The following is a 60,948-nucleotide window of genomic DNA, read 5'->3' as shown; positions in this document are numbered from 1 at the left end:
ACCAAAGCCGGGATGGGCTCCCCCCGGCCGCCCGTCCAGTGAAGGGGGTGCGGGGGGTGAGTCCCAGCAGCCCTCCTGTCACCTTGGGTTTGGCGCTGGCAGGAGGGTGTGTGGGTGACCGGTGCCTCCCGGGTGGCTATGTGGTCGGGCGGGAGGAGCACGGGGCGTGGAGAGCCCAGGCCACACCTGGTCTCCATGGATTTACAGGTGAGTGCAGCAGGCACAGCCCCCTCCGAACATGGCTTCCCGCCTCTGCTCGAGGATGCCAATCCTCCCTGCGCAGCGCCAGCCCCTCCGGGGCCGAGCGGGTGGCAGAGGGGGTTCCTAGCATATATATATACACACACACATTAGTAGTCCTGCACACAAGAGTCTAGGCCAGTGGTTGGTAAACCGCGGCTCGCAAGCCCTGGCTTGCCGCTCTGGTGACTAATGAGTTTGCCAACCACTAGGCACATATTTAATGGGCAAACGCGGGGCCTGAGAACGGCTCCTTAGGTCCCGAGAACGGAGTGAAGGAACAAGGCAGACAGGCTCTGAGAAGCGAGGCTGCTGCAGACGAGGAGTGGGGGTGGGCCCGCTCAGCAGTGCTGGGCGGTGGGTGCCGGGGAGCAGGTGACAAAGCCGTAGGTCAGGCTTGCCCTGTGCTGGGGCAGCCCGGGGAGAGGGCTGTGCCCACGGGAAGTGTGACGGTGTGGGGACCACAGGGCACGTGTGGGCAGAGCTGTGGGGGCACAGGTACCGGCAGCAGGGCTGTCCCTCGGCCCGAAGGGGATTCTCCACACTGAGCAGCAACAGGGGGACTCCTTCCATGTGAAAATAAGCCAGTGTTTCCCAACCTCCTCTCCGTGCTTCCCTCTCACTTCTGTCTGCCTTGTCCGCAGCACGTCTGCCATTTCAAGTTGAGTAATTTAAAAGAAATGTGTTTAAAAAGAAAACTTTATATAACTGCCATGAGCGGGAAACACACTCACACACACCATCATTTGTTACGAACTGAAGATAACCGTAACAATACCAGCAGCACAAGCGCATTCATTTCCTTAACCAATGGCTGACGGGCTCAGCTCCTTTCTGGGGCTAAAAGGTGGCCACGAGGGACAAAGGCGAGCCATTGAGAAAAGCCAGTGGGAGGCAGTGATAGACACGATGTAGAAAAGTCCAAGTGACAGGTTCCTAGAGGGGTGATGGGACCCCCTTGGAGATGTCATGTGAGCAGATCTGAAAGGTGGCAGAGCCAACCACCGCCTTGGATTTGGCGCTTTGCAGGGAGGGTGTGTGGGTAACTTGGGTGACATTAAAAACAAAACAAAACAAAAACAAAAACAAAAAAACATGAAAACAAGGTGATTGCATCTCAACTAGACACCACTGCTTGCAGAAGGCGTGTGAGCCCAAGCAGGGGAAGGAGGACAGAGGTGCACTCACACCCAGCTGAGCCTTTTTGCAAGGCAGCCAGGAGGGTGGCGAGAAGGCGTCCCAAGGTGGTCCAGGTGGGTCCTGTCTGCATGGACTCCATCAAGCCCGGTCCCTCCAGCCCAAAGCATCCACCTGGGGAACCACTGACTCAGGTTTATGGTTCCCTTGACGTTGACCCATGGACACATTGGTGAACTGGGACCAAGAAGAGTTGCTCGCTGCCCCAGATTAGTTGGTAAAGGGCAGAACGGGGGCACCAGCTCTGAACTATGTCCAGGCCTCCGCCCCGCACTAGCCGGTGGAGGCACTGGCTGGCAGGGAGCAGAGCTGGGGAGGCTCCGAATCCGGGGACCCGCCTGCCAGGCCTCCGGACAGCCGCCTCCCTGGAGCGCTTCAAAACGCGGAGGGCGGAACCTGCGGGGCCGGATGCCCAGCGCGGCCCCAGGCGTGAGCATGCGCAGTGGCCCGCGCCGGCCTCGCCGCGCCCGGCGCTGGGGGCGGGCCCTCGGAGGCGGACGTCCGCCCGCCACGCCGGCGTCAGCCACGCCGGGAGGAGGAGGGCGACGACTCCAGCCGCCATGTTGGATGCCGCAGATTCGCCATAACCTCGCCGGCTCTTTTCCTAAAAAAATAAAAATATCCACCGAAGCGTCAGCGGGGCGCCCCGCTTGGTCGGTGGGTGCGGGACGGGGCCCGGAAGAGCCCCAGGCTTTTTTTTTCCTCCGCGGCGGGGGCGTTGCCATGGAGACGCGGGCGGCAGGTGAGCGGGGCTGGGGGCGGGGGTGGGGGCGGAGGGGCGCGGGGAGGGGCGCGGCGCGGGCGCGGGCCGCCGGGGCCCGGAAGGAGCGCGGCGGCGGCGGCGGGCGGCGGAGGGATCCGCGTCCTGGGCGGGGAGCGCACGCAGCGGCGCCCTTCGGCCGCACGCGCCGTCGCTGGCAGTATCCCGCCGCCTGGAGCTTTTTTTTATTAAAAAAAAAAAAAAAAAAGAATATGGAACCAGGGTGCTGGCGGAAGCGGGGAGGCCGTGTCTGCGCGTGCGCGGGCCGTTTCCAGGGCGACGGGTGGGGCCGGGGCGCGCGCCAGCGAGGGATCCATCCGGTGGCGGCCACGTGGGCGGGAGGTTCGAATCCGGGCTCTGCCAGCTCTTTGGCCTCGTGGTGGGACCTTGCCTGGCCTCAGTGTCCTCCTCCGTGAAATGGGTAGCATCTTTAGACCCGCGTCCTGCGTGGAGGGGACGGAGTTCAGTGGAGCTGATGAAGGAGAGTGCCTTTGGTTCTGCTGGTCACTAGAGGATGCCATAAGCACGGGGGACTGGCCTTGCAACTGGTGACCTTGTGACACGCATTGATAAATCAGAATTTGCCCTCCACCTGCTGCCCAGGTCTGCGGGGTGGGGGTGGGGCCTTGTTCCCAGATGTTAAGCTCACATGGCACCTCCTCCAGGCAGTCCTCTCTGGTTTCTGGCCTCTCGGCAGAAGCAGGTTCTCGGCCTTCTCCAGTCCAGCCTTTGCTCTCCTGGCAGAGGCCACGTGGGGAAGTGCCCACGTGAAGGGCACTGACCAGACGGGGTGGACAGACAGCCCGAGGTAGGGACATGGTTGGATGTGGTGACTGCTTCCTGGCTCCTGTTTAGAGTCAGGGTCAAGGTGATGCTGGTGGAAATAGGGCTCCTCCACGGAGTCAAAAGACCCAGGCATGGGAGGGTGAGGTGTAGTGGTAAGATTTATTGGGGCAGAGCCCTGGCCGGTGTGGCTCAGTGGATGGAGTGTCGGCCTGCGGACTGGAAGGTTCCTGGGTTCAATTTCTGCGTTGCAGGCTCGATCCCCAGTAGGGAGGTGCAGGAGGCAGCCGATCAGTGATTCTCATCAGTGTTTCTCTCTCACCCTCTCTTTTCCTCTCTGAAGTCAATAAAATATATACCTATATCTGTATCTATGTCTATATCTCTATCTCTATCCACAAAAGATTTGTTGGGCAGAAATGAAAGACTGCCCCCAGGGGCCCGGAGGCTGTGTCTCACCGCGCAGGGGGCTCAGCTCCTCCCTGGGGTAGAAGCTGGCCTCCATTGTCTTCCTCAGCCAGCAGCAGGCCCGGCCCAGAGTTCTGTGCCATGACTTCCGCCTGGGCCAGAGCTCAGTCCAGCCCGACTGGCTGGCTTAGCCCGTGCTCCCCGCTGCCCCCGGCCGCCGCTGTGCTCCCACACCCAGGCCTGTGCCGGGCCCACACGCGGAGCCGGGCCCGGGCCCAGCCCTGCCAGGCCTGCGAGGCGGCTGCGGAGGAAAACCGGGGGACGAAGGGGCCGGTGAACACGTGTTATGGAGAGGGGCCTGTTAGCTTTCTGACCTGACCTTGGGCTTGGGAAGGACCAATCTCTTTCCTAATCCTTTGTGGCTTGTGCCGCCCTCCCCCTAACCAGGCCGGTCTTTTCCCCGATGAGACACCCCCCCCCCCCCCCCCCCGTGGCTGCCCCTTGGCTCCTGCACACGTGCCTGGCAGAGGGATTTCCCCTTTATTTTCTTTCTCTCCCTGGCCCAGTGGTCAGCAAACTCATTAGTCAGCAGAGCCAAATAGCAACAGTACAAAGATTGAAATTTCTTTGGAGAGCCGCATTTTTTAAACTTAAACTTCTTCTAACGCCACTTCTTCAACAGGCCGTGGCGTTTTGTGGAAGAGCCACACTTAAGGGGTCAAAGAGCCGCATGTGGTTCGGGAACCGCAGTTTGGCGGCCATGGCCCTAGGTAATCCCAACTGCCTCCTACACGCTCGCAACCGGGGCATGTGCCCTGACCAGGAATCGAACCCGTGACCTCTTGGTTCATGAGTCGTCACTCAATCACCGAGCCACATCGGCCGGGCTAGAGCTTAATAGTTAATTACAACAGCCCCCCCCCCCCCCCCCCCCCCCCCCCCGCTTACCCATGGTTTCAGTTACCTACCCATGGCCATCGCACCGTGATCCAAAAACATTAAAGGGAAAATTCCAGAAATAAACAGCTCATGAAATTTAAACGGTGCACCGTTCTGAGGAGTGTGATGGACGTTCTCGCTGGTCTGTGAGTGGCCCCTTGGTCCACCTACGTCTCCCTGCTGTAGACTCCTGCCTGCTCCTCACTCAGCAGCACCTCGGGGACCAGATCCCCTGTCGGAGTGTCCCAGTGGGGTGTTCAGATCACCCTGATGCTACTTCATAAGAATGGCCCCAAAGGGCACAGACTGGCCCAGGTGAAGCTGGCCATTCGTATGCCACAGAGAAGCCGCAGAGTGCTTCCTGTAAGAGAGAGGAGAAAGTTCTCGGCCCCGAAGCCAGCACAGGGAATGTAGTCAGTGATACGGCAGGAACTATGGTGCCAGGAGGGTGCCAGACTTATCGGGGAGTACGTTTCATAAGTTATATAAATGTCCAGCCGTATGCTGCGTGCCCGAAACAAAAATGAAGTCATACTGAATGTCAACTGTAATTGAAACATAAAAAAATTAAAATCCTATAGGAAACATATTTATTGGTGACACAATGAAAGCTTTCTTTCTGAAATGAAGAATAGAATAGGAATGCTTTTTATTGTCACTTCTCTTTCACCTTTAAAAATGAATTTATTAAAAAGTAAGTTTTTATTGATTTCAGAGAGAGGAAGGGAGAGGGATAGAAACTTCACTGAAGAGAGAGAATCATGGATCAGTGGCCTCCTGTACGCTCCCTACTGGGGATTGAACCCACAACTCAGACACATGCCGTGGCCAGGAATCGAACCGTGACTTCCTGGTTCATGGGTTGATGCCTTCCGCAAGGGGTTCCCCCGACAGAAGAGATCCGAGTCCCTGACTGCGGTGAGGGATGTCTGCACACACCCGGTGGGCTGTCACTGCCTCATCGCGTCATCGCAAGACGAAGGGGGGTATGGGACACCGGGACACGGAGCGCGACCCCATTTCCCAACTCCTCGCTGGTTGTGAGTGTCGTCTGCCTCCCCCCAGCCCATGTACAGGGGCCCGCGTCCGCGTGTGCGGGGCAGACGGGGTCCGCATGTGCGGACAGACAGGGTCCGCGTGTGCAGGACAGACGGTATCGGTGGGTTTGGTCCTGTCTGGTGCAGACACCCGCTCCCCAGGGGCTGGGCTCGCCCCCCTCATTGCCTGCAGTGGGGTGCTCATCGGGACAGGGCTCCCTTCAGTTCCCGCTGGGTTTTATTTTAGGCTCCCCAGACTTGTCTGTTTCCTACTTTTTGAAGTATGAATTTCTAGAGTGAGAGTGTGTCTTGTGTTTTAGTGAAAGGAATGAACTCTGCTTCTCTTTTTGTGGGGGGAGGCCCGTGTGAGCTTCCGGGGAGGCGCGGGGTCCTGGGGAGTCTCGGGGGCCCAGAGGAGGCTTGGGAGGGGATCTTAGGGAGATGCAGGGGGGGGGGTGGGGTGGGTCCAGGAGAGTCTCAGGGGGGTTCAGAGGAGGTGTTGGGGGGGCGGCCCTGGGGAGGCACGGGGTCTTGGGGAGGCTGTGGGGGTCCAGAGGAGGCTTGGGAGGGGGTCCTGGGGAGGCACGGGGTCCTGGGGAGGCTGTGGGGGTCCAGAGGAGGCTTGGGGAGGGGATCCTGGGGAGACGTGAGGGCGGGGTGGGGGCTGGTCCTGGGGAGACGCGGGATTGAAGTGGGGCTTGCCCTCTGGCCGAGCCCCTGCTCCCGCCTGGACTGGGAACTTCCTGAGCGTCCCTCCTGCAGGCCGTTGGCTGGCCTGCTCTTCCTCCCGGGGTGACCCCACTTCACAGACAGGGGGTCCTGGCCCGGAGGGTTACATACTCCTACTCCCTCCGCTGGGCCTGCCATCTTCCCTCCCCGCACTGCCTGGCTGTGTGGCCAGGAGGCCCGAGTTACCGCGTGGCTGACCCTTTCCCAGGCTGCTCCGTGGCCTCTGCACCTGACCTCATGCGGAGCACACGCGTGTCTCTGTTTACGGCGGGTGAATGTCTTTACTGCCGTCATCATCCAGCTCTTTGGGCCTTTGGCTGTAATTTCAGTTAAGTGGTATTGATGGCTTTGGAGCTTCCCATCTCCTCGGGCAGGCAGATCAAACCCATTAATATGGCGTTTGCTTCCCGCACCCTCCGAGCTAAGCGCTCACCCGCGGGTCCTGCTGGCACTGAGCGAACGGGGCTGCTCCTGCTTACGGGGGGTTTGGGGTGTTCCCCGGGGGTGGCAGGGTTCCCCTGGGGCTGCTCACCGCCAGGGCCCTCCCGGGAGCGCTGGGGATAACGTGGAGAGCATGACTCACGTGCAGCTCGGAGGAAGTGTGGTGCGGAGTGAAAGCGCCAGGGGGCCCGGCCTGGCCCCGGCGGGTCCCAGCGTGTCTCCGTTACTGTTAATCCAGGCTCAGCACAGGAGCGCTCGCGGGATTTCCCTCTCGCTTTTAATAAAACGTTAACTCGGGAGCCGTGGAAGCCGGCACACTCGTCAGCATTTATGAGAGGCGTGTTGGTAATGCCGTGTATTGGGGCAGTGTTTCCCAAACCTCTCTCATGACGAGAATCACCTGGTGGAGTTGTTAAACTACAGATTCCTGAATCCCAACTAAGAAGTGCTAAACTGGAATTTTTGGGAACATATAGGTAAAATTGCATACCTAACTTAGTGCTCTGTATATAACATCTGTGTTAGAGCACTAGTTAAGTATACAATTTTACCTATATGTTCCCAAAAATTCTAGTTTAGCACTTCTTAGTTGGGATTCAGGAATCTGTGTTTTAACAACTCCACCAGGTGATTCTCATCATGAGAGAGGTTTGGGAAACACTGCATTAGGGCACGCACTTATTGGGACCGCTGCCCTGAGCCTCCCAGCTGGGGGGCACCAGTGGGATTATTTGAGGGTGGGGGTGGGGGTGGGGTGGGAGGACAGGTGCAGAGGGGCCCCTCCAGGCTGGAGGGAGGTGGGTGCTGGGTGGGGCTGCCCCGTGTCCTGGCGTTGGTCCAGGTGACTGACCATCTGTCCACACATTAGCCTCTGGACGAGGCCGGAAGACCAGCTCCACCTTAAAACATCCGAAGGCCCCTGTCAGGGCCCCTCATCTTCCAGAGGGAAAAGGGAGGCCTAGGGATGCTCAGAGGCTCACACAGTATCCCCGACACTGGAGGCTGGCCAGTCGGGGGTTGGGGGCCCCGGGCCCTGACTCAGGCAGGTGCCTGTCCAGCTGCTTCTGGGAGGTCTCTGAGTGACACACGGCATTCACCGTGTCCCATAGCACCCCGCCCTGTGCAGATGCGGACATGGAAGCTGCAAGGGCCAAGTAGCTGTGTCGGGGACTCAGCTGCTGGGCCTCAGGGCCTCTCACCATGTCTTTAAATACGATTCACCTGCGAGTCCTGACCAGTTTGGCTCAGTGGATAGAGCCTCGGCCTGGGAATTGAAGAGTCCCAGGTTCGATTCCAGTCAGTAGGCAGCTGATGGATGTTTCTCTCTCATCGATGTTTCTGACTCTCTATCCCTCTCCCTTCCTCTCTGTAAAAAAAACAACAAAAAACAAAAACACACACACACACACACACAAAAAACCCCCAATAAAATCTATAAAAAAAAAAAAGGTTCATCTATGAATCAGAATCTGTTCCCCCAATAACTTCTACTTCAAATGTCCCCCTGTACTTTTTTTTTTTTATCAACTGATATGCCTGCCCTAGCTGGTGCTGCTCAGTGAATAGAGCATCAGCTTGCAGACTGGAGGGTCCTGGGTCTGATCCCTGTTCGGGGCACGCTCAGCAGGCACCCGATTGATGTGTTTCTCTCACATCGGTGTTTCTGTCTTTCCCCCTCTCTCTCCCACTCTCCCTAAAAAAAATCAATGGGAAGATATGCTTGGATGAAGAGTAACAAAAGTAAAAATTAAAAAATGGATGACTTACAATTACATGCAGAGAAGTGTGTGCTTCTCCAGTCGGCCACCAGAGGGCACCGCTAGCACGTGTATCATGCCCGCCCATGAATGAATGAGGGCTCTGTGCTTCTGGTGTTGGTGTTGGTGTTTTGTTTGTATTTTCCCTAGAAAAGCTGTTTGCTGTGGGTGAGTGGGTAGCGTCCCCTTCCGGCACTTCCGTTCTCCGGCTCCCTGCTGCCTGCGGAGAATGGCTGCAGTAAATCTAACAGGCGGGGAGCAAAGGCCCCTTTGCAGTAGCTTCCCTTCTTGGTGTAACTGACTGTTTGATGTGTCTCTGTAACCATGCTGCCAGCTACAGATCGGGGGCCAAGGCTTGCATTCCTCACAGGGACCTGCTCGCCTGTTACAGGAAATAGGCATTTTTCCCTGGCACGGTGCTGGCCGCCGGTGGGTGAGTGGGCAGACAGGCAGAGATGCGGTCAGTGTGGAAGGCCACCTGGGTGAAGTGTGGACTTTTATCAGGCGGGGCTCCTTGGCAGCCCAGGGACGTCTCTGCGCCCACGTTCTGCCCTCTGAAATGGGGAGACGGGGTGGTGCTGGGCGTGGGGGTGGGGTGATGATGGCGATGGCTTAGAGGGACAGCTTTCGGGGTTTCTCTCGAGTGTGGGGAGGGGTCACTGTTTCTGGGAAGGTGAGAAACGTGTGCACTTTTTCTTGCAGAAAGCCCGGCCATCTTCATGTGCAAATGCTGTAACCTGTTCTCGCCGAGCCAGTCGGAGCTCCTGTCCCACGTGTCCGAGAAGCACGCGGAGGAAGGGGTGAATGTGGACGAGATCATCATCCCCCTCCGGCCTCTGAGCACCCCCGAGCCCCCCCAGCCCAGCAAAGCCGGAGACGGTAAGGGGGCCGGGGCCGGCGGTGGCGCCGCACCCCGGGTGTGTGTCTGTGACGGCGGTGCCGAGTTGCTCTCAAATCCTCTGATTCTGGGTTTCTGTCTGGCGCCTGGTTTTTGTCTGATGGGCACAGACACGTGGAAAATCTAAACCTCTAACCCAGAAGCCACGGTAACGGTCTAGTTGTAGATCTGCCCAAATAGGATGGTGTTTGAATCCCCTGTGCCTGAGGTGCCTGGTCAGTAGATGGATGACCGATGGAATAAATGAATGAATGATGGAATGAATGAATGATGGAATGAATGAATGATGGAATGAATGAATGATTGACTAAACAAATGAACGATTGAATAACGAATGAGCGAGCGAATGAATGAATGAATGAATGAGTGAATGAATGAACGAACGATGGAATAAATGAATGAATGAGCGAGCGAATGAATGAATGAGTGAGTGAATGAATAAACGATGGAATGAATGAATGAATGAACAATGGAATGAATGAATGAATGATTGAATGAGTGGATGGATGCATGGAGGTGGTGCCATCCAGCAGAGTAAAAAGCACGCACGGATGTCAGACAAGCTCCGGCACCATGAGCTGCGGTCCCCGGAGCCCCCTCGGCCTCCCTTCGCACCCTGGAAGGGGCGGGCCGGTGGGCCCGGCGCAGGCGGCCGGAGGGGACGCAGAGAACACGGTGCAGCTCCCGGCGGCGCCCGGCACCGAGCGGTCACGAAGGGGAGCTGTCCTGGGAACACACGTGATGCTGCACAGTAAAAACAGATTCACGTCGCCCAAAGCTTCGGTCCGCACAGACTCCTGTGGGCGGGCCAGTGTGCGGGGCGGGGTACCCCGGGTGCCTGTCCGGACGTCCCGGCCGGAAGGAGGGTGGTCAGAGGAAGCGTGCAGGCGGGGTAACCACGTCCCCACAGGCAGAGCCGGCGGTACGGGAGGTGCAGCTGCAAGCTGGCATTGGCCAAAGGCCCCCCCAAAACCACTTCTTTGTGGGGGACGGTGAACAGCCAGTCCCCCCGCAGCAGGGTTCATGGCCACACTAATGAGCGGCTGCCCTTTCCTGGGAGCCATTCAGACGCGTTTCCAATCAGCAGGCCGGCTTATTGATCGCCTGTCTGACTCAGGCCGAGGGGGCACTCGGGCAGGAAGTTCTGGGTTAATGAGTCCCCGGGCGGGCGTTCCCGGGCTCAGAGCCTCGCACCGGATGGAGCGGGAAGGCACCGAGACAATCGGAGAGCTGTTCTGGCCACGGTCAGCGCGTCCAGTCAGGGCACGTGAGGAGGACCAGCCATTTCCATCGGCGTCGCCGTCCCGCAGCCCCCTGGCCCGAGACCCGTCCTCCCCACCGGGAACGCCGCCGGGCGGTCACATGCCACGTCTCACCGGTGTCCACACGGGATGCTCTGCTTTGGGGAAGGGCACGCTGGCAGAGGTCTGTGCTGGGCACCAAAACTCTACCCAGTAACCCGATTACAAATGCAGGCCAGGACCGGAACGGACCTTTTCCTAAAGGTGATGTCCACATGGCGACAGGTACATCAACGGTGCCCCTTACTGATCATCAGGGTGGTGAGAGCCAGCGCCACCGAGAGCCAGCGCCCGGCACCGGGGAGAACGGCCGTCAGCAGCCAGGCGGGCGATGGGGGGCCGGCGAGGGCGTGGGGGGGCCCTGTGCCCGTGGAGGTAGTGTCCTTGGTGAAGGCTGTTGCCGCTCTCTGGCCCCAGGTGTGATCCCGTTCTCACCGATGAGCTACTTCCACGAGTTCTTTTCCTTATGAACTGATCTGCTTCTGACTTAATTCTCCGGGAATGCGTTTTCTGTGTGTACGGAGCGTGGGCGCCTGTGCCACTTAATTTAAAAAGGTGTTTCTTGTGCCTCGAATGGCTCAGACTCTTTAATGCGAGAAAACTTCTTCCCAAGGCTTCTTTCTGGTCAGAACCCCGCCCGCCGCCTCTCCCCGCGCGGGTCCGAGAAGCGTGAGGCTGCGAGGCCTCGCTCCTCCAGCGATTTCCGCTCCAGTCTAACCTTCGCGGGGCGTGTTGCCCGGAGAAACACTTAATTACCCTCTCACTGAGCGGTAATTGATTGATCATCCTGGTCTCCCGTTACAACGCAGAGGGCCCGAAGTCCTCGGTTTATTTTATAGCCTTTTAATCCGATCGGGCTGCCCGAGAGCTTTCTTCTCTCCGCTTCCTAATCAGTCTGGCCTCAGGCCCAATACGGCCTCACGGGCCACACGCTCTCCCTCCTGTGCCTGGTGTGTGTGAGTGCACGGGTGGGTGTGAGTGTGTGTGGGTGAGTGTGTGAGTGTGTATATGGGTGAGTGTGTGAGTGTGTATATGGGTGAGTGTGTGAGTGTGTACATGGGTGAGTGTGTGTGAGTGTATATGGGTGTGTGTGAGTGTGTATGGGTGAGTGTGTGTGATTGTGTATATGGGTGAGTGTGTGTGATTGTGTATATGGGGATGGGTGTGTGTGAGTGTGTATATGGGTGAGTGTGAGTGTGTACATGGGTGAGTGTGTGTGAGTGTGTATATGGGGATGAGTGTGTGTGATTGTGTATATGGATGAGTGTGTGTGATTGTGTATATGGATGAGTGTGTGTGATTGTGTATATGGGGATGGGTGTGTGTGAGTGTGTATATGGGTGAGTGTGAGTGTGTACATGGGTGAGTGTGTGTGAGTGTGTATATGGGGATGAGTGTGTGTGATTGTGTATATGGATGAGTGTGTGTGATTGTGTATATAGGGATGGGTGTGTGTGAGTGTGTATATGGGTGAGTGTGTGAGTGTGTATATGGGTGAGTGTGTGTGATTGTGTATATGGGGATGAGTGTGTGTGATTGTGTATATGGATGAGTGTGTGTGATTGTGTATATGGGGATGGGTGTGTGTGAGTGTGTATATGGGTGAGTGTGTGAGTGTGTACATGGGTGAGTGTGTGTGAGTGTGTATATGGGTGTGTGTGAGTGTGTATGGGTGAGTGTGTGTGATTGTGTATATGGGTGAGTGTGTGTGAGTGTGTATATGGGTGAGTGTGTGTGAGTGTGTATATGGGTGAGTGTGTGAGTGCATATATGAGTGTGTGTGTGTGTGAGTGTGTATATGGGTGAGTGTGTATATGGGTGAGTGTGTATATGGGTGAGTGTGTGAGTATGTATATGAGTGTGTGTGTGTGTGTGAGTGTACACATTTGTTTGTCCCGATGGGGCCAGGCGCTGGGCTTGCTCCAGGAGGAGTGTCTATGGGTCTCGGAGAGCCAGCCCTGTGTGGCTCCCATCCACCTGCCCCTCTCAGGGGCTTCAGTTCAGGGTCGGACACCGGAGGCAGGAGCCGGGTGCCCCCCCCCCCCACCTCTCCGCAGGGCTCAGAGCCAGGCGTTGTGCCCGGCACAGTGCCCGCAGGACCGCACCGTCTCTCCCGCAGAGCTGTCCGTCACCAAGAGGAAGCGGGGCCGGCCCAGGGGGTCCACGAAGAAGCCCAGCGCGGAGGAGGAGCCGGCGGGGGGCGCCGCGGGGGCGAGCGCGGCCCCCCCCCGGGCCCCGGAGGAGGCCGGCAGCCCGGCCCCCGGCTGCCTGGAGTGCCCCAAGTGCGCCCGCAAGTTCTCCAACCTGCGCCAGCTGCGCAAGCACATCTGCATCATCGTGCTGAGCCTGGGCGAGGCCGAGGGCGACGCAGGTAAGGCCGGCCCTTGGGCAGGGCGGGCGCCCTGGGCTCTCCCGGCCCCTGGCGGCTCTCCCCAGCCCGCCGTTCCCTGGGAAGAGCACGTGTTTATACCCTCTCCCCTGGGGAAGGGCTGGTTTTGTCACCATCGGGGCGATGACCGAGCGGACGCTTGGATTGGACGTGTCCTCCGGTGGTGGGTGCCCAGGAGCCTAGGTCACGGGGTGGCTCAGTAGGTGGTCTGGGGGTGCAGAGGGTAAGACTGGCTCCACCCTTAGTGAGTGAGGGAAATGCACATCCCGTCAGTAGATTCCGGCAAAGGAGTGATCTTCATGCCTGCAGTTTGGTCGATAAATACCCTGAGTGGCCAGATGATGATGATCTCTGAACGCATAATAGTCTGGCCATCAGTGTGTGTGTGTGTGTGTGTGTGTGTGTGTGTGTATCTTAGCGGCCCGGTGCATGAATTTGTGCAGGGGTGGGGTCCGGCCAGCCTGGCCAGAGGGAAGAAGGGACATGGGCGGTTGGCTGGCCTGTCTGCTGGTCGCCCTCCTGGTCGAGGGGATCATTTGCATATTAACCTTTTATTCTATGGGATACACACTGGGTGGCCAGGTTATTATGGGTTCAGAGATCATCATCATCTGGCCACTCCGTGTATTTCCAATCGTGGGGTCCACAGAGAAAAGAGAGCAGCCTGGGTCAGGGTCTGAGAAACCCTTTCCGAGGAGAGCTTTGTGCTTTGCAGAGAGCTCACAGGAAGCGGGGAAGACAGGAAGGAGGCCTCATGTACACGCGCCCCCCCTCCCCCTCCCGTGACTGCATCTCACGTCACCAGGTGCAAAACCAGGGCCTGGCCAGGGAGGTGTGCCTGCACGGCCCTGTCATCCTCATGTGTGTAGCCGCCCCTGCCGGGAGGAGACACAGGGTCCCGTCACCCCAAAATCCCCCCGGGCTCCGGCTCATAGTCACCCTGCCCCCAACCCCACCCCCATGCCCAGCGGCCATTGATGTTCTCCAATTTGTTCATTTTGCCCTTTCAAGATCAGCTGAATCCCACATCACGTGACCTTCTAAGATTGGCTTAGAAAACCCCCTTTTCAGACCCGGTTTCAGGATTTTATCATTGAGGAAGTCGGGGTCCCCATGGGCGATCGGCCAGAGCCACACTCGCTCGGGGAGGGGTCAGGCACCCACCCCGTCCCCCCCGCCTGCCCCGCGGCCAGCTGCCCTCCACCCACTCATGTCGTAACACCAGGCCCCTTCCCACGTCGAGGACCAGATGGCGTTCCTTGTCGGACGCCCCTCGGAAGGGGTGGAAACGGCGCTCCCGGCGGCTCCGATGTGGTTCCTGCACTGTACTCAGTGAGGCAGGTCTGGGGCCCTGGCAGGCACGGCCCTGCCTAATGAGATGACCAGCCTCCTCCGGTAATGGCCTGTCTGGAGCACCGGCCTCGAGCTGCATTGATTTGAGCGACTAAATAGATGAGAAGAAACACCGGCTGGAAACGTGGAAGCGCTGGGTGCCTGTCCCTCCCGGCCGCTGCCGACCCTCTCAGCCCGCCGCCCGCGGCTGAGTCCACAGCGACTGCTCTTGCTGCTCTCCGTGTGCCAAGCACCATCTCGCACTCGGGAAACTCTCCCGGCATTGTTTTCATTGTGCTCTGCAGAGAGCCGCCCAGCGACTGTTCACACAGCCGGCCTGGCTCTCGAGCTTGTTTAAACAGTTAGAGGGATGCCTTAATCAATCAGGAAAGAAAGGAAGAAGAAAAAAGAACTGTGAGAGGAAAACAAAATACACTTCCCCCCTGCCCCGAGCCATGGCGAGCTCAAATGACGCCTGTGCTGTGCACTCAGCCTTTACTTTGTTCTGCCTTTGAGTAGGCAAAGGAACCAGGAGAGCAGGTTCCTTCGGAGGCCATTCTGTGCAGCAGCTGGTGCTTATGAAAAGCATTGTGCAGCCACTGAAGCCGGCATGTGGGGCTTGTACAGGGGCCCCTGACCCTCCCGGCTTGTCCTGCCGGGGGTCACGTGTGCAGCATGGCAGAGGTGCTTCCTCTCGTTGAGTCCTTCTTAAAGAAGAAGGCACCCAGGGGAAGATTTTACCTGAGATGCACTTGCAGCCTTCATGATGATTCTTTTTTAAATATGTTTTTGTTGATGTCAGAGAGGAAGGGAGAGGGAGAGAGAGATAGAAAAATCTCTCTATATAAAAGCCTAATCTGCAAAGTGTCCCCTCGGGAGTTTGACCAACGGGAGTTTGATTGCTCGCTATGACTTGTGTCAACCACCAGGGGGCAACGTGGGGTGAAGGAAGGGAGGCCCCGCCGGCATGCACTGGGCCTCTAGTCAATGATGAGAGAGAATCAGTGACCAGCTGCCTCCTGCACGCTCCTCACTGAGGATGGAGCCACAACCCAGGCATGTGCCCTGACCCAGAATCGAACTGTGACCTTCTGTTTCATAGGTTGACACTCAACCACCGAGCCATGCTGGCTGGGTGAGGGGAGACCTTCTTGTCCAGCTTCTTGGAGGCCTGCCTGGGGCTGCATTCCTCAGTGACCACGTGGGGGAAGCTGCCCCGCGGGCCTGGGAGGCAGAGGGAGCGCCTCTTGCATTGGCTGTCCGAGGCGCCGTGGGCCGCCTGCTGTGTCTGCGTGGCGGGACCTGGTGGCAGGTGACGGAGCCTGAGACCCAGCAGGCTATTAAGGGACCGTTCTCCCCAAGACACGTGGTCGCTGTGGGTTATAACCCCGGTTTGAAGAGGAACGCTCTCTGCCATGACAACCGATTGCTGAGAGCGCCGAGTGACGGCCCTGGCGGCAGCCGGTAAAGCCGGGCGGCGTGCCGCTCCGCCTGGTGCTCCGGGCGCAGGAGCTGGCTCAGCAGATGCCAGGGAGGTCCCCACCTCCTCTCCCTCCTGCTCCTGAGTGTCTGCGGGGGAGGACGGAGAGGGGAGCAGATGACAGCTGTGAGGGCAGGGCGGGCCCATGTCTGCAGGGGGAGTCGGGGAGGGCTCCCAGCCTGGCATTGTGAGGGCGGGAGGCTGGGGAGGGAAGGGAGGCACTTTCCCCTCCTGTCAGCTCACCAGGAGCCTGCAGCCTGGGGCACGGGTGCCTGTGGGAATGCTGGGGTTCTCTGCAGTCCGGGTGCAGGGAGACAGGGTCACGTGGAAGACAGAGGCTCATAAAAGATCTTTCCCACAAGGCCTAAAACCGCCATCGACACCCACTGACGGGCAGGCGCCCGGAGCTGCCATTGTGGAGCGTGGGACTTAGTGTTTGTCCCGTCGATCTGCGTTAGGCAGACCAACGACTGGTTGCTTCCTGGCTGCAATTCAGGGGGGTCGTCTCTTCTGCCCAGTGCCTGAGAGTAGGGGGTGCCCACAGAAACCAGAGAGGCCATGCCTGCTTTGTCAGCGAGGCGTCCAGGGCCTGGGGTGGCTCGGGCAGGGTGACTTGGATGAGAATGAGGAACCAGAGACGATGACGGAGCTGACACAGGGGAGGGTCACCTGTGCCCCCCACTCCCTCGAGCTGTGATCACGTGATCCCTCTTGCTGCTTGCTCGTTAGGGAACGAGTCTGACCTTGAGCTGGAAAAGAAGTTTAAGGAAGAAGACCGAGAAAAGGCCCCGCGGCGACCGCGGACGCAGAGGACCGAGAAGGCCCAGAAGGTCTCTACCGGAAAGGAGGCGGCACCGGGGCCCGGAGCTAAGAAGCCCATCGTCAGCGTGGTGCTAACCGCCCACGAGGCCATCCCAGGTGACTGCCCCGTGACCCGTCTGGGTGACCATCCCAGATGATCCGCCCCAGGTGACCCGTCCCGGGTGACCTTCCCCGGGTGACCATCCCAGGTGACTGCCCCGTGACCCGTCCCGGTGACCTTCCCAGGTGACCATCCCAGGTGACTGCCCCGTGACCCGTCCGGGTGACCTTCCCAGGTGACCATCCCAGGTGACTGCCCCGTGACCCGTCCCGGGTGACCTTCCCAGATGATCCGCCCCAGGTGACCCGTCCCGGTGACCTTCCCAGATGATCCTCCCCAGGTGACCTGTCCCGGGTGACCCATCTCAGGTGACCTACCCCAAGTGACTGTGACAGTTGGGGAGAGACACCACAAGAGTCTCTGGGCAAGGCTGTGCCAGGGCTGCCTGGGATCCTGAGCTGCAACCACCTCTCCCTCCCCCCTCCCCTCCCCATCAGGAGCAGTGCCAACCGCAGGCTTCTCTTCTTTGCACCACCCGCCCTCTCCGGACGCCCTCCCCTCACCTGAGTGCGGGTTCCCTCCGCCTGAGCCCGGGCGCCTTTTGGCGGCTCACCCAGTGCTTACAGCTGGCCATTTCCGTCTCCTCTCCTCTCACAGAACGTAGCAAGGGGACACACTTCACTGCTTTTTCAAAAAAAGGTCTCTTCCAGGAAGGGCTGGAGTAGAAACAGTGTGTGATGGTAGATTCCGAAGTAAAATAACGGTGTGTGTTTTTGGAGTGATCAGTGTGAAATAAAAAAATTAAGTTGAGGGTTTTAAGAACAGCTGCGGCCTTTTAAGCACCTATTTTCAGTGCTAACAGTGACTCCTTATTTAACATGAAAGCGCTGAGTAAATGCCTCCTAAGACCTCAGAGCCGAGGACAGGGGACAAGGAGAGAACGATCCTGATAAAGCTGGCGACTGGAACTTTCTGGAAAGCCACGTTACCTGCCCCTCCCCCCCCCCCAAAGTGGTGTGGGTCTGGGAACAAGGTCCCCGCCCGGAGGCTCCTGCCTCCGGCCTCTGCAGGGAGTCTCTGCGGTGACGTCGGAGAAGCTGACTCTGGTTCCTGTGAGCGAGTGGAAGGGGTCCTTCGCTGTCACAGAACCGGGGCAGACCGGAGCCTGCCTTTACTGCATGGATACAGGCATGTGCGTGCGTGCACATGCATGCACAGGCGAACGAAGGCCTGCTGCTCTCAAAGGCCTTTGGCCGTTTCCCATGTGGAACTGCAGGGCAGCCACCTCTGCGTGATTCCTGGGCAGAAGCAGAGGCCCCGCGTGGGGGGCAGGTCCTTTGGGAGGATGGACCCCAGGCTGACCAGCTGGTCCCACTCCTTACACTGTCTCAATGCCAGGTTACTTCCACGCAGAGTCCCACACGTGATTTCATGTATCACCTGCGGGTATACATACGCGTGTATCTATCGAAGTGTTTGTGTTTTTAGTTAATAGATCAAGTGAAGGTGGACCTCCACACGCTTGAATAGGCATTAGAAAATGTGCCCCCCACACACGTTACATGTATGACCTGAAGGGAAACTGACGCAGGGTACAGGGCAGTAAGGAACCCTGCTCCCCAGGCTCTGCTCCTGCAGGGGGCCGAGGCATTGGGAGGCATTTACTCAGAGCTTTCACGTTAAATAAGGAGTCACTGTTAGCACTGAAAATAGGTGCTTAAAAGGCCGCAGCTGTTCTTAAAACCCTCAACTTAATTTTTATTTGACAGCGATCACTCCAAATGGACTGGGGAAACACACCATTATTTTACTTTGGAATCTACGATCACAAACCTCTTTAACACGCGGTGCCCTGTGCCTCCACCTCAGGTGCCACCAAGATCATCCCAGTGGAGGCGGGGCCCCCAGAAACAGGAGCCACGAACCCCGAGGCCACCTCTGCAGACCTGGTGCCCCGGAGAGGGTACCAGGAGTACGCCATCCAGCAGACGCCGTACGAGCAGCCCATGAAGTCCAGCAGGTACCGTGCCAGTTCTGCGTGACCCAGGGAGGCTGGGCGCCAGTGTGCCCACGGAGGGCGGGAGCACAGCACGCTAGGTTGGCAGGGCCCTGCTTTGCATGGGACGTGTTTTTTGTTTTGTTTTTAATGGTTATTGATACTTAGAAAGAGAGGGAAGTGTGAGAGTGAGAGAAACATACGGCCCACCGGCCGCGAGTTTGACATGCTTGGAGTGGAACATCGAACAGCTGCCTCCTGCACGCCCCCTACCGGGGATTGATCCTGCAACCTGAGCACGTGCCCTCACCTGCAACCTCCTGGCCATGGGATGATACCTAACCAGCTGAGCCACACCGGCCAGGCAAAGACATCGGTTTCTTTCTTAAAAAATACATATTTTTATTGATATCGAAGAGGAAGAGAGATGATGAGAGAGAATCATGGAATGGCTGCCTCCTGCATGAACCCTACTGGGGATCTACCTGCAACCCAGGCCTGTGCCCTTGACCGGAATGGAACCTGGGACCCTTCAGTTTGCAGGCCGACGCTCCATCCACGGAGCCAAACTGGCAGGGCAAGGCGCCTTCATTGGCTTCTCGACGTAACGGAAAAGTCAAGCCCGCTGCGGGGCCGGTCTGCCGCACAGGGAGGGAGTGTGGAGTGGGGTCTGCCCAGGCCCGGCCCGCCGGCTGTGTGTGGTCTGCCCAGGCCCGGCCCGCCGGCTGTGTGTGGGCCTGCGGGGCAGCACGCCGAGCTCCCGTGCCTGGGGGAGGGGCAGGAGGCGCACTTGCAGAGAGGACGAGCGTTAGTGCCACTTGGACCTGGGCGGCTCTGGACTCTCTCCTCGAGGCCAGCACAGCGGAGTGAACGCCTGTGACGTGTCAGGGTCGGGGGGTGAGGGTCTGCGGCTGCCAATGCGGCGTTCGCTCTCCTGTGACCGAGGCGGGGGCTCGCCTCCGAGCCCGCGGCACCAGCCGTCAGCGCGTCCAGGGAGCCTGGCTCAGCGCAGGGGGGATGGGGGATGAACGACGTGGCGCATCTGGCGTGTGCGGTGCTCTCACTGCACCGGAACGTGCTGCGCGGCTGCGGCGTGGCTGCTGCGTGGCTGCTGCCTTCACCTCCAGCCTCAGTCCATCCTCTCGCGGGCGTGAACCACGGCATTGATCCATTTATCGATGGCCTGGCGGCCATACCCAATCCTGCGGCAAAGCTGTAATGGGGTTCAATTGGAAGGCCATTCTGGGATCAGCTCAGGGTGATTTGCAGGCCTGAGCTAATTACCTCCATCGTATTTCAAGATCTGTTGTGAGGGCTTCAGCTAAATGCTAGCTCAGTTTCAGGGAGGTGTACTCAATATCTAATTAACGGGCCCAGGCTGTGTTTCTACTGCCACGTGATTATAATTACGAACGGCTTTTGTAAGGTGACCAGACGTCCGCTTTTTAACAATTTGTAAAAAACCGGGACTTTTTTAAAACGCCGTGGGACATGGGACAAATTGTTAAAAAGTGGGACTGTCCCACCAAAAGCGGGATGTCTGGTCACCTTACTTTTGTATGGTGATTTTGCTTTATAAAATACAGACACTTTTAGGGTTCAGCAGCATGTCCATTAGGCTGTGTCAGTTAGGTTCTCATACAAATAGGGTACAGATTCATTATTATATAGGAAACGTTGGAAGTCCGGAAAAGTATTTAAAAGGATCATTTGCAATCTCACTACCCTAACATGAGCACTGTGAACATTTTTAATGTATTTCCTTCCAGCCCCTTTTCAGGCCACATATTTGATTATTACTTTAAAAATAACAAACATGCATTGGTGTCACTTGTAGGCCATATGTTTTATAACATTGAGGTTATATTTTATGGGGAACCTTGTATCTTGCTTTTTAATTTGTTATTTATTGTTTTTTAGAGAGAGAGAGAGGAAGGGAGAGGGAGAGAGAGAGAGAACCATGGATGTGAGAGTGACACATTGGTGGTCTGCCTCCTGCACCACCCCCATGGGGGATTGAGCCCACCACCCTCACCTGTGCCCTGACCAGGAATCGGTCCAGTGACCGTTCAGCTCTTGCATCACAGGAGGAAACTCCGTGTAATTCAGTCAGCACCACGAACCCAGGACCCCTGCCTTCAGGGCGCTCTGCGCCAAACCCAACGCCGCCTCCGGATGCCCCTGCCTTTGAGGAAGGCCTGAATGAGTTCGCTTCTGTTAGTCTTGTACACCCGTGAGTGGTGCCCTCCGGCGCCTGCAGGCCATTTACATGTGTTTAATGTAAGGACAAGGCAGCCTGTTTGGGTCACACTCTGCTGGTCATGGTGCACGCAGTGAGCGGCACGTTCCTCTCCCGCCTCCCGCCTCCCTGTTGTGGGCCTGGACGCAGACCTCTCTGCTCCAGCACCTCCTCACCCACCTCACCCAGGTTAGCTGTCTGTGTGTCTCTCTCTCTCCCTCTCTCCCTCTCCCTCCCTCTCCCTCTCTCCTTCCCTTCCTCCCTCTCTCCCTCTCTCTCTCTCTCTCTCTCTCTCTCTCTCTCTCTCTCTCTCTCTCTCAATGTCTCAATCTCTCTCTCATTTTCTCCACCTGCTCCCATTGCCATCAACACACCCAGTGAGGCCCAACCGAGTGCTGATCTCCTTTTAAACCCCCCACCCCTCAGCCAACCCCTAGGAACAGCGCCCCCTCCCTCCCGTCCCCGGAAGTGCTGCTCCCTCCCCGCTCCTCCAGTCCCGCCAGTCCTGTGCTGTGTGCGCGTGTGCATGCCACACCCATCCACGCTCCGTCCCGCGTGGCTCCCCTCCGAGCCCTCGCCGTCCGCCTCAGGGGGGCCCCAGGCCCCGGCGGTCACGGTGCTGCCGTGTCTGTGTCCGCAGGCTCGGGCCCACGCAGCTCAAGATCTTCACCTGCGAGTACTGCAACAAGGTGTTCAAGTTCAAGCACTCGCTGCAGGCGCACCTGCGCATCCACACCAAGGAGAAGCCCTACGCCTGCGCGCACTGCAGCTACGCCAGCGCCATCAAGGCCAACCTCAACGTGCACCTGCGCAAGCACACGGGCGAGAAGTTCGCCTGCGACTGCTGCGCCTTCACCTGCCTGAGCAAGGGCCACCTCAAGGTGCACGTGGAGCGCGTGCACAAGAAGGTGAAGCAGCACTGCCGCTTCTGCAAGAAGAAGTACTCGGACGTCAAGAACCTCATCAAGCACGTGCGCGACGCCCACGACCCGCAGGACCCGCAGGTGCGCGCGGCGCTGGACGGGCTGCGCCTGCGGACGCGCGAGGGCAAGCGGCAGCTGCTCTACGACTGCCACGTGTGCGAGCGCAAGTTCAAGAACGAGCTGGACCGAGACCGCCACATGCTGGTGCACGGCGACCAGTGGCCCTTCGCCTGCGAGCTGTGCGGCCACGGCGCCACGCGGTACCAGGCGCTGGAGCTGCACGTGCGCAAGCACCCCTTCGTGTACGTGTGCGCCCTGTGCCGCCGCACCTTCGTCAGCTCCATCCGGCTGCGCGCCCACCTGCGGGAGGCCCACGGCGCCGCCGCCGAGGCCGAGGCGGCCGCCTTCACCAGCTCCATCAACCAGAGCTTCTGCCTGCTGGAGCCTGGCGGGGACCTCCAGCCCGAGGCGCTGGGCGGCCGGCCGCCGCTCGCCGCCGCCGCCGAGGAGGAGGGGGGCTGTGCCTTCCCGGGGGCCGGCGCCCCCCAGGAGGATGCGGAGCCCCAGCCGGGGCAGAGGGAGCCGGAGGCCCCGGCGCTGCAGGTGCCTGAGCCGCCGCCCGGGCCCTCAGTGCCCGCCCCCCAGGCCGGGGACTCGGCCCTGCCCCCCTGCGAGCTAGGAGCCGCGGGGGTCCCCTCGGACCTCCCCTCCCCAGGGGCGGTGTCGGATGAGCTGCTGTTGAAAAGCGGTCCCTCCGAGGAGGAGGCTCAGCCTGATCCCCGAAGGACCCTGCACCCCCAGCCCGGAGGCCCCGCCCAGGCTCAGGGCACAGAAGGCACCCCCCTGCTGCCCACGGCCACCCAGGACGCCCAGGGCACCCCCAGCCCCGGGTCCCACGGGCCAGAGCCCAGCGGGTGCCTCGGGTCTGACGCAGCGGAGGCCCCGGACCCCCCGGGGGTCCCCAGCGAGGAGGCCGAGGCCCTGGGCCCGCCTGACCTGGGCAGCCCCGGCCCCGAGCGCCGGGCCAACATGAACGCGTTCCTGCGCATCCTGGACGGCCTGGCCAAGAGGCGCATGGACCCCGGGCTGTGCGAGCGGATCCGCAAGGTGTACGGGGACCTGGAGTGCGAATACTGCGGTAAGAGGGGCGGGGGGCGCGGGGGGCCTCCCGCCACCCGCTCACCCACCTCGCTGGGGTCACCTGTCTCTCCCGAGAGCCCACCCTCCTCTCCAGAGCGATGGTGGCCCCCGTGGTGAGGTCCCTGCGGAGGCGGCAGGAGGCGGCCAGGTTGACGGGACAGCGAAGTGTGGGCTCAGACAGAAGCCCTGCCTGCCTCTGCCAGGGGGTTACCCAAGGAGAGCATTGTGCTGGCATGGGCCGCGGGTCACCCAGGGCTTTCCATGTGGCTGAGGTCCAGAGGAGCAGAGAGCACACGGGCATGGCTGCAGTGCTTTGCAGGGAGGCCCCCATAGAACCTTGCAGGCACAGAGCAGGCTCGGCCTCAGCTGAGAGCTGGCAGGGCAGGAGCAGGAGGTCCAGTTGTGGACAGGGGTCCCGGAGGCCCTGGCCCATCAGAGAACCTTGGAGATACGCATGTGCATCTAGTGGTTGGCACCTACTGGCCCTCCTCTCCTGGCTCTGAGCTCAGGCAAGAAGCTAGCACCATTAGTGTTCGCAGGGTCCCGCCCGTGGAAAGTGATCGCAGACAGAAACGTGGCGGAGAGTGCAGAGGGTCGCCGGGACTAGCAGGAGACAGATAAATACAGAGGTTCCTCAGGAGTAGGCATGTGGAAAAGAATCAAGCTCAGTGTAAAAGACACTTCCTTGTTCTCACGTGAACATGTTTTTTTAGGCAAACTTTTTTGGTACCAAGTGCACTTTGACATGCATGTCCGCACCCACACCCGGGAACATCTGTATTATTGCTCCCAGTGTCATTATTCCTCCATCACCAAAAACTGCCTTAAACGCCATGTCATTCAGAAACACAGTAACATCCTGCTGAAGTGCCCCACTGATGGCTGTGACTACTCGACTCCAGATAAATATAAGCTGCAGGCCCACCTTAAAGTGCACACAGAGCTGGTAAGTAGAAGCGGGGGCAGTCCGTCTCCCCTGGGTGCTCCTGGCTTGCTCACTCGCCTTCGTGCCTATGGCGGTGTCCCCGCTTGGTGCCCATCCGGTGCGTCAGTGCCCACCCTGAGCCCAGAGAGGCCTGCTCACCCCGCCGGCTCTCCGCCTCCCCGGAGCCTTCCCCGGAGAGTCTCCGTGGATGAAAAAGAAAAAAGAAAAAAGACGAGAGGGAGGAAACTTGCTTTCTGTGCAGAATGTTCAGCGGGGGAGAGTCTGCAGAGGGAGCTCTGCGGGACAGAAGTAAGGACAGGCCCCTTGGCGCTGTGTTAGGAATACTAACGGCAGGGGTGACGGAGCCCCCAGAGCTGCTGCCGGAAGTTGTGGCGGGATCCGGTCCGGTGACGCCTGCCCAGCGAGGATAAGGCGTGGGGGTCATAGCAAGAGTCCAGGAAACCGTGACGGCCACGACTGTCTGTGTTATTTGTAGGAAATCGAGACTATCAGTGAAGCAATTTTATTTTATTTTTTAACATTTTCATATGGATTGCAGAGAGGAAGGGAGAGAGAGAGAGAAACATCAATGAGGAGAGAGAATCATTGATCGGCTATCTCCTGTATTCCCACTGGGGATGGAGACATCACCCAGGAATGTGCCTGACCAGGAATCGAACCGTGACCTCCTGGTTCATAGGTCCACGCTCAATCACTGAGCAAAACCGGCCAGGCAAGCTATTTTATTTTTAAAAAAGCGATGTGTTTATTCCAGGTGCGGTTCATACTCACGGCGGTAGATTGTTTACTTCTGTGGTGGGGGCTGATGTAACAGCGCAGGACATCGAGCTGGAGAGGCTGACAGCGGGGAGTGGTTTGAGACTTTGAGACGGGTGTCCGGGGCGCAGCTGCCCGGGTGGGGCTCGTTTCCATGGCAACCTTCCTGTGCTTCAGGCGGCACAAAGCGGGGCTTCGGAGGCTGGATGTCATGCCACCGTTTCCTGGCACCACAGTCCGTGACACTGGCATGTGGCCGCTAAGGCTGAAGTCAGGGTTCCCAGGTTTTGAGGGGAGGGGATAGCATGCCCTGTGGGGTTAGAAACCTGGGTCCGAGTCCTGTCTCCAGCGCTGCACCGGCTGTGTGACCTTGGGTGAGTCCCTGTCCTTCCGGAGTGGCGTGACGGCGCTGCCCCTTCCTCCGAGGTGCACGCAGACGCCGGGCGGGCGGGCTGCGTGGGGAGGGTGCCGTCCTGAGGGGTGAGTCCTCGAGTCAGCCCGGGACGCGGTTCTCACTGTGACCCTCGGCGCTGAGGCCGGGCATGCGGGAAGCCCGCCAGACCCCGCCTTCGATGCAGGACTGGCCTGTTTTCAACATCGAGTCCCACGCAGTGCGAAGTCTAAAAGGAGCCCTGCCCCCCAAGGACCTGTACCCCGTCTGTTCCTGCTGTGGGGGGGCTCCTGGGTGCTCGGCTTCCTTCCCGGGGGACTCGGCTATTTCTCAGCTCAGGGTCCACCGGAGGAAGGAAGGTGTGCACCCCTTCACGCGGTTCCCTCCTGGCACCCGCCCTCCCGTTAGCAGGGGGCCGGTGTGACGGGTAGGGCTGCCTTGGAGTCAGGAGGTGGGGAGGCCTGCTCAGGGTCATGGTCGGAGACAAGGCTGGGCCCCTGTGCACACAGGAGGAAGGGGAGTTTGAGGAGGTCTCTGTTTGTACGGGAGAGGAGCGTTGGGGTCTGGCAGACTGGAGTCAGACCCCGAGTCCACGTCTGGGTCTAGGGCTACAGTGCAGCCTCCTGGAGCCTCACTTTTCTCATCTGTGAAATGGACACAACACCTCTGTCCTGTTCTCAGGGCGGTGAGGGTGAAGCTAGGGAATGTGTAGAGTAGCCAGGTCAGCGTGTGTTCCAGCCTGGGGCCCGGTCCCTCCCCGGTCCAGTACGGGGGCGCTGGCTGAGTTCGGTGGAGCTCTGCCGCTCGACCTTACACAGGGGAGGGGACAGAACAGAACAGAAATTCTCAGCATTACCGCCCCCACCGAGGTACGTGTTATTTCTGAGACCTTTGTTTCCGTACATGTACATGTCCGTAGTGTACATGTATGTGCGGGGAGGCGAAGGGACATGTGAGTCCCTGACCTGTAAGTGCGCTCATTTGGCTATAAGGGCGAACGCATGTAAAAAACCTCACCAGGGATGAGTGCCTGCCGGGCGCCGAGGAAGGAAGGGGCTGCCCAGTGCCCCTCTGGGCGTAGTGCCCGTCCCCGGGCCTCCTTTCTCTAAGCGGAGGAGAAGCTTCCGGAGCCTGAGTGGCGGGACACACTGTTCCTTTCCCTGCTGCGGGCTGAGCCTTTCTTACCGGGTCACAGGCCGGTTTGTCTGTGTCGCCCGCGGGCGTGTGCCCACAGAACCAGGGCCCCAGAGTGTCCCCTGCACAGAGCAGCTTCCTGGCAGCCGCCCGGGCCTGGACCCCAGGGGGCGGCCTGGCAAAGCAGAGCCGCTTCCGGCGAGGGGAGAGCCTGGAGCTGAAGGGAGACCCACACGGAGCCCGATTCCAGCCCCTTCCTCACGGCTCAGTCCGAGCGCCGCTGTCCCTGTGGTGTGTCCGCGGTGATGGCCGGGCCCAGGCGGTGCTCTCCCTGCGGTGGCTCCGCGTCTCCCGCCTTTGTCCTCGCGGTGAAGCTGGGCACAGAGCGCCCCCCCGGGAGGGCTGAGCCCCCCCGAGGGCGATGGTGCCATAGCCACAGCCTCTAATCCCCGAGACAGTATTCCGAGGGCGGCTCCCACTTAGGTTTGTGAGTGAGTTTCCAGTAGCTTATAGGTGCTTAGGCCAGCTGATCCAGCCCAAGGCACTGGGTGTAGACAAGGTGAGGGGTGGGGGGTGCTCAGAGTGAGAACGGGGCTCTGAGCACCGGCCGGGGGCTGCACCATGGGCCGTGGCCGTGGCCGTGGCCTCCGGTTTCCGCAGCCCTCCTGTGAGAGCCTTGTGCTGCTCTGAAGGTCATTTCCCGGGACCACAGCTCTGGGCCCGGGCTCTGTCCCCATCACAGGTGCCTCCGCCAGGAGCGCCTTCACCGCCATGCTTTTAAGTTTGCTTCGTCCGCCCGTTTTCATCTCCGCGCAGAGCGGATGGAGGTTTTGAAAAAGACATCAATGCGTCTGAGAGAGCACCCTTCCGCCCGTGTCCTTCCGCCAGGCTTCAATGGCACCGGGGAGGGAGGGGCCTGATAAGCTCCGAGATAAATTGCTTCCGGACGATCAGAGATTAAAAGGAAAAAAATCAAACAGCAGGGACTCGGGGGAGATCCCCGCCGACTCCTTCAAGCTCCTGAGCGCCTCCGACAGCTCAGGACGTGGGCAGGACAGGTCTCCTCTGGGCGGGCGCGTCCTTCAGATGTCACGGTGACATTGTGTGCGATGCGGAGGCCGAGGTGACCTGGGGGGGGACAGTGACAGGAGTACGCGGAGAAGCCGTGAGCCGCGATGCCGTCGGGGCGAAGGCCTGGCCGCTGGCTGGGCCTCGCTCGCGCTGGCTGCCTGCACCCTGGGCGTCCGGCCTGGCGGGCGGTGCTGGAACCCGGAGGTGTGAAATGCACCCACACCAGTCAGTTGTTCAGAGGGACTTTGCTTTTTTATGTTTTATTTTTATTTTTGTTAATCCTCACCGAGGATACTTTTCCATTGATTTTTTTTTTTAGAGAGAACGGAAGAGAGGGGGAGAAACAGACGTCCATGTGACAGAGACACATCAGTTGTTTGCCTTCTGCACGCACCCCAGCCAGGGCCGCTGGGAAACCTGCAGACAAGGCTCGTGCCCTTGACTGGAATATAACCCGGGACCGACCCTTCAGTTCGCAGGCCCATGCCGTGGCCACTGAGCCAAACTGGCCAAGGCTGTTTTTGTCTTTAAATATAAGTGTACTCTGGGGAGCACCAGCCTCCTGGGATGTCCTGTGAGGCCACCAGGCAGTCTGGAGGTGCCCTCAGCTCACTCAGACCCCAGGGGGTCCCCAGGGCCCCAGGGTCTGTGCTCTGAGGCTGAGCTGTGGGAATACAGCCACGGCCCCCGCAGCAGCGATGGCTCATTCCTCCAGCACTCACTGTGCTGAGCACTGTGTGTGCCTTTTGGACACACTTTACTTTGGAGCGGTTTTAGGATCAAAATGAGCAGAACGCACACACTCCCCGTGTGCCCCTCCCCCACGCGCCCTGCCCACCCGGGACGGGCCCCACGGGTCCGCAGTGTGAGTTCATGTCCCGTTGGGTTGGTGCACTCACGTTCTGTTCAGGTTTGCGTCTGTGATCAGGGGCGATACCGGCCTGTGGTTTTCTCTTCTCGTATCGCCTTTGGTTTGGCGTTAGGGCTGGCGGTGAGGCAGTGGCCGCGCCCGGGGAGGGCCTCACCGCAGCCCTGGCGGGAGGAGCCCAGCTGGGCATCGGCACCCTCGGGTCCGACTTGGGCTCTTCCTGGCAGCCCTCGGCCTCAGTCTCGTCGTCTGTCCCGTGGGCACAACAATGGCCGTCCACGGAGAGCCTCCTGCCCTCTGTCCCCCGGCCCCCGTGCACGCCGGGCCCCGAGCGCTGGGGACTGGCCCGTGTGAACCTCGAGGCCGCGCCCTGCCCTGCAGCCTGGCCACCTCCCACCGAGCCGTCCCTGCCCTGCCACGGGGTGGCCGCGCTCCCCTGCCCCGTGGAGCCAGCCAGCCGTGTGGGCACATGTGAGTTGGTGCGGGCCGTGCGGGGCAGGTACGGGCCGCACACGCGTGCCCAGACGGGCTACTACTGCATACCCGGCTCCTGCGTGGCGGCGGCGGCGGTGGGCAGTGACCTCTCCTCCGCGCCCGGTGACACCAGGCGGCCATTGACTGCGCGCTCTCTCCGTTCAGGACAAAAGGAGCTACTCGTGCCCCGTGTGCGAGAAGTCGTTCTCGGAAGACCGGCTGATAAAGTCGCACATCAAGACGAACCACCCGGGTAAGGCCATGCGCGTGGAGTGGGAGAGCCTCCTGGGGGCTGCCCCGTGGGCCCGGCAGCCCTGTGGGCCGGCTACCCCTTGGCCCGGCTGCCCCTGGGCCCGGCTTCCCCCTGGGCCCGGCTGCCCCTGGGCCCGGCTGCCCCTGGGCCCGGCTGCCCCTGGGCCCGGTTGCCCCTGGGCCCGGCTTCCCCCTGGGCCCGGCTGCCCCTGGGCCCGGCTGCCGCAGTGACGCCCGCCTTCCTCGCAGAGGTCTCCATGAGCACCATCTCCGAGGTGCTGGGCCGGCGGGTGCAGCTGAAGGGGCTGATCGGGAAGCGGGCCATGAAGTGCCCGTACTGCGACTTCTACTTCATGAAGAACGGCTCCGACCTGCAGCGCCACATCTGGGCCCACGAGGGTGAGTGTCCGCCGAGCCGCTGGGCGGGGGCACGCCTCCATCAGGAGCTAGTCCAGAGGCGGCCCTGCCTTCGGGTCTCTGCCGGGAAACTCCTCTCGCACACGGAGAAGCGTGTCCCTCCGTCCCTCCGACGGGGGCTCAGCTGTGTATGTAGTTGCAGTTGTGGTGGTGAGCGGTGAGCAGCTCTTCATAAAGACATCCCCAGGAGGCCCCGCACCAGGCAGCCAGGCCCCTCAGTCACAGCAGTACTGCCGCTGCCCACAAGGGTGCGCCGTGCTGGCACTGCTGAGCAGTGGTGGTGGTCTGACCCCAGAGCCCTCTATTCCCACCCACCGGGAGGATCGGACGGTGGACGAGTTGGGTGCAGATGAAGCCCTAGGAGGAGGGATGGAGATGTCAGAGAGGAAGGGAGAGGGGGAGAGAGCGAAGCATCAGTGATGAGAGAGAATCATCATCCGCTGCCTCCTGCACACACCACAGGGGCTGGAGCCCACACCTGGACATGTGCCTTGACCGGGAATTAAACCGTGACCTCCTGGTTCACAGGTCAATGTTCAACCCCTGCACCACGCCGGCCGGGCCCCCTAGGTTTTTACGAAGGCCCTTGGTTGGTTACTTTTGTTCAGTTTAAGGCATTGGAGTGGATTTGATGAGCATCTGGTGGGTGAGCTGCCCAGGGCTGTGGGGAGAGGTGTGGACAGCGCCCCGCAGAGGCCTGAGCCGCACAGCGGGCTGAGCCCCCGGGGCGTGGGCACAGGCAGGGAAGCGGGGTGTGCTTGAGGAGGAGGGATAAGGGAGGGGGTGCCGAGGGGCCTGGGAGGCTCCGGAGGAGAGGGCGGCCCAGTCGGGGCGCAGCCGGGAGGAGTGGGCGTGGAACGTGTGCAGCGAGTGTAGGGCAAGCACTGCGCTGCTTTGGTCAGGATGGGGGTGGGCGCGCGCGCGCACACACACACACACACACACGCACACGCACACGCACATGCACGCACACACATGTACACGCGTGGGCACAGATGTCCGGCCTCTGCTCGGCAGGCGTGAAACCCTTCAAGTGCTCGCTGTGTGAGTACGCGACGCGCAGCAAGAGCAACCTCAAGGCTCACATGAACCGGCACAGCACGGAGAAGACCCACCTCTGCGACATGTGCGGCAAGAAGTTCAAGTCCAAGGGCACGCTGAAGAGCCACAAGCTCCTGCACACCGCGGACGGTGAGTCCCTGCCGCCCTCCCGCGGGGCGTGCGGCTGCGCCCGCGTCCGGCAGGAGCGGCCGGTGTCCGGGCAGGTGCGGATGTTTCCTCCTGAGAGGCGGCGGCCTGGGTCCCCGCCGGCTCCCCCGAGAGCCTGCCCTCCCATGACGGGCATCCTCCCGTGCCCGGGGCCCCGGGCCTGGCGCTGCCGCTCACCCGCCCCCCCTCCCCAGGGAAGCAGTTCAAGTGCACGGTGTGTGACTACACGGCGGCCCAGAAGCCCCAGCTGCTGCGGCACATGGAGCAGCACGCCTCCTTCAAGGTACGCGCCCGGCAGGCAGGCGGATGCACGGCCTTCCCTCTCGAAGGGGAACCAGGCGGACCTTCGGGGAGACACGGGGACGTGGCATTTCGGTGCGATGTGTGTTTCCCGCCCGCCGATCCTCAGTGAGCAAGGCGTTGCTGTTGTCAGGTTACAGCGTGCTCAGTTCTAGCATCTTCACAAACCCCTGGGGGGGGGGGGGGGGTTGCTGGCGTTCTGCCCGGTCTGTGTCCGACGGGGCTGGTCTCCCGGCCGCAGAGGGAGGGCCCGGGGCCTCTGAGCACCCAGCCCGCAGTGGCTGGCTGGTTACCCAACCAGGCGAACCCTGAGCACTTGCCACTGCGGGTGAGCTCAGCAGCCAGAGCGTGTCCCAGGGTCAGCGGTGTCCCTGGGCCCGGGGGAGGGGGGGGGGCGGGGGCAGGACAGGGCTGGTGTGTGTCTGCTTTCAGCTCTCAGCTGGGAAGGAGAGGAGGGTTTGAGGGCACAGTCCCCTCTCCCCCGAAGCTGTGTAGTTCGAGGAGAAGGAAGGGGCTGGCAGGGCCGGCAGGTTATTAAATGGTTAGAGCTGAGACGTCTCTGCTGAAACCCTTATCCGCCCTCTGCTTCCTTGTGTGCGAGATGCTTTAAAGCACTTCTGGGGGGGAAAAAGAAAAAGAAAATTGGATCGACTTATGTTAAATTAAAACCCTGCCTGTCTAATAACTCGCGCTGCCGCCTCGGGAAATACTGCATTTTTGACAGCGCCAGTGATTACACAAAATCAATGCTGGGAGGAGGCGGGAGAGCCGCTGAGCCCCGGGCGAGCAGTGGTTAGCGCAGATGGACTCGCTGCCACTGGCGGTGATGGAGCGGCCTCCGTGCCCGCACTCTGAGCCTGTGGTGCCCGTGGCCTCACGGCACCGGCTCTCCTGGCTGCGGCCTTAGTCTCTGCCTTACTTTACAGCAGAGGCGGCTCTGTGCTTGCTGAAGGACGGGAAAGCAGGGGTGGCCCAGTGGTTGAGCTCCTCATCCTGAGGGTTCCCCTGGGCCTGGCTCCCCTGACCGTCCTCCTGTCCCCACCTTCCCCTGACCGTCCTCCTGTCCCCACCTGCCCCTGACCGTCCTCCTGTCCCCACCTGCCCCTGACCGTCCTCCTGTCCCCACCTGCCCCTGACCGTCCTCCTGTCCCCACCTTCCCCTGACCGTCCTCCTGTCCCCACCTGCCCCTGACCGTCCTCCTGTCCCCACCTGCCCCTGACCGTCCTCCTGTCCCCACCTGCCCCTGACCGTCCTCCTGTCCCCACCTGCCCCTAACCATCCTCCCGTCCCCACCTGCCCCTGACCGTCCTCCTGTCCCCACCTGCCCCTGACCGTCCTCCCGTCCCCACCTGCCCCTGACCGTCCTTCTGTCCCCACCTGCCCCTGACCGTCCTTCTGTCCCCACCTTCCCCTGACCGTCCTTCTGTCCCCACCTGCCCCTGACCGTCCTTCTGTCCCCACCTGCCCCTGACCGTCCTTCTGTCCCCACCTTCCCCTGACCGTCCTTCTGTCCCCACCTTCCCCTGACCGTCCTTCTGTCCCCACCTTCCCCTGACCGTCCTTCTGTCCCCACCTTCCCCTGACCGTCCTCCTGTCCCCACCTGCCCCTGACCGTCCTCCTGTCCCCACAGCCTTTCCGCTGCGCCCACTGCCATTACTCCTGCAACATCTCGGGCTCCCTGAAGAGGCACTACAACAGGAAGCACCCCAACGAGGAGTACGCCAACGTGGGCGCCGGGGAGCTGGCCGCAGACGCGCTCGTCCGGCAAGGTAGGCGCCCGCCGGCCCGGGGCCCGCGCAGCCCCCGCCGCCACAGAGCGTTTCTGCGGAGCCGTGACCTCTGGCCGTGTAATCCTGTCCCTGAACGTGCCGTTAACTCTTCGTCGTCGCCGTGCCTCCCTCTTCCTCCTCCTCCTCCTCGTTACTGTTCGCCGGCGCTCCGCTCCTTCTGGGCCGTGTTAGAGCGACCTCGATGGAAGTGTGAAAGGCAGCCGTCATAACGTTCCCACAGCTCCCCTCCGCCCCCGCCTTCGTCTGCCCGGCCTCCGCTCTGCGTCCGGCCTGCCCTTCGCACCCCCGGGAGGTCACGGCGTCCTCTCTCCATTGCACACGGACTGGCCTCCTTCTGGTCCTCCTTGTCTCTCGAAGGCTCTCTGTGCTCAGCACCGCCATGGGCCGCTCGGACCCGTCCACGCTCCTGCGGCCGGCCGTGGGGTCCAGGCTTCTCGTGTATTACAATTGCAGAGACCGCTGCGGCAAGCACGTCTATAGGGGGCTTCTATAAGGGGCTCAAAAATGGTTACCAAGTCCTCGGAGTCTCACCCTGGAAAGGAAAAACAGTCCAGAACATTTGCCCTGAGGAGGGTGGATGGCGCCTCTCCTATGATGGAGACGTAGGGAGGTTTTGGCTGCTTTTTTCAATGATCGGTCACGTGTTCCTGCGTGGGAGGGTTTAGCACAGAAGCTGGTGTCGTACAGAGCAATGTCGTCGGGCTTGCCCGCGCTCTGTTAGTTCAGTGCCGCAGCCTGCAGTGTTCCCGCTGCTGCTCACTCCCGCAGGTCCGAAGTCCCAGCCGCGTCTCCTCGTCTCCCGGGGGAAGGCAGGTGTGCCAGCCAGTCTGTCGCAGCGGCGCTGATGGGAATCTGTTTCCTGGCCTCCGCCAGCTCTAGGGGCCCCACACTTCTTGGCTCCAGCCCCCCCTTCACCTTCAGAGCCCCCGATGGCCGGCAGCCTCCTGTCCCATGCCGGGCCCCCTCCTCCCTTCTTGGAGGCGCCCTGGGGTTACACTGGAATGCTCACCCTCTCCAGATCCTTCACCACATCCGCCCTGCAGCCTTTGCCACGGAGGACACATCCCGCCCGGAGGGCACATCCCGCCCGGAGGGCAGCAGCCCCGCAGGGATAAGGATGAAGTGCCTGGGGGCCGCCTGTCCCGCTTGTGGGAGCATCACCATTTCACCGCTGAGAGAACTCCCTCCCTGGAGGTTCAGGAAGTGGCTCTGGGTCCAGAGAGCCAGCGCACATGGCGGCCTCCACTCCCCAGCCGGCGTCCCGGAGATAGACAATTGAAAATGAAACTGAATTGTCATTGTCATCAGCCACCACAGAGGAGCATGGGTACTCAACGCCTGAAACGCCTCCAGAATAGATTCCGTTCCTAAAAGAGCAAAGGTGCCACGATCGATCTTGACAATTGCTCGTGAGATTCCGTTCTTCCGCCCGGTCCCCGGGCCTGAGGGGACGGGGTGGGGTGGGTGTGAAGCTCTCAGGTGGGCACTTCCCATCAGCCCTCCTGCCCCCGTGGCCCCTGACCTTGCTGTGCCCGGCCTGGGAGTGCCGGGAAGTAAGGTCGGAATCCATTTCTCTCAGCTCTGATGGCAGCTCAGGGCAGAGTGACGCCCTTGGTCTAGCCCCGTGGACGGCAAACTGTGGCCCAAGAGCCACATGCGGCTCTGTGGCCCCTTGACTGTGGCTCTTCCACAAAATACCACGGCCTGGGCGAGTCTATGTTGAAGAAGTGGCGTTAGAGGAAGTTTAAGTTTAAAGAATGTGGCTCTCCGAAGAAATCTCTATCGTTGTGCTGTTGATATTTGGCTCTGCTGACTAATGAGTTTGCCAACCACTGTCTAGATTACAGACTTCCACTGGTTCTTTAATTAACATCGCTGTGGCTGAGGTGGAAGCTTTAATTAATGTGGGGCATTATCATACTAATTTTAATTTAAATGTAATGTAAGGATGTTTCCCCCCTCAACTAGTTTTCTCTAAGGAATCTTTTTCGTTGCTGTCAATCCTCACCCGAGGATAGTTTTTCCATTGATTTTTAAAGAGAATGGAAGTGGGTGGGGGGGAGGGAGGAAGAGAGAGAGAGAGACAGACAGACACGTTGATTGGTTGCCTCCCACAGGTGCCCCGACCGAGGGCCAGGGTTCGAACCTGCAGCCCTGGTCTGTGCCTTTGATCGGGAATGGATCTGCTCACCGGCCTTGACTTTCATGTGAGCGCCTGCGTGCAGCCTCAGGCAGTTTGCTCTGGTTGGCTGCCTCTTTCTTAGTCTTTCTAGAACCAGCACCCGTTTCACCAAGAAGAAACAAAGGTGACGGGTCTCACACCTCGGGGAGTTTTAAACAGCGATCCTATGAAAATGTGGTTTTAATAGATGATTAATAAACGATAACAAAGCTTTATTATCCTCTGTCCGTGAGAAGTCAGGCTCATGAGGTCTCGCCTAAAAAGAGGAGAGCGCGGACCGCCGGGGTACAGCGTCTCTCGGAGCCGCCTCTCCTGGGACGCGGGGCAGAGAGCTGGCGCCTGTGGCTCTCGCTCTGCCGGTTCCGCCCGCGGGGCCTGGTGTCGAACCACCTCTGGGCACTCAGTGTCTCGGGCCATGAAAACACCGTGTTGTTTGAGGAATAGTGACACAAAAAAGAGTCTGTGCAGACACAACCGTCATAGTTGACTGCCTAGCACACACATTTCAGTGTGTCTTTAAAAAATACGTATTTTCCACCCGTGGTTGGTTGACTCGGGCTGTGGAGCCGTGGCTGTGGGTGGCGGACAGACTCGTGGGCTCTGCAGGTGCTCCTTCGTGAGTGGGGAAGACGCCCCCATTGAAAAGCCTCTGCCCTAGCAAGCGTGCCTGTGGCTCTCGCTCCAGCGCCAGCGAGCGCGGCTGGAAGGTGAGGCCCGGGAGGGAGGAGGCCCCGCTGACCGCGTGTCTGTCCCCTCGGCAGGCGGCCTGAAGTGCCCCGTGTGCAGCTTCGTGTACGGCACCCGCTGGGAGTTCAACCGGCACCTGAAGAACAAGCACGGCCTGAAGCTGGTGGAGACGGAGGGGGAGCCCAAGTGGGAGGTGAGGCTCAGCCGGAGCGGCCAGGCCCTGCTTCCAGCGGCTCCCGGGCCAGGGCGTGGGCAGGGCTGCCCACCAGAGCTGGTAAAGGCTCCCTGTTCACAAAGGGAAGTTTCTCCCTGGAACATGGGTTTTATCAGAGCAGCCGCTGCCTCAGGGGAAAGGGGGAGGGTGCAGAGAGCTCTGGTTTTGTCTTCTGACCTCCTCCCGGGACAGGGTTGAGGGTAGGGTGCAGGGGAGGGGCAGGTGGCCGTCAGGAGGTCACGCGGGTGTCCTGTGTTTGCTCAGCCAGCGACGGAGGCCGCCGAGGAGCCGGCCGCCCAGTACCTGCACATCGCGGAGGCCGAGGAGGACATGCAGGGCACGCAGGCCGCGGTGGCCGCGCTGCAGGACCTCAGATACACCTCCGAGAGCGGTAGCGTGTTACATGTGGGGGCCCGGGGGTGCGTGTCTGAAGGTGGTCAGGTCACGGACGTCGCCGTTGCCGCGGTCATGTGCTCCATCCTGCCCTTTTCCCAGTACCTGACGCCCCCGCCTCCCACTGCCCCCTGCAGGGCAGACACCGCCCTGATGGCGAGGGCAGGCAGGCAGGGTCTCAGCAGTCCCCCCCACCCCCCCCGCCCCGATGACATGGATTCTAAGCTTTTAATTTTTATTTATTTATTTTTTAGTATATTTTATTGATTTTTTACAGAGAGGAAGGGAGAGAAAGAGTTGGAAATGTCAATGAGAGAGAAACATCGACCAGCTGCCTCCTGCACACCCCCCACCGAGGATGTGCCCGCAACCAAGGTACATGCCCTTGACCGGAATCGAACCTGGGACTTTTTAGTCTGCAGACCGACGCTCTACCACTGAGCCAAACCGGCTTCGGCTAAGCTTTTAATTTTTAAAGTATATTTTTAAATTGGTTTCAGAAGGAGAAGGAGATAGAAACATCAAGGATGAGAGAGAATCATTCATTGATTGGCTGCCTCCTGCACGCCCCCTACTGGGGACCAAGCCTGCACCCCAGCACATGCCCCGACAGGGAATCGAACCGTGACCTCCTGGTTCACAGGTTGACGCTCAACCACTGAGCTCACCGGCCGGAAGGTTTTTGGAGATGATTCAGGTAGAACCCAAGCTGGAATGGGTTTGGGACGCTAAGCCCATCGCTTTGACAGTGAGACCTCCCTGGCTGTTCCGCCAGAGCCTGTGCCATATCTTTGGCGCCGAGTGCCTGGCGCTGCCCGGGCCTCTGTCCTGAGGGGCGGTCCCGGGCCACCACACTTGGGCTCCGAGCATGTGGGCGGAGCTCCGGCTGTGGGCCTTCAGGGGCCTCCGGGGCCAGCGGCCTCAGCGGCCCCCGTTTCTTTCCCGAAAGGCGACCGGCTGGACCCCACGGCGGTGAACATCCTCCAGCAGATCATCGAGCTGGGCAGCGAGGCCCACGACGCCACGGCCGTGGCCTCCGTGGTGGCCATGGCTCCGGGCACGGTGACTGTGGTGAAGCAGGTGCGGCCCTCGCCTCGCCGCGTCCCTGTCCCCTGGGCGCCCGCTCGCTTCCCGAGCGGAGCCCGGCACGCCGGGTCTGTCTCCCGCGTGTCCGTTTCTCCGTGGTCATCAGGGGCTTGTTTTCCCATCGCCCCGTGTGTAATGCCGCTCCCGGAAGCTCGCTGGCTCCTGGTGACTTCTGTCAGCGATGCATCTCGGTGCTCTCCCAGGCCTCCCCTCTGTGGATTCCTCTCCCCTCCCCCGCCCCCGGCGCCTTTCCAACCCCTCTGAGCGCAGCCCCTGCCCGCGGCCAGCCCCCTGCCCACAGGGAGCGGTCCGGTCGTGGGGCCCAGAGGCAGCGTGGAGTCTGGCGTGTCACGGGGTGGGCAGGGAGGGGAGGCCCCGTGCTGGCTGGGAAGGAGGCGCCATGACGAGGAGCTGTGGGAGCAAGCCCACCTCCCCCCTCTCCCCTGCAGTCCCTGCCATCTTCTCACCTGCCCTCTGCCCTGGCCGCCCGCCCCCCTGCCCTGCGCCCCTGGTGGGAGCGGCCCAGTCCTGCACCCGTGGCTCTCTGCGCTGTATCCTCCCCAGCAGACTGGTGTCCCCTGGGCGCCGGGGCCCCGGGCAGCTGGTGGGCCGCTGTCCATGCTGCACCTGTCCTGGGGGTGAGGGCAGCCCGTGGAGGGGGTGCTGTTGTCACGGCCGGACCCAGAGGCAGGCCCTGCGTGACGTGACCTCCGTCCTGCCTCCCGCAGGTCACGGACGAGGAGCCCAGCGCCAACCACACGGTCATGATCCAGGAGACGCTGCAGCAGGCGTCTGTGGAGCTGGCCGAGCAGCACCACCTGGTGGTGTCCGCGGACGACGTGGAGGGCATCGAGACGGTGACGGTGTACACGCAGGGCGGGGAGCCCTCCGAGTTCATCGTGTACGTGCAGGAGGCCATGCCGCCCGCCGAGGAGCCGGCCGGGGGGCCGCCGGCCCCGGAGCTCTGAGCTCGCACGCGCGGCCCGGGGCCCGGTGCCAGGCTGTGCGGGCGCCGGGGGGCCGGGCGGGGCGGCTGCCGCCGGTGCTGTCCTGGCTGCTCTACTCTGCTCTGCTCTGTGCTCCTCCCACCCGCCGGCCGCCACGGGCTCTCCTGGCCCTGCAGGGTGACGGGCATCCTCAGCAATAGGGGACCCCCGTCCCCAGCACAACCCCTGCCCCTGCCCCCCGAATGATCTGCTTCTGGGAAGGTTTCTGCACCCGTTCTTCAGACATGGCTCACACCGCATCGGCCTTTCCTTTCACATACACTCTCCCCCTTCCCATCATTCTCTTCCTGAATCCCAGCCCCCACTCCTGACCCCACTGAGGTGCCGAATCTGCACTCGGGACTGCGTGCAGCCCGCTGAGAGGCGGCACCACGGAGCCAGGCCCCACGGAAAGGGAGGGGAGGCTTATCCCCAAGTCCACCCCCCCCCCCCCCCCGCATCACAGTCCCCCCTCCCCCACATCCAGGCGCTTATCATGGGAGTGACCACAATTCCATGACTCTGCCCCCGCCATTCCGGGCGGGGTCTCAGCTTATAGTCTTGGCATTCTTTGGCTTTTTTTAAAAAAGAAATGCACTTTTAACTCTTCACCTCCTATTCTAAGGAGGCAGGTGGATGGAATAAAACCAGTCTCTGCCTGAGGACTTAGGCTGGATGGTTTGCGTCTCCGCTCCTGGATACAGACCTCGGGTTTGGTGCCCACCTCGCCCCCTTCGGTCCGCAGCCCAGGCCCCTGAGGGCAGCCCTGGTGCTCTCTCCTGAAGCATTTAGATTCGCTCTGAGGCCCAGTGTTGGGGGCTGGCGACCTCACCCGGCGTCTGTGCCAGCATTTGGCTTGCCGCCGGCCCAGACGTGGCAGCACCTTCCCCTCTGTCCACTTGGTGCCCACAATCAGGCCTTGCGGACACACCAGGTATGACAGGTTCCAGGCCAGGCGCTTGAGGGTAAGGCCTGCACCTCTCTGAGCCCCTGGCCTGTGCCCAGCACTGGTGACATCGAGGCGAGTCCTGCACCTGCCCAGCCTGGGCCGCCTGACGTCACCCACCACCCAGCTCCCCAAGGTCAAGGTCCGTTCCCTCTAAGGACCCTGTAAGGCCATCCCATGCAGGTGTATCAGCAGATAGGTAGATGCAGTGGTCGTTGGTGTGGTTGAGGAGGGTGGAGTCCACAGCCCCATGCTCTTGGCCTTCACTGTTGCCATCCGCTCGCCCTCCCCAGCAGAGCCTGGAGGCTGCTCTAATAGGAGGAGGAAAGCAGCAGCCTGTCCTAAGTCAGGGAGGGAAGAGGGCGTCAGAGGAAGAAGGGGCACTTCCCTTTCGGGATGAGCTGAGAGCTTCCTGGAGGAGGCGGCCTGTGATCAGGGTTTGCGGACTAGATAGGCGTTGCATTTGCAAGGACGGGGGTCGGGGAAGGGGAAGGGGAAGGGAATTCCAGAGAAAGGGATGTGGAGCTGGCCTCTGGGGGCGGGGCAGTATGAGCACAGGCACCGAGCCATCGGCATCCCCTTGGCTGGTGGGTAGCTCTAAGGGGAGAGGGACAAACATCAGCCAGAGACAGAACCGAGAACAAGCTGAGAGGTGATGGGTACTGATGTACTCAGTAAGCCTGGGGCGTCGGCCACTTACTAGACCCAGGGTGTGAAGGGCAGAGCAGTCCTCCAGAAGAGTGATCTTGTCCATGCATCGGTGGGCTGTCACATAGTAGGAACACAGTATTTCCCTTCCTGTTGTCCCCGGTGAGTTCCTAGGGGAGCCCCGTGACAAATGGCGCCCAGCCAGGAGTGTGTTATTTGCTCGCCTGTGAGCAGAGCGAGGCTCACACCCAGTGCTGCCTCACCGAGCACCTGCACTGGGCTCCACTGTCCTCCCGCTCCGGTCCTGCCACAGCGCCTCCTCTGTGCTCACTCCGCGCTGCAGCAGAGACACTGACCGCCCCCAGCAGCCAGGCACCGGGGCTGCGAACTGGGAACACAGCTTACCGAGGACACAGTCTGGGCCTCAGAACCCCGCCGCAGTGCGGGCGGAGGATGGAGAGTGATGGGAAGCTGTGAGGGTGTCGGCAGGGGCCGGGCAGGCTCACTAGCGTGTCTCAGGGTGGGTACCACACCCTCGGGTCCGGGCAGAGAAGGGCCAGCATCAGAGAGGCTTGGACTAGCATGACCTGCCCAGGAAACGGCAAGTGTTGACCTCAAGAAGGAGTGCGCCTGTCCAAAGCACTCTCTAGGGCAGTGGTCGGCAAACTCATTAGTCAACAGAGCCAAATACCAACAGCACGATTGAAATTTCTTTTGAGAGCAGAAAATCGACTTCTGTGCATGGGCCACGAAGTTTCAGTCACACTCTATGTGTGCCCACACGCGGTATTTTGTGGAAGAGCCACACTCAAGGGGCCAAAGAGCCGTAGTTTGCCGCCCAAGTTCATAGTCAGAGGTGGACAGCCCTCATTCACAGAGGCCGTTGTCTGCACAGCACCCCTGCCCACTGAGCCTGAACCTTATAAAGGAGGCCCTGGCATATCTGACCAATAGGCTGAGACTTGCTCCTCCCCCCACCCAATCGAAGGGGCACAGCTACATTTGCATCTTCACCGACCAATCAGAGTGGCTCCATCATGACCAATCAGGATGCATGATTCTGACCAATCAGGACAGTGTTAATTGGACCAACCCCAAGCAGGCACTTCCGGTTCTCAGAGGAGAGCGCCCTGGGTTCCATCAGAGGCTGTGTTTCCTGTTTGCAAAGTGTTAACCTGAGCCAAGTTTCTCCTTTCACCCCCCTCAACCCCCCAGAGAGGGGCTCCTGGTGGATCAGGTGGGTGGCTGCCGGTTAGTTGACCTGAGCAGTAAAGGCCAGAAAGGAATGTGGGCCCGCCAGCCCAGTGCCAAGCTCTCCTGATGGCATCCCTCCCGTCACTGACTCCGCACGCAGCCTACCAGTAAGTTCCAGCTCGTCCTCGGCCAACCGGGCAGGTCACGCTAGGCAGGAGGTTAGGAAACGAGATCTATAGCTAGAAAGAGGCAAAGCCAGTGTCTGGCCTGGAACCCGCACCCCTACCCGTACCCTGGCTTGCAGCCAGAACCCCAGGGGTCTGGCCATCTGTCCCGGGAGAAGGCCCAGAGAAGGGAGGCCTTCACAGCGTTCGTAGGCGCTGCGGACTGTCCCCTTGGGAGCCATTGGCTCACCAGGCGGCTGGGCCCTCGTCCTTACCCGGCGGGGCTGGCCAGGGTGGTTGCTCACAGCGTGCTGGCCTGCAGGCTGTTTATCTGGTTTTCCTCCCCCTGCCCGCCCCTGCATCACCGGACACCCTGCACGTTCACTGGCCTGTGCCCCAGCACTCCTGTGTTTTGTGTGTTTGGGGGGTGGGGTAGGGCAGGGTCTGGCTCTCCAAGGTTCTTTCCTGGGGAAGGGCTGGCTTCTCTGATTCACGTGGTTCCATTAAAGCAATGAGCTCCCCCTGGGCCTTTTACTCGGTACCATGCCATCCACCTGTTGGCTCAGGATTTGGTGCCTCCTTCCTGTTGCAGTGTGTCCTTTGTGCCAGGTCCCGTGCCAGGCTCTTTAATCTCCTGTCCACCCGTGTCTTACGACGGAACCCTGGGCACCAAGACAGCCCTCGCTCGATGCAGGACGGGCGTTCTCGTTTCATTCTCACTGCATTCCTGCACGTTAGACGCTGCTGTCCTCAGAGTGTCATCGACGGGGACTGTGGGCACAGAGAGGTTAAGGAACTTGCTTAACGTCACCCAGGAAGCAGCAGAGCTAGCGTCTGAGCCCAGGCCAGATCTGCGCTCAGCATGGAAGCGCTGTGTGCCAGCTCCTCTCCCTTTTACCCCGAGGAGGGGTGGCCCTCCGTGTGCCCGTGCGGAGTCCCTGCTGCCTCCCTGGCTCCGGAGTTTGCATTCGGAGGAGCCTGCGCCTCGTTTTTACCATCTGTATCTGCAGGGCCAATTTAGCAAATTAATTTTCCTTGTAATAAGTATTCAACATTTATTAGCTGTTCCACTGCTCCTGTCGGGGGTCGGGGCGGGGAGAATCTGGGTCACCTGTGGACCCCTCTCTGTCCTGATAGGAAGCACCCCAGTCAGGCCGGCTCTGCGGCTCCCAATGCCCGCGCTGCCCTCAGGAAAATGAGACGCGGCTGTGGGGGGCGGGACCTGTAATTAAATCTCGGGGCGATCAGGAGGATGGAGTGACGGGAGGCAGAGGTGAGGCGGGGCCGGGTGTGCTCTCCGGGGATTAATTAAGACGCTGCCGGGCTCCCTGCTCCCCGAGACGGGACCTTGGGCACCAGAGGCCTGACCCCCGGGAACATGTAGCCGACCCACGGGGCCTTGCTGTGCGTGGCCGCTCCCCGACCTCTCCTCCCCTCCCCTTCCCTCCCCCCCGCCTCCTGAAGGCCCTGCCAGCAGCTGACAGTGCTCACAGGGAGACCGTCTTAATTAAGTGGATGTTCGTTCTGGAGCTGCAAAAGCAATTAATGTTTCCTGCCTGGATCGGGGTGGGGGAAGGGCTGCCTGGGGGTGTGCCCAATGCACCCACCAGGACCTGGGGGGGACGGGACGCTGGAAAGCTGCCCCCTGAGTCCTGCCCAGGGCCACTGCCCAGCCTGGGCCTCTCCACAGGCAGCCACGGGGCCGGACACCTGGTGGCTGCTGCAGGGCCGGGCCTGTGGGGACTGATCCGTGCTCCGGGAGACGGGGCAGGGTGAGGCCAGGGCAGTGAGAGGGAGGACAGGTCACCGCACTGCAGCCAGTCTGATGGGGCGGGGCGGGGGGAGGAGAGGCCTGGGGGAGAGAGTCGGCATCTGTCACAGGCTTGTCAGGCGCCGTGGTCCCAGCAGAGAGAGGCACGGGTGGGCCGTCCTCAAAGGGAGTTCCCTAAAGCCCGTCCCCCTGACATTCCTCAGCCACATGAGCACTCTTAGTTCTTTAAAAGGAAAGGTATTTATGTGCAAAGCCACGTCTCTCAGAGGCCCTGGAAGTAAATTTCCCTGTCGCCCAGGCTGCGTATGCAGGGGCGACCTCGTCTCTCCCTGGAAGACGAAGTGTGGTGGGGTGAGAGGGACCCCAGGGGGTCCCTTTGCCCCTTCTGCAGTGCAAGGACGCAGCTGGGAGACAGCCATCTGTGACCCAGAGGCCCCGGGGCTGTGGAGGGTCAACGTCCGAGAACCCTTCAGCCCAGATGCCTCCCAGCCAGGCCCTGGCCTCCACTGCTGACCCGCCTGGGTGGGAGTTTCCTCTCTCCGGAGGTCAGGTTCTGATAACTAAGACGTCAGCTGTCCCGCCCTCCGGCTGCTGGACAGGAGAGCCCCTTGGCCTGCGAACCAGGAGGTCCCGGCGGTCACACGATCTCCTCCTCCTCGCCAGTTCATCCCTCTCACCCGATACCAACCTGCCGGCGCCTTGATCTTGGACTTCCAGCTGCCAGACGGGGAGGAATGCATTTCTGTTGTCTTTGATATTTTGTTATAGCAGCTGAACTCGGACAGATACCGAGGGCGAGGAGTACCGGCCCAACGAGATCAATGCATTTCCTCCTCATCAGAGGGTGAGAAGTGCCTCGGTGGGTATTGTCACTCGCCAGCAAGGTGACTTGGGGCTTGTATCTGGTCTGTGCTCCGATTCCTCTGCGCAGTGTGTGCAATAATCCCTTCTTTCTCTCCTTCGCTGAGTGAGCACGAGGGGATCCACTCGGGAGGTAGCGGGGAAGCCGTTGTGAAGCGTGCATCTCCGAGGCGCCGGCCTCTCTGCGGCAGCTGTTTCTGCAGATATCTAATCATTTCGGCTCGTCACGGAAAAGCATTTTCCAGAGCCCTTCCAATGACATCCCCGAGGCCGTAAAATTATACATCCTCTTGTAATTCTGCTCGGGGAACCTTGACGGATGCCCGGAGCGTCCCAGGCACATTTGTGCGCTACGTGGTCCTTAAGACAAAAATCGATAAACGGCCCACGGAGCATTAAGTAAGGATTGGATGCGGAGACATCGCGATTCTGCTTCCTGGAGGACTTCACAGTCTCCCCGAGGCCCGTAACAAGCTGAAGCCGGGCCGTCTCTGATGGCGTGGACTCTGGACGCCCCTGGGGGGGGGCCCGCCTTGGGGTGACCATGTGCTGGCGGAACGCTGGCTGCTCCCGCCTCACTCTGCAGAGTTCACATCGAGGTCACCCCCTCCCCGCCAGCTGTCCGTGACTCCCTCCGCCCCAGCAGAGCAGCACCAGGTTATTCCTGAGATTTTTGGGGGGCTCTCATGTCCTCAGAGACGGTTCTTGGGGTCACTCTCCTTTGGTCTGCGCAGCTGTAGGCCACTGGATGGCACTGCAGAGCCTGTGTCATCATCAAAGCTTCAGGCTTCTTATCGGTAAAATGGGGCCGGTGAAGCCGCTGTGCCCTGCTTCCCAGGCTTGGGTTACATGAGAGAACTCACAGGAGGTTTTCTTCCTAAAACCCAGGCACAGGCACACACTTGCACCTTCTCTGAACGCCATCACCCAAATCACTTCCGTCCTGGCAGGGGGCCGGGGCCTTCCATGTGCCTCCGTGGGCCCGAGCGTCTCCCAGAGCCGGCGGTGTGGGGGTGAACTCCCCCTGGGCTGGCGCTTCCGCACACCAGCGATGAGCGGGTGGGACACCGCTGGGGCGACTGCTTTACGTGTATTGTCCAATTTCATTGTCACAGGAAGTGGGTGTTTTATAAACTATTCCTGCTGACAAACAAGGAAGTGAAGGCCTGGGGAGGCCAAGTTACGTGTCCTCGTCACTCCCTCCAGATCACAGCCCAGCTCCCTCCAGCCCCCGGCGCCTGGCTTCCGGTGTGTCACACCCACTGCTCTCACCAAATCAGCTCAGGCTCCTCCTCAATGCCAAGTGCACGGGTTTGCCCAGCACATTCTGGAGCGATTGCCGGACCTCCTGCGACCAGGTCAGTGTGATCACCCCCACCGGCTGGGGGGCCGTCCAAGACTGTTCTGGGTGACAGCGTCAGACAAGGATCCAGTGCCTAGCACGCTGTCTGACACAGAGGAGGGGGGTCAGCAAATGGCATCTGCTGCTGTTATTGTGTCAAAATTCTCTGCTTAATGCCTTTGTCCTCCCCGAGAGCTGGTTAGTTCATTTCTTTGGCCACTGAGATGGTTTGAGGCAAGCTGTGTTTCAGCACCGCGGACAGCGCTCCACCCCCCCACGGCCAACCACCAGCCAGGGTCTTCTACCCAAAGGAACGGCCTCTCGTCTCCCACCTGCCACCCCCACAGGCTTGGACTTTCTTGAGTTTGGGCCCCGAGTCCACTCTGCCTGCACACACTACACGTTAGACCGCTGGGCACTGTCTTTATCCTTCTTCCCGCCGACTCCTGTCAACAAGGTCCCAGCATACCCTGCAGCCAGCAGAGCCCGCGTTATCTCATTTGAGGAGACACAGTTGCTAGCTCGCACTTTTGCTGCTCTAATTAGGCTGGTTTTAACAAGCTCTGGAACTTTGTGTTAGGTTTTTTATCTCTGGGATGATTTAAAGCATCATAAAGCTGTGAATTGTCACGGGCAGGGTCACATCTCCGCCAACATCCATCTGCTTCCTCGGAAAATGAACTATCCCAACCTCAGACTGGAGCGTGCGAGGCAGACAATAAAGAGAGATTGTCCTCGGTTCGGTTCATTCTTTTTGTTTTTCATGACAAACAGGTTGTTTTTTTTTTTCCAACTAGCTCTTGCGTTCTTGGTGGTGTACTTAAATCACTGTTTTGACCTTCCTTTCATTTCCAACCAATAAAAAAAAAAAAAATTAACAAGCTGGCTGTCATTTTGGGTGATTGCTTTCAAAATAGGTGAATGTGTTTGCCTGGCGCCTGAGGTATTACAAAGAAAATCTCATGTGCATTATCTCATTTACCACAAGCCTGTGAAGCAATGCACAAGCTTGTGTTAAATGGCTTTTATTGGTCCCATTTTACAGATAAGAAACCTGCGGCTTAAGGCAAATGCAGGTGATAAATTAATGAAAGAGGCATTTATTGAACATCCACTTTACTGCCATCGGTGGTGAGAAGGTACCAAGTATAATAAAAAGATCACTTGGAATTTCTCTAGGGTGTCTTTTTTTCTTGCAAACATGTTGCTCTCACGTATTGAGTTTTGATCCGGGTAGTTTACCTCAACAGAGCATCTTGTTATACTCACTAAGGTCACACGGAGGGGCCCACAGTGAGATCAGCCACGTGCAAGGTGAAGTCATTAAAGCTTTCACAGGTGTTTTTTGTTTTGTTTTATTTTCCCTTGAATTCCTCTGCTAGTCTTGAGTCAGGACAGGCTTGTTCCCGGGCTGGTCTCGATGAGCCTGATGACTGAGTCAGTGGCTGCACCTCTCCCCTGGCTGCGGCGTGGGGAGAGGTGCCGTTTGGGGGCAGGGCGCTCGGTAGATACATTGGGCGGCTCATCACACCCACCTAAGGCTGTGGTCGGCAAACTCATCAGTCCCCAGAGCCAAGTATCAACAGCGCAACGATGGAAATTTCTTTGGAGAGCCACATTTTTTAAACTTCTTCTAACGCCACTTCTTCAACATAGACTCGCCCAGGCCGTGGTATTTTGTGGAAGAGCCACACTCAAGGGGCCAAAGAGCCGCATGAGGCTCAAGAGCCGTGGTGTGCCAACCACTGGTAGGCCCTAAGGAAGAAAAGGAAGTCCCTGGCTGTGGCAACCACGAGGGAGGGTGTACCTTCTGCTGGGACAGGACCGGGGGGTTGTGGCTCCGCTCAGTCCCTGTGGGCCCAGCCCTGCCCTGCCTCCCCGCTACCTCTGTCCTCTCTCTCACAGCTTCTCCGTCCCTGCGCTGGCTGCGAGACGCTCCCGGTGACATCCTGATGAGCGTAGCGACCCCACACCGCGCTCAGGGTTTCCAGCAGAAGTCCCAGGAAGGACGTCCCTGAGCAGATTTTGGATGACCTCGAAGAAGGCCATCAGAAGGTGACTTGAAGGCAGACTCTGCCCGGCAGAGGCTCCCTCCCCTGCCCCGTCCTCGGGACGTATGCTCTGCCGGCCGTCCCCACACGGGAGCCGTGTTCAAGGACGGAGCCTTGAGAGGAAGGGGCCGTGACCAGACCCCGGTAAGGCCTCTACAGGAACTTGGAAGACTCTGGCCAAGATCAGGGAGATCTCCTCCTCTTCTGGCTCAAGATTATTCTCACATGTAAGTGTCCTGCCACCCGCCCATCCGGACGGGCCGCTCTTCCTTCCGTCTCTCCACCCCTTTGCGTGTGGGGCCAGTTTGGGAACCAACAGGTCTGAATCACGGGGTCCAACTGAAGCTATCGCTGTTTTAGGGGGTGGAGTTTCCCCAGGGCTCAGGCCAGGAGACGTGCCAGCCTCCACGGCCACCGTGTGGCCAGCCCCGAGGGAGCCCCCAGGGCTGAGGGGGGCAGAGGGAAACCGAGGTGCATGCAGCTCTCTCTCCACAGCTGGGCGTCCCCTTTCTGCCCTGGAGGGTATCGGGCACACACGTGGCAAACGGCAGGGCCCAGAGCTCCAGGCCACTGGCCAGCTCAGGGCAGCACTGCCCTGACAGTGCTGAATGCCGGATCCTGAAGAGGGTCCCCGTGTTCACCTGACGGCTCTCAGGGCGAAGCCGGGCTCCCAGGTTTATAACGGACAGGCTGGCTGCTCATTTTGGAGGCGCGGGCCCGTCCAGAGGCCGGCCGTGGGCCGTCCGAGCCACCATCTCCGCCAGCCTCCCGAGCTTGGGAGCTGGCTTCCGCATCGTGTCACCAGTCCTGTCCATTTCTAGGCAGGTGACCTCACCCCAGTCTCTTCGGGCTGTTTCTCTCCTTACGTTCAGGTTATTTCCGTGGACAAGGCCGGTGGCAGGCATAGGAATATTGTTGTTTGCCGGCGTGTGTCACTGCGGGGAAATGGTTTTCTCACTGTGAAGGGAAATTGACTTTCCATCTCTGGTGGCCAGCTGTGTTGGAGAAATGGAGGGGTGGACGTGGCGCTGAGGACCACGTGGCCAGCTCAGCAAGGACATGCCTCTGAGAGGGCTTTGGAAGGATGATTCTAGAAGGTATCCATAACACTTTCTAGTTTAAACAACGAGTTGTCAAGTTGCTAAGCTTTTTATTCGCTGTGTTTGCAGGGCCAGGGAGGGAGAAAACCCTCTCTTCCTGATGGTCTCAGTGCTCCTCCGTGACACGCCCCGCACACCACGCCGTCTGGGAATGTCTGTGCGGTTTGGGTTATAGACTAGAGAGCACACACCGTTCAGTGGTGAACTTGGCGCTGTGATGTGCGCCTGGGTAAGAGGCACGTGCAGAAGACACAATTTTGGGGGCGATTAAGGTTGCAAGTTCCTCTTGGCGGCTGAGGCAGGAGGAAGGGCGGGACAAGGAGGCCAGTGAGAAGGCTCCATGGGACCCGGGATGAATGCAAGAATGGATGAACGAATGCTTTGACTTTTCCCCTAGGCCAGTGGTTGGCAAACTCATTAGTCCACAGAGCCAAATATCAATGGCGCAACGATTAAAATTTCTTCTGAGAGCCACATTTTTTTAAACTTAAACTTTTCTAATGCCACTTCTTCAACATAGACTCGCCCAGGCCGTGGTGTTTTGTGGAAGAGCCACACTCAAGGGGCCAAAGAGCTACATGTGGCTCGGGAGACGCAGTTTGCTGACCACAGCCCAAGACCATGTGACTGTCAAGCACCTTGAATTCCTGCCGCAGCCCCTGCAGTGACAGGTGATCTTTATAGCCCCCCTTCCCTGTCTCCATCCTCTGCCTCCCCTTCTCGGGAACAGATGCCCTCCCCGCAGGGTTTTGCATCCTCGGGTACAGAGAACACAGTGCAATGTCCCCTGAAAGCAGTTACACTAGCAGGTTTGGCCACAGCGGGAGCTTCTGCTTAAGGCTTTCGCCAAATCCCAGGAAAGCAGAGCAGCCTACTGCAGAGCAAGACTGGGCAGGTGCTCCTCGTTCCCAGCGCCAGCTCCTCCCGGCTCTTCCCGGGCTTGTCAGGAGAAAGGGCAGGGCTCGGAGCGGGAGGGGAAGGGCCAGGGGGCTGAGGCCAAAGGAAAGCCTTCAGAGGACGTGCGATGGAGGAAACATTTTCATATTCCCGCCGAGATGTTTGGACAAGGATTCAAAACTGTGAGGACGTATAAATGAATCACGGGAAGCTTTAAAAATAGACCCTGACATTTTTAAAACGATATTCCAGGTGGACCCAGCCGCGTAGGCAGAGGGGCCTGTCTTCTCTCTGTAAACAGCCTCGGACACGGCTGGGGGGAAGTGGGTTCCGTTAACTCCAGCCTGACCGCTCCGCTCGGCTCTAAGCACGGCCGCCGCTGCCTCACAGGCCTGCTCCCGGGAGTCGGGGCCGGAGCCGCCGGGAAGCAGCCAGCCCTGAGGCCCGTGCACAGAGGCACAGGCTCCTCAGACCCTCTCGCCGAGAGCGCCTGTGTGCGACTCAGCAACCAATGCCGTCTTCCTATGGAGACCGTACTTTAGTCTCCACACGGAAACGGAGTCCCGTCTCAGAACGCGCTTTCTTTCTTTTCTTTAAAAAAATATATTTTATTGATTTTTTACAGAGAAGGAAGGAAGAGGAATAGAGAGAAACATCAATGAGAGAGAAACATCTATCAGCTGCCTCCTGCACACCCCCCACTGGGGATGTGCCCGCAACCGAGGTACATGCCCTTGACCGGAATCGAACCTGGGACCTTCAGTCCGCAGGCCGGCACTCTATCCACTGAGCCACACCGGTCAGGACAGAACGTGGTTTCTTATACAGACCTGGACCAGCCAAGGCGGGAGGGACAGTGAGGCCGCCCAACGGACGGGATCCGATTTGCCAGGAGAGACAGTGTCGGGGACAGGCTCGCTGAGGTGCCAGGGGCCCCCAGCTCCCCGGGTAGCCAGCAGCCCCCCTGGGCTCTACAGACTAGCAGAAACGGGCGTTTGGGGTCACAGGATACGGATTCCCTGCGGAACCCGCGTTAGCTGGGCTGTGCTTTGGTTTGATGCCATCAGTGTGCGGGGATGGGGAATGGGGGCCAGCCCGGGTCGCTCCCTGGGCCACTGGGAGCCGTGATGGGGAGACAGGTCACCTCAGGCTGGCTCATCTTCCTGAAGGTCTGGGGAACAGGCCTCTTTCAGCGCCAAGAATGGCTGGACCCCAGGCTTGATCTGCTTTTCCCTCACGTTGTACCGACCGGGCACCTGCTATGGTCCAGGGCCTTGGCTGGGTCACGCAGATGCCATGTGAGTGAAAGACAGTCCGTCTTCCACGGAGCTTCCGGTGTATGGCGGCACCGGTGCCAGCTATCTCACAGCTACAGAACAGCACGTTTCAACGTCGTTTCCAGAAAGCTCAGAGCTACGGTTCTGGCAAATGTGCGCGTCCTTCGCGATGCGTGTGTGATGATGTTCACGGCTCCATTTCCTCTCCCCATCCGGCCTCGGCTTCCTCCTTCCCTGCTCCTTATAGAGGAAGCTAAGTTGTCTGGGAAGCTTCCTTCGGTCTCGCCTGGAACAAAGCAGGCGGCTTGGAGAGGGAACCCACAGGAAGCCCGTGAAAGCTGCCGGATGAGAGCGGCTCTCACCTCGCCCGCTCCGGTCCCCCGAGGGACAGCGCGGACGGGCGGCGATGCGCTCTCTGCCGAAGACAGACGGTGCGGTGCTTCTGCTCCGGCCGGCATGGCCGGTCACGGCCGGGCGCTCCTCTGGGAGAGCCACGTGTCCATCCTGCCGTGGCTGGCCGTCAGGCCGAGCCCAGGCCGGTGCCCGTGCCGCCCCTCCATCCTTGATGATCTCATGCAGCTCGATGCTGCTTGGGACGCTGTGATTTACACAGCGCGCTCGGACCTGTGGCCCCGGCAGTCCCTCTCGTATCAGGGTCATGCCAGCTGCTGTAACATACAGATCCCGAGACGTGGGGCTCAGATCCAGCAGCAGCTTGCTTCTTGTGTGTGTACATGGCAGTACCGCGAGGACATTCCCGGTGGGTGTTTGGCTTTGCTCCGTGTGGCCGGTCAGGGCCCGGATCTCACGGTGGCCGGAGCCTCGGCCAGGCCTGCGCACGGCGCCCTGCTCGCTCTGCGGGTGAGAATCGGTCTCCGGGTTACACCGAGAGCACGGGAGGGCTGGCAAAGGGAGGGCTGAGTGAGCAGCTCATTCCCCGTGACAGCTCTGTCTCCACCTCTGCCACTGGTCTAGTTTATTTGACGTCTGGCAGGAAAGGGATTGACCAGGCTCAAGTCCCAGAAGAGAGGGGTGGGGTCCCTGCCCACGGAGCTGAGGCCCATCCGGGCTGGACACCCCCAGGACACAGCGGGCCGGGGGCCACAGAGCTGTCTCCGTTCTGGGCGCAGGGAGGTCGCACCTGCTGCTCATGCAAAGGCTAAAGGAAGTCATTACCCCGTGTGGCCCCAAAAGACATACTCAAGGCACCTCCCGGGTAAGGCAGAACCCCTAACGGTCTGAGCTGTCTGATCTGGACTCTCGTTGATGCTTCATTTTTAAAAAATGGAACATTTCCTCATTTGCAGAACTTGCCAAGCACTTTCCTATTTCCTGGCCTTTTGTGTGTGTGTGTGTGTGTGTGCGTGTGTGCGTGTGTGCGTGTGTGTGTGTGTGCGTGTGTGCGTGTGTGTGTGCGCGTGTGTGTCCATGCACTTGTGTGTGTGCTTGTCTGTGTATATGTGTGTGCATGTGTATGGACATGTCAAGTGTGCATGGCCATATCTGTGCACATGTCTGTGTACCAGTGTGTGTCCATGTGTGCGCGTGTGTGTGCTTGTCGGTGTGTTTTCCATGTGCACACATGTGTGTGTGTGTGCGTGTGTGCTTGTCGGTGTGTTTTCCATGTGCACACATGGGTGCATGTGTGTAGTTCAGGGCAGGGGAACGGGGCATGCTGTAGCTCTGGCCTGTGCTCTGTGGCCCTTTTCTCCTCAGCGGCTGGCTCTCTGGTTATTTAATTATCCGGGAATAGCAGGGGAGTCAGGAGGGGCCCTTTTGGTCTCAGTTTTGCCCGCGGGAAAGCGGAGCCCTGCTGTCCGAAATGATTTAGCCTTTAATTATTCAATCACACAGCGCAACGGGCATCGCGGGGGGGCCTGGTCTCCGTTTTGGCTGAGACATCAGAAGCCAGTGCAATCAGTGCCAAGCACCCCTCCCCCCGGCATGGCACGTGGGTCATGCAGGGCCCGGGGGAGGCTGGCATCGGCTCCGTCACCCCTGGCAACCGGACCGCCGCTCTGCAGAGGCGGGGAGAGGGGTGGAGAGGGCGGGTTTCTGCGGAGGGCCGTTGAAGTGCTGTTCACCCTGCACCCCGACCCTCTGCCTCGCGCTTGCTCCTGCGCTGGGGCGGGGAGTGCGGGCCTCGCGGGGTGCTCCTGAGCGCTGCCCGGGCCCCACACCCGCCTCGGAGGCTGTGCGGACAGAATGGGGCCTGGGATGTCGCCCGGGTGTGGGTTTCCAGAGCTGCTCTAAGGAGTCCCCGCAAACTGGGTGGTTAAAGCCACAGGATTCACTCTCTCCCGGTGGTGAGACGGGAGGTCCAAACCCGAGGCAGCAGGGGCCCGGAAGGAGGTGGAGGCTACGTCGTGGCCTCGTAGCTTCTCGGGCTCCTGGCCGACGGGGTGCTTCTTCGTCTGGCCTTGTTCCATGTCTCTGACCGGGAACGGAACCCGACCTCCTGGTTCTAGGTGGACGCTCACCCACTGAAGGGCGATGAGGGACATTCTTTCCAAGGAAGAGCAGGCCCAACGAGGGAGTCGTGACCTAGACAGTGTGTGTGCCCACAGGGGTCTGTGTGCTTGTATGTAAGTAACTTCGTACATTTCACTTCAGTATGTAAACGGTGCCCACTCCACCGGGGAGGCGTAGCCCAGTGCCGGCAGGTGCTGGGCCAAAGCTTCCTGAAACGGATGGGCCAGGCCCCCCCCCCCCTCCTGCCATGTTCCTCTCGGCAACTGATGCACCCTCTGCACACGAGTTGGCTCAGATGAACTCGACCCCATGACCTTGGATGCATGCTCCCTGTGAGCCAGCGCTCTGAGCCGGCAGTTCTAGGCAGATGGCTCTTCAAAGGCAGTGACCGCGGGGTCTGGAGCAGCCATCACTCAGATTGCAGCCTCCTTCCCGCCGCTGTCATGTCTCCATCTGGCCTGTTCGGAGAGTGGGGGGGGTCCTGGCGCCCCCGGACGGCTCCTCCTCCAGTGGCCAGGCTGCCCCGCATGGAGAGGATGGCCCAGCGGTTTCAGCTGATGCTTTCCTGACGGCTCCTTGTCGGGCTCCCTCGAATCCCTGCACGCGGGGTGAGGAGCGGGGTGAGGAGCGAGGGGTGAGGAGCGAGGGGTGAGGAGCGGAGCAGTCCTGCTGGTGGATGCATTAGCATCACGCTGTGCCGTCCTTTTCTGCCTGGATTATGTGGGGTTCCTGACGGGAGGGGCCGAGAGGCAAATGGCAATGAGCCGCAGGGGGAGTCGGTTCTATCTGAGCAGCCAGAGGCCCCTGGAGGAGATGGCAGCAGTGACAGTCACACACCCAGGCCCCCGAGCTCCTCAGAGGCCCCGGGACGCAGGGCGGGGACGCCGTGATCAGACCTCAGGGCCTGCAGATCGCTCCGGCCTCGCGGTGGGCAAGCGTCCGGCACGTGGGCGCCCCTGGTGGAGCCCAGCAGCGCGGCGGTCTGAGGATGCCCCGTGAAACGCTTCGTCCCGCAGCCGTGGCCGCCCGTCCGAACACCGCCACCGAGCTCCGGTGCCCGGGGGTGGGTGGGCGGGCACCCAGAGCCGCCCCCTGCTGAGCAGGCCCCGCGGGCGCTGGCCACCTTCTCCGGGGAGCCTGGCGGGCGGTTTGGAACCGAGCGGAGAATTGCTGGAATGCCGGAGTCGGTGCCAGAGCGTGGGCAGCCTCACTTATTTTGCTGATTGGGCCAAACAGAAAGGTCCCCCTGCCAGCGCTTTAGGTCCAGGCGCCAGGCCGGAGGGGGAGCAGGAGAGAAGAGGAATGTGTGCGGAGTAGGTTCAGGGGGCTAGAGACAACACACACACCCACACACCCACACACCAATACACATTATATACACACACACAGACCAATACACACCCACACCCCCCCCACACACACCCACACACTCACACACCCACAGACTCACACATTCACACACACACACACTCACACAGGCCAATACACATTATACACCCACACACCCACACACCCACACACTCATACACTCACACACTCACACAGGCCAATACACATTATACACACACACACACACACACAGAGGCCAATACACATTATATACACACACAGAGACCAACACATGTTATATACACACACAGACCAATACACACATATACACACACAGAGACCAATACACGTTATATACACACACACAGACCAATACACATCATACACACACACACACACACACACACACACACACGTGTTGTTATACTAGTAATTAAGCAAATTGCATTTTTAGTGGAGGGTATCATTTTAAAAACTAGAAAGATCAAATCCTGCCAGTGAGTTGTGGGGACCCCCCCCTCCTGCTTCACCAGGGTGGCAGCACATCCCCCTTCGGCCCTTCGGAGCCGCAGCGCGTCCTCCAGATGGCTGCACAGCGCCTGCGAGGCCGCCCGCAGACTATTCTAGAAAAAGAACGTTCTCAGGAAAAGGAGCGAAAGCGTGAATTTCCGACATTCCATTTACACCCTTAAGAAATGGGAGGCGCCTCTCACTTATGTGAAAGGAGGCGCATGCAGAGCCCCCAAAGCTCTGGCTGGGTCCCAGCCGCAGACTCCACACGGGCACTGCCCTCCCTCGCTGCGTGGGCACTGCCAGGGGTGCCAGGAGGCGGGCGGGGAGGAGACACGGTCCCTGTGCCCAGGAGCCGGGGTGGCATCCACACCCGATCAGCACGCCTTGCGGGCAGTGGTCAGATCCAGCTCAGTTTTCAGTTGGAAGTGCCAGTGCAGAGGAGACCGGCAGTGCTGCTGAAGGACGGCTTTGGGGGTGATGCTACGTTAGAGCTGCCCCTGGGGCGTAGCCAGGGGGGGTCCAGGCAGGACAATCCTCATGGGAGCAAAGGGATGCTCGCTCACTGGCACGGCCCTCAAGCTTGGGGTAAGCTTGTCTAAGAGTCCCCATATCTCCACATGCACCTCCCATCTGGACCACACGGGGGCACTCTGCGGGCACTCTCCTGACTCCCCGAGCTGTCTGTCCTGCCAAGCCCCGGTCCCCTCCCCTCCTCCCAGGACACGACAGCTAAGATGGGGGGTGCCAAGGGTCCAGGCCAGCTCTCTCTCCTCATAGCGAGCGTACCCTCAGCGCAGTGGTGTACGCTAGGGGTCCCCCTCCCTCCTCCAGGGGCACCCGCTTCCCACAGAGGACGCGCCGCCCCCTCCGGCCGCCCTGGCCTGGTGTGGGTCCGAGGCGGATCATCGAGCCTTTCATCCAAGCAGACGCCTTCCCTCCAGCCCGGGGCTCCTCAAAGCGGAGGCCTGGTGAGATTCAGCGACAGAGACTGTTGTCACGGAAAATCCTGGGCCCCGGGCCAAAGCCTCGGATTCTGGCGCGGCCCCCAAGGTGCGTGTCTGACAAGCTGGAGGGAGGCCGGGACCACACGCCAGCCGGCCGCCCGGCCCGCGCTGTCAGTCATGCTGAAGGACGCCTGGTCGTGAGGGTGGAACTCACGGCTCAGAGCCGTTCAGGGGCCCGGGACACCTCCTCGTGCTCCCCAGCGCTGACATCGGACCCGGCGGAGGACCGAGCTGGTTTGCTGTCACCGGCTGCAGAGCCTCGGGGTGCGGACTGCATTTGCTGGCCACGGCTGCCCTCACACAACGCCGCGGGCTGTTGTTGGCGTTTGACTTTTCCGAGGTCGGGCCTGTGGTAATGGCTTTCCTTTTCGAGGCGACAGGACCTGCTCGGAGGGCTGCGGCGGTGACAAAGGGAACGGGGATGCTCACAGAGACTCATCAAGAACCACAGCCCGGCGGTGTCCAGACGCCCCGTGTGTTTCAGGGAAGAAGAAATGGTGGTGAAGACGCTTTGTGTGCCCGGGGCGGGGGCGTTTGGCGGGCTGGCGGGCATCCTTGGGACTGTGAGAGATGGAGTGATTTACCCGAAGCCACGTGGCAGGAAGAGGGCAGCGCTAGAGGCCGGCCCACTCTGCCAATCGGACTGCCCTGGTCTCCACTGGCGCCCGGCCATCATCCTTTCACCCCAAGGGTCCCGATGTGGGCATGGATTCCATGGGGATGTCCTTTTAGGGTGTAGGTGGCAGATACAACCGTGGTCACACCCACAGGCTCGGGGGCTGGATACAGGGCTTTGCACTCTCCCGGGAGGCGACAGGCCTGGCAGGAGCCCCTGTGCACAGCCCTGTGAGAGCAGCCTGCACAGCGTGAAGGAGAGGCGACATCACCCGGAAACCTGCAGAGAACCCTCACCAGAGGAGGGTGTGTGTGTGAACATAGAAATACCCAGTTATTGCCGAAACCGGTTTGGCTCGGTGGATAGAGCATCGGCCTGTGGACTGAAAGGTCCCAGGTTCGATTCTAGTCAAGGGCATGTACCTTGGTTGCGGGCACATCCCCAGTAGGAGGTGTGCAGGAGGCAGCTGGTCGATGTTTTTCTCTCATCCATGTTTCTAGCTCTCTATCCCTCTCCCTCTCTGTAAAAAAATCAATAAAATATATATTATATATATAAAAAAAGAAATAGCCAGTTAGTTTCAAGATTTGGAAATAGAGATGTAGTTTCCGTTTAAAAAAAAATCATTTCCCCATTCTGAAACGCTCCTTTGCCCGATGCACACAGGCATGTCCCACGGCCCATGGCAAGCCATCCATCAGTGGAAAAGGTTAATGCTGGGAGGGATTAATTTCTCCTTCTCTAGCAGCCGGACCTAATTAAATCCTTCCAGAAGCAGATGGACAGTCCCGCCTCCAGGCCGGGATGTTTATGTAAATATCACTGAGCTAATTGGCACTCAGCTGAATCAGAGGAAGGTAAACAGCACGCCCCCAGCCCCCGCCCCCCAGCCCAGGGCCAACATTCAGAGTTTGTTTCCTGCTTTAATGACTTCCTGGAACCAGCTGCTGCCCAGGGTGGGAGGGTCTGGGATCTCATTATGTCCCTGATTATCGCCACGTTGAGAGGCAGCCCTGTTGGCAGGAATTGGGGGGGGGGGCAGTTTGTGCAGGCCCCCTTTGGCCAGGGTATCGGGGTTCTGCACGGTCAGGGACTGCTTACGTGGACGGACCGAGGGGCCCCCTGCCCTTGGGCAGTGACTCCAGGAGTCGAGGCAGCCTGGGCAGGGCAGAGCGCTTAGAGTTCAAGTCCAGCGCCTGGACTCATTTCTGCAGAGCCCGCCTCAGCTGCCTTTTTCGTCTTTCAGAGTGCCCTGGCCCCAGAGGGGCCTGGGACCAAGGGCCCCCAATTTCACGGGACACGGACAGCCTCCTTCGGCAGCATTCGTTACACAGCCGTGTTCCTGTGACATGCTCCTTGTTGGCCACGGCTGTTCTTTGCCCGGGAATTCCCCCCCCCCTCAGTTTCCCTGTCTTTGTGTGTGTGCTTCTACCGTAGATCGAGTCGCAGGATGCCTGCCCTCCGAATGGCCTTCCCTGCCCCTGGCCCACCTGGGATGCTGCGGAGACAGGTAAGTCCTGTCCCATCGCCCGCGTGCAGAGGGAGTGGGGGAGCTCTGGAGGGACCGTTCTCGCCGCTGTGCCATGCCCTCGATGGCGCGGGGGAGGCCCACCCACGGCCACAAGGCTGCTGTCCGGAGAGAGGGGGTGCGTCTCATGCAGCTGTGGTCACGGTCGTTCCCGGGTTGCAGATGGGGAGACTGAGTCTCAGCGAGGCTGGGTCCTCTCTGAGGTCAAGCTGCTTGTAAGGGCAGAGCTAAGAGGGTCCAGGATAACAGGTGGCAGATGAATATGGTGTAAGAGGGGACAAAGGGGAGGGGTCATTGCCCTGGCCCAATGGCTCAGTGGGTTGGAGTGTCATCCCACGCGCACGCGCACACACACACACAAATAAAATAAAATAAAAATAAAGAAAGAAAGAAAGAAAAGAAAAAAGGTTTGGAGTTCAATTCCCGGTCATGGCACATGCCTCGGTTGCAGGCTTGATCCTTGCTTAGGACGGTATAGGAGACAGGCGATTGATGCTTCCCTCTCACGTTGATGTTTCTCTCTCTCTCTCCCCCTAAAAATCAATGAAAACATGTTCATGGGCAAGGATTGAAGAGAATAAGAGGGGTGGTTGGACCATGGAGGCTCTGCGGTTGCTGTTTGAAGGCTCTGGCCATGTGACCTGGGCAGGTGGCTTCCCCCTCCAGCTAAGTGGTCCCTGAGCTCTGGGTCCTCACCTGTGGGGTGCACTGATGTCCTCCTCAACGTGCTGTGAGCTCTCTCAGTCTCAGTCCCTCCCCTGCCGCCGCCTCTCCATGTTCCTCAGCGCTAAGCACACACTGGCCCTCTCCCTGGGGGCGTCCGAGGGGCGTCTGGGACCAGCGCAACCATGGCAGACCCACTGCTCTTCCTCTCCGAGGCGCTCCCCCTGCAGGGCCTTCCTGACCTTGACAAGGGCCCTGCCTTCCCGTTAGGCCTGCTCTTTGGCCCGGGACCCCTTCTTTCCCAGGTGGGATCCCGTCTGTGTTACCGCCAGGCACACTCACTACACTCCTCTCCCCTCCACAAACTGGTTCTGTCTGCTCCACCTGCCTGCAGCCGGGTGCCTCCGCAGCGTTCTCCAGAAGGAGGCGCTGCATGTTCTTATTATAGGCAGTTCAACCCTGGCCGGTGTGGCGCAGTGGATAGAGCACTGGCCTGCGGACTGAAGGGTCTCAGGTTCGATTCTGGGTCAGGCCACATGCCTGGGTTGTGGGCTCGATCCCCAGTGCGGGGTGTGCAGGAGACAGCCAATCACTGATTCCCTCTCATCATTGATGTTTCTATTTCTTTCTCCCTCTCCCTTTCTGAAATCAATAAAAATATGTTTTAAAAAAATAAAGGTAAGTCAGACAATGTCAGCCTTTCTCTTAAAACCCTTCAGTGTTTTCTCATCGCACTTAGAACAAGACCCAGCGCTACCCCATGTCCTGGCCTGCTCTGAGCCACAGCCCCGCTCACTCCCACACACCGCCTGCCTCACCGGGTCACCCTTCGGCCTAGCTCACTCCCACCACCGCCTGCCTCACCGGGTCACCCTTCGGCCTACCGCCCAACAGGCTCTTCACACTCCGAGGGGCAGCCTCAGTCTAATGCTCAGCCCAGTGCTCAGGGCAGCGTTTGCTAACGGGTGGGTCTGGGGCACTGCCTGTTGGCCTGGTGGGATGGGGGGCGTGGGAAGCAGGGTGTCCGACACGCAGTAGGCCCCGGGGACTGTGTTTAGTGCCTGGAGCGTGTGTGTAGACGTGGCCGCTGGGAGGACATGGTGAGGAAGCCGGGCTTGTGGTGCGCTGTCTGCTCGCTTCCCCGGCGCCTCCTTAGAGAAGACGGATGCCCCGAATTCTCTCCCGCTCCCCTCGAGGGCGATCTTCCAATTCCCCGCCCGGGTGGCATCTGCCAGCCTGCGTTTCAGGGGAGGCAGAGGCAGGGAAGCTGGCGACGGGCTGCCTCTCCCTCGGGGAGACTCGCCGTTCGGTCTGGCTCCCGCCTCCGCTCCTGGCCACAGCCCGGCAGCTCAGCGCTCGGCCACACGGATGGACCGCGGTCCGAGGAGATGAAGACACTCGTGTAAACATCACCGGGCACACGGGCTCAGCTGGGCGGGAAGGAGGAAACAGCAGGAGCACGGGGTCAGCAGCTGGGAAGGTAATGGACCGCATTAACCACTCTTCCCGGGAGGCTGCTCCTGGAGGAGGGGCCGGGAGCCAGCTCACCGCCGTGGCCAGCGTGACGCGGGGCACACGTGTGTGCGGGTCCCGCTTGTAAGTCACCGGCCCCAGAGGGAGGCCGGTGCTCACATCGGGGGCTCTTCCCGGAGGACGGGCATTCGGCGGGATTTCAGTACTCTCGTTCTCAGGCCAGGCGTCTTTTGAGAGCCATCTGAGCACCACTCTGCCCACTGAGCACCACTCTGCCCAGCGTGGGGACTGACAGGATAAAGAGATGCGGCCAGGCTTGTGTGACGAGGTGTCTCTGCAGAGTGAGAGTTGTGACTCACACAGCACAGGATTGTAGGGACCTCGGAGCAGGTGGACAAAGGAGACAGGGGGAGGACAAAGGAGAAGGTGGTCGCCTTGGGACTGGGCTGGGCATCCTGCAGGCTTCATGGAGGAGGTGACACTTGTCAACATTCCTAAGAGCTCCACCCCGATCAGCCTGGGCCGAGGGGACAGCATGAGCAGTAGAGTTTGGAGAAGTAGTAGGATGATGATGGGATTTTAGGGTGATGATGGGATGTCGGGAAGCAAGGGGGTTCTGGGAGCTGAGCCTGGAGAGATGCCCTCACCTGGCTGTGTGTGTGGGGGAGGGGGTTTGACAGGCAAAGCAGGTGGGACACACAGCACCGCCGGGCTGTCTGTGGAGGTGGATGTGGGCGTCACAAAACCATTTTGACAAATTAAACAGGAGAAACAAAGGGGTGAGACAGAAAGAAGCGGGTGCCAACAGGGTTGTACGTACGTGGTCTTTTCTGGAGCCTGGGTTGTGAGAAACGCATCTAGAAAGTTGGGTGTTGGACAGGCCAAGGGGGCTGGGTCTTGAGAGGTGAGGCAGACTGTCCTGGGGGATCTGGTCCCACGTGGTGGGTGAGCTCCATGCTGCCCTCCGGAGTATCCGGGTGGTGCCCTGGAGAGCGTTTTAAACACCTAGCCAGGTGGTTTGAGGTAGGTGAGGAGGAGGTCACAGCGAATCATTGAAAACATATGGGAGTCACTGACAACACCGGGGCTG

At 60.0% G+C, this 60,948-nt stretch overlaps 1 protein-coding gene across 1 annotated transcript; it reads left to right on the top strand.

The window, feature by feature from the left end:
- Positions 1-1,938: 1,938 nt before the first annotated feature.
- On the top strand, positions 1,939-40,172 carry ZFAT (zinc finger and AT-hook domain containing). The gene is made up of 16 exons (XM_084864637.1): positions 1,939-2,179; positions 8,994-9,170; positions 12,610-12,861; positions 16,421-16,609; positions 18,423-18,573; positions 21,429-22,849; positions 23,565-23,797; positions 28,657-28,744; positions 28,993-29,142; positions 30,178-30,351; positions 30,564-30,652; positions 32,302-32,440; positions 35,405-35,523; positions 35,809-35,935; positions 36,887-37,017; positions 37,752-40,172. Exons 1-16 carry the CDS (start codon positions 2,005-2,007, stop codon positions 37,989-37,991), a joined length of 3,855 nt encoding a protein of 1,284 aa, XP_084720763.1. The 5' UTR covers positions 1,939-2,004; the 3' UTR covers positions 37,992-40,172.
- Positions 40,173-60,948: the final 20,776 nt, after the last annotated feature.

The sequence above is a fragment of the Pipistrellus hanaki genome, assembly GCF_964339955.1.
Source record: "Pipistrellus hanaki genome assembly, chromosome: 17".
NCBI lineage: Eukaryota > Metazoa > Chordata > Mammalia > Chiroptera > Vespertilionidae > Pipistrellus > Pipistrellus hanaki.
Note: the sequence above shows the minus strand (reverse complement) of the source record. Positions and strands in the feature narration are given on the sequence as shown.

What these genes read in the sequence shown, in the direction of transcription:
- ZFAT (XM_084864637.1), top strand. Translation starts at nt 2,005, where the DNA reads ATGCCGCAGATTCGCCATAACCTCGCCGGCTCTTTTCCTAAAAAAATA. An exon ending in CGCCCACGAGGCCATCCCAG is followed by an intron (nt 16,610 to 18,422) that starts GTGACTGCCCCG and finishes CCTCCACCTCAG; the next exon opens with GTGCCACCAAGATCATCCCA. An exon ending in AGCAGCACGCCTCCTTCAAG is followed by an intron (nt 30,653 to 32,301) that starts GTACGCGCCCGG and finishes CTGTCCCCACAG; the next exon opens with CCTTTCCGCTGCGCCCACTG.